At 59.1% G+C, this 68,451-nt stretch overlaps 4 protein-coding genes across 4 annotated transcripts; all 4 read right to left on the bottom strand.

The window, feature by feature from the left end:
• Nucleotides 1–11,564: 11,564 nt before the first annotated feature.
• Nucleotides 11,565–12,344, bottom strand: LOC126232464 (uncharacterized). Its single transcript, XM_049942718.1, has one exon. It carries the CDS (start codon nt 12,342–12,344, stop codon nt 11,565–11,567), a length of 780 nt encoding a protein of 259 aa, XP_049798675.1.
• Nucleotides 12,345–26,146: 13,802 nt separating this feature from the next.
• LOC126232463 (uncharacterized) lies at nt 26,147–26,926 on the bottom strand. Its single transcript, XM_049942717.1, has one exon. It carries the CDS (start codon nt 26,924–26,926, stop codon nt 26,147–26,149), a length of 780 nt encoding a protein of 259 aa, XP_049798674.1.
• A 13,844-nt stretch (nt 26,927–40,770) lies between these two features.
• LOC126232462 (uncharacterized) lies at nt 40,771–41,550 on the bottom strand. The gene has a single exon (XM_049942716.1). It carries the CDS (start codon nt 41,548–41,550, stop codon nt 40,771–40,773), a length of 780 nt encoding a protein of 259 aa, XP_049798673.1.
• Nucleotides 41,551–53,884: 12,334 nt separating this feature from the next.
• On the bottom strand, nt 53,885–54,664 carry LOC126232461 (uncharacterized). The gene has a single exon (XM_049942715.1). The coding sequence runs from the start codon at nt 54,662–54,664 to the stop codon at nt 53,885–53,887; it is 780 nt and encodes a 259-aa protein (XP_049798672.1).
• Between the last annotated feature and the right edge of the window lie 13,787 nt (nt 54,665–68,451).

The following is a 68,451-nucleotide window of genomic DNA, read 5'->3' as shown; positions in this document are numbered from 1 at the left end:
GAAAGCACCGAAGCTCTGCAATCGTGATAAGGTACAGAAAGCTGGCTGACGCCAGGGATAAATTCTGCCGAAATTGTCACAAAGGTACAGACGGTGTTTTAGAAAGGCTCGATTGCATGCAACCGGTGGTGGTGTGTTCGTCGCTGTTTGAGTAGTAGTTTTGATCCTGTAGTGAAGTAGAGGTGGATGGTTCCTGTGAAATATTGTGGGTGGAGGTTACACCCAACAACCGAGCTAGGTTTAATAATAATTGGCTCCTTTGACCGACCTCCCGACGCAGCAGCATTAGTGGCAGAACAACGGAGAGACGGATTTTGGAAACACATTTCACATACATTTTCCTCAGCATGTTAGGGTCTTAGGTGGAGATTTCAATTTACCCGATATAGACTGGGACACTCAGATGATGTTCAGGACGGGTGGTAGGGGGACAGAGAGCATCGAGTGACATTATACTGAGTGCACTGTCCGAAAATCACCTCGAGCAAAATGAACAGAGAACCGACTCGTGGAGATAACATCGTGGACCTACGGATGACAAACAGACCCGAACGTGTTTCGACTCTGTATGTGCAGAACAGGGACGCAGTGATCATAAGGGCCGTTGCAGGGAGGACGGTGTATCTATCTGTTTTGGCTAGCAAGAGTAATAGAAGGCAGATTTGCAGACGACCCGACAGATGAAAAGGCAAATGCCTGTTCCGACACTGACAATGTTGAGTGTTCATGGAGAAAGTGCAAGGCAATGGTAAAAATGCGTTTTTAGACAGGTACGTGCCGAGTGTCGAACTGTGAGGGATGGGAAAAAAAACCCACCGTGGTATACTACAACAACAACGTTAGGAAACTGTTGCGAAAGCAAAGAGAGCTTCACCCAAAGTTTAAACGCAGCCAAAACCTCCGAGACAAACAGAAGCTAAACGATGTCCAAAGTGTGAGCGTAAGGAGGGCTATGCGTGAAGCGTTCAGTGAATTCGAAAGTAGAACAAACCCTATGTACCGACGTTGACAGAAAATGCTAGGACGTTCCGGTCTTGCGTTGAATCAGTAAGTGGCTCGAAACAGCATATCCAGACACTCCGGCATGGTGATGGCATTGAAACAGAGGATGACACGCGTAAAGCTGTGAAATACCTAAACACCTGTTTCCAAAGCTGTTTCACAGAGGACGGACCGCACTGCAGTTCCGTCTCTAAATGCTCGCACGAACGAGAAACCGGCTGACATCGAAATAAGTGTCCAAGGAGGAATGGGAAAGTCCGCCGGACCCGACGGGATTACCAATTCGCGATTCCTACACAGGGTACGCGAAACAACCTGCCCCCCTTCTAACAGCCGTGTACCGCAAGTCTCTGGAGAGGAAGGGAGGGTTCCAAATGATTGGAAAAGAGCACAGGTAGTCCCAGTCGTCGAGCAGATGCGCAAAAACCATAGACCCATATCTCTGACGTCGATGTGTTGTAGAACATGTTGTTTGCTCGAGTATCATGTCGTTTGTGGAAACTCCAGAGTCTACTATGTAGGAATCCATGTTGGATTCCGGAAACAGCGATCGTGTGTGAGACCCCCAGCTCGCTTTATTTGCGCATGAGACCCAGAAAATATGAGATACAGGCTCCCAGGTGGATGCCATTGTCGTTGACGTCCGGAAGGCGTTCGATACAGCTCCGCACCGTCGCCTGATAAACGACGTAAGAGTCTACAGAATATCAGACCAACTGTGTGGCTGGATTGACGAGATGTTAGCAGACGGAACACAGCATGTTGTTATCAATGGAGAGACAGACGTCTACAGACGTTAAAGTAACCCCTGGCGTGCCACGGGGGAGTGTTATGGGACCATTGCTTTTCACAATTCATATCATATAAATGAGCTAGTAGATAGTGCCGGACGTTCCATGCGTCGTTTCGCGGATGATGTGCTGTATGTAGTATACAGAGAGGTTGCAGGACGATCGGCAGCGGATAGGCACCCGGTGCAGGGAGTGGCAACTGTCCCCTTAACATAGACAAATGTGATGTATTGCGAATATACAGAAAGAAGGATCGTTTATTGTATGATTGATTATATGATAGCGGGACAAACACTGGTAGCTGTGACGTCTGTAAAATATGTATCTGGGAGTATGCGTGCGGAATGATTTGGAAGTGGAATGATGATCAGATAAAAGTAATTGTTGGTAAGGCGGGTACCAGGTTGAGATGCACTGGGAGAATGCTTAGCAAAAATGTAGTCCATCAACAAAGGAGGTGGCTTACAAAAACACGCGTTCGACCGACCCATACGTGAGTGTTGCCCACCAGTGTGGGATGCGTAGCAGGTCGGGTTGACGGAGGAGATAGAGAAAGGTCCAACGTTTCGTCACAGGGTTATGTGGTAACCGTGATAGTTAAGTGGCAGACTCTGCAAGGGAGGCGCTCTCTGCATCGCGGTGTAGCTTGCTCGCCAGGTTTTCGAGAGGGTGCGTTTCCGGATGAGGTATCGAATATATTGCTTCCCCGTACGTATATACCTCCCGAGGAGATCCCGAATGTAGTAAAAGTAGAGAGATTCGAGCGCGCACGGAGGCTTTCAGACAGTCGTTGTTCCCGCGAACCATACGCGACTGGAACGGCAAAGGGAGGCAATGACGACAGTGGCACGTAACGTAAAAAGTGCCCTCCGCCACACACCGTTGGGTGGCTTGCGGCGTATAAATGTAGGAGGTCGGCTGTCGTGTGTGCTTGGAGGCAGATTCGGTGTGTCTGTAGTTGCGGACGGCGGTCAGCCCCCCTCGCGTAAGCGGCGAGGGGCGGCGGCGCTCGGTTGGCCGGTGCCGATGTTGCGCAGGCGGCGCCCGTTTTGTTTGCGGCGGGCAATTTTGTGAGAAAGGGGCGCGAATGTTGGCGGGCGAGGTGGCCCGACGGCTGCGGGCCGATCGGGAAACGGTGGGAGGGCGATGGGGCGGCGGAGGTGCGTTTGCACGGCCGGCATCGCCGCACGCCTCCGCTTGTGTGGCTGTGGCGGCGGCCGCGCTGGCCGGGCTGGCGCGGCGACGGTGTGGCACTTTTGCCGAAGGTTTGGCCATTGTGGCGGGTCGTCGGCTGGGGCTGTGGGGGCGGCATGTGGGCGGGGGCGGCGATTCTCGGCGGGCCGAGCCAGGCTGTAGCGCGCGGTAGCTGCAGTTTGGCCGTGGTTTGCGGCGCTGCCGTGGCGACTGGTTGGCGACTGTGGTGTGGCCGTGTGTAGCCCCATCCTCGGTGGTTTGAACGGCGCGGGTGGTTGCGGCGCAGGTTTGGGGCTGGTCCGCACAGGCTGTCGGACGTTGGGCGGTAGCAAGCGCGGGAGGCGCGGCGCGGCGGCGCGCAGAGTGGCGGCCGCTCTCTCGGCCGTCCGCGCCCGCCCGCGACACTGGCTGGGCCTGGCGGCGCGGCGGCTATTCTCTGCCGCCGTGCTTGCCGCCTGCCGCTCTCGCTCTCGCTCTCGTGTGTGTACGCGCGTCGTCGAAATAATGGCAGATCAGGCGGCTACGAACGAGACTGCTGCGGCACCCGCCGCCACCGGCACGACGAAGAAGGCCAAGTCTGCGGCGTCTGCGAAGAAGCCGCGCGCCAAGCCTGCGCACCCGCGCACCTCTGAGATGGTGACGGCCGCCATCAAGAGTCTGAAGGAGCGCGGCGGCTCGTCGCTGCAGGCGATCAAGAAGTACATTGCCGCGCACTACAAGCTGGACGCGGAGAAGCTGGCGCCCTTTATCAAGAAGTACCTCAAGTCGGCCGTCGTGGCTGGCGAGCTGGTGCAGACGAAGGGGAAGGGCGCGTCCGGCTCTTTCAAGCTTGCCGGCGCCGGCGGCGGGGCGGCCGAGGGCGGCAAGGCCCGTGCCGGCGGTGCGAAGAAGAAGCGCGCCGCTCCGGCCAGCAAGGAGAAGAAGGGCGCCCGTGCGGCCGGCGCAAAGAAGGCTGGTGGCGTGAAGGCGGCGACCGGTCGGAAGGCGGGCGCCGCCAAGAAGGCGTCTGCGGCGTCGGCGGCTCCCGCGGGTGCGAAGAAGGCGGCTGCGGCCAAGCCGGCCAAGGCCAAGTCGCCGTCGAAGGCGAAGAAGGCCGCGAAGGTTCCGACGAAGAAGCCGAAGGCGCCGCGCCCGAAGAAGGCGACGACGCCGTCTAAGGCGAAGGCTTCGCCCAAGAAGAAGAAGTGAAGTTAAAGTAAAGAAAGGAAAGGGGAAGGAAGGGAAGGGCTGGCGCTTGACCCCGTCGTCCCCCACCCCCCTCCCCCGCGTCGTCTAGTGGCGCGCGATGGCACGGCTGCGCGCGGCCCAAAACGGCCCTTCTCAGGGCCATCAGAGGACGTCGGGAAGGCGTTGATTGTCGTGCTTGGCGCGTTGTGTTGTCTTGTTTGGGTGGCCGTGCGTGCATGCGCCGGGGTGTGTGTGTGTGTGTGTGTGTGTGGGGTTGGTTGGTGTTTGTGTGGCGTTTCTGTATGACCCTTGTGGGTACTGTGTGCGTGCCGTGGTGGTTGGATTGTGGGGCCGGTGGCGGTAGGCGGCGGCGCGCGGTAGCGGAGCGGTTGTGGCCGTTTTGTTTTGTGTTTTGTATTTTGTGCGGCGGCCGACGGTTGGTTTCTCATGTTTCTGGAGACTCTGTTTGTTTGCTTGCTTTGCGGATGGCGCGTCTTGTTTGTTATGTGTGTGTCCTCTCTGTGTGAAAGGGGGACGGGGACGTTGAGACGTGGAAGTGGCCGGCGGGAATTGGGAAGGCGCGGTGGCGCCTCGGAGACGGCGGCGGCCAGCCACCCGTGGTGACGTCGTCCGGCTGTTTGTTTGTGTGTATTTGAAGGGGTGGGGTGGGATGACGTCGATTGTGATTGTTGGCGAGAGCGGCTGTGTACGGGAGGGAGGGTGGGGAATTGTGGTGGTTGTTTTAACGGGGCTAGAGAGAGAGGCTGGGCGGCAAGACCGACAAAAGTTTTGCTCGCGACGGAGAGATGTTAGTGGCCCTGAAAAGGGCCGTTTTTTTTGTGTTGCGCGCGTGCGGTGCCGTGCCGCGGCTAAGCGGTTTAGGCGCGCTCGCCGCGGATGCGGCGCGCGAGCTGGATGTCCTTGGGCATGATGGTGACGCGCTTGGCGTGGATTGCGCACAGGTTGGTGTCTTCGAAGAGGCCGACGAGGTAGGCCTCGCTGGCCTCCTGCAGGGCCATGACTGCGGAGCTCTGGAAGCGCAGGTCGGTCTTGAAGTCCTGGGCGATCTCGCGCACTAGGCGCTGGAACGGCAGCTTGCGGATGAGCAGCTCTGTGCTCTTCTGGTAGCGCCTGATTTCTCGCAGGGCGACGGTGCCCGGCCTGTAGCGGTGGGGCTTCTTGACGCCGCCGGTGGCGGGCGCGCTCTTCCTCGCCGCCTTGGTGGCGAGCTGTTTGCGCGGCGCCTTTCCGCCGGTGGACTTGCGGGCCGTTTGCTTTGTGCGGGCCATAGCGGTTAGCGGTGCGTGCGGTAGCGAAGCGTCCGGTGCTGCCTTGACAACGGGCCCGCGCGGGCCCGTGCTGCGCTTATATGCCCTCGGTGCGCGTGGTGGGGGGAGGGCGGGCCAGAGTCTATATAGGGGGGCGGCGCGCGCTCACGGCGCACCGTAGCCGACTCGCTAGCGCCGGGTGAGGAGCTGCCGCTTGTGCTTTTTTTGTTGCTTGAGGAGGAGGAAGAATGACAGGCCGCGGCAAGGGAGGAAAGGGGCTGGGCAAGGGTGGCGCCAAGCGGCACCGCAAGGTGTTGCGCGACAACATCCAGGGCATCACGAAGCCCGCCATCCGCCGCCTGGCTCGCAGGGGCGGCGTGAAGCGCATCTCTGGTCTGATCTACGAGGAGACCCGCGGAGTGCTGAAGGTGTTCCTGGAGAACGTGATCCGCGACGCGGTGACGTACACTGAGCACGCCAAGCGCAAGACTGTGACGGCCATGGACGTGGTGTACGCCCTGAAGAGGCAGGGGCGCACCCTGTACGGTTTCGGCGGTTAGGCAGGCAGCCGGTGTGCTGTGCTGTGGCCTTCCCGCGGCCGTGCCGTTGCCCGTGCTTGGTGGGAGAGACGAAAAACGGCCCTTTTCAGGGCCACCACACTGTTCGGAAATTGAAAAGTGCGAAAGGGTCTGTGTTGCCTGCCTGCCTCTGTGTGTGTGTGTTTGTTGTTGTTGTTGTTGTTGTTGTGCGCCTCTGTTGCTTTGCGTGCGTGCGTTCCGTTTGGAGTTTCGACGTGACGTGTGTGATGATGGATGCGGGAGGGCGCGGCTGAGTCCGGTGTGTGCGTGGTTTGTTTGTGGCGCGGGCCGGATCATCGATCGGATCAGCTGTTTGGTTTGGTTTGGTTTGTCCTGTGCCTGTGTGTTTGGAGAGCGCGCGCGGCGGCCCGCGTGTCGTCCGTCGTCGGGCCGTTACGCGCTCTTTTAATTATGAACATATTAACAATGATCACATCACATTATTGGTGTATTGATGTCGTTGTCGTTGTTTGGAACGCGACTGTGCGTGCGTGGAGGGGTGCAGAAAAAATGTGTGTGTGTTCGGCCACACGGGCTGTGGACAAGATGGCGGACGTGCGCCGGCGCTGTGGACGTTGTTGTAAAGTGCGGCGAGGACGACGGAAACTTTGCTTTGGACGTAGGTTTGTGTGGTGGCCCTGAAAAGGGCCGATTGTTGTGAGGCGAGCCGGCAAGGCAAAGGCGCGTTTGCGTTTGCGTGCAGGGAGCACGCAAGCGCAGCGCCGCGGTCCCTGTTTAGGCCTTCTTCTCGGTCTTCTTTGGCAGCAGGACGGCCTGGATGTTGGGCAGGACACCACCCTGTGCGATGGTGACGCCCGACAAGAGCTTGTTGAGCTCCTCGTCGTTGCGGATGGCGAGCTGCAGGTGGCGCGGGATGATGCGCGTCTTCTTGTTGTCGCGGGCCGCGTTTCCGGCCAGCTCGAGCACCTCAGCCGCGAGGTACTCCATGACGGCGGCGAGGTAGACGGGCGCCCCGGCGCCGACGCGCTCGGCGTAGTTTCCCTTGCGCAGGAGGCGGTGGATTCTGCCGACCGGGAACTGGAGCCCAGCCCTGCTTGAGCGGGACTTTGACTTGCCCTTGACTTTGCCTCCCTTTCCGCGTCCGGACATGGCGTTTGGCTAGTGGCGTAAGCGCTAAACACGTAACCGTAACGGTGCGAGCCGCAGCGAGTCGAGCAGCGGAGTGCGTGCGTGTGCCGGCGGCGGCGGGGTGGGGGTCCCTTTATGGGCTCGGGTGCGGCGGCCGGTTGCGCGCGCGCCCCATTGGTCGGCGGCCGCAACAGGGCGAGCTGGTAAAGGTGCGGTGTTGCGGTAGCGGCGGGTGCCACTGTGTGGGGAGACGCTGACTAGAGCGGAGCGCTTGCTGCCTGTTGTTGTACGTTCGAGATGCCGCCCAAGACTAGCGGGAAGGCCGCCAAGAAGGCCGGCAAGGCGCAGAAGAACATTTCGAAGGGCGACAAGAAGAAGAAGCGCAAGAGGAAGGAGAGCTATGCCATCTACATCTACAAGGTGCTGAAGCAGGTGCACCCCGACACGGGCATCTCGTCGAAGGCGATGAGCATCATGAACAGCTTCGTGAACGACATTTTCGAGCGCATTGCGGCCGAGGCGTCTCGCCTGGCGCACTACAACAAGCGCTCGACCATCACGTCCCGCGAGATCCAGACGGCTGTGCGGCTCTTGCTGCCTGGCGAGCTGGCCAAGCACGCCGTGAGCGAGGGCACGAAGGCGGTGACCAAGTACACGAGCTCCAAGTAAGGAGGAGGTTGTTACTTCGGCTCTTGGAAGGAAGGAAGGAAGGAAGGAAGGAAGGAAGGAAGGAAGCTCCCTCCGTTGCGAGAGCGGCAAAACGGCCCTTTTCAGGGCCACCAAATTGCCTTTGCGGGAAGAGCGGAATTGTTTGTGTGTGTGTGAGTGAGTGAGTGAGTGAGTGAGAGGGGCGGCATAGCTACCCGGTTTGGTTGGTTGCGAGGCAGCTGGTGGTGCTGCTGTGCCGTGGTGGTGTGGTCTCGAATGTGGTTGTGGTTGTGGTTACTGGGGTACGGCCGCGAGGGTTTGGTTGCCGCCGGTGTGACGTGGAATGCGTGCACGAGTCTTGGCGTGGTTGTTTGTCGACACACAGATAGATCGATAGGAGGTGTTGGTGCTGTCTGTGGCGCTGATTCATGTCTTTGTCTCCGTCTGCCCGGTTAGTCACGTGACTGCAATTGAAAGTCCTCGCGATTGATTGATTGTTGGATGTCACCGTTACGGCCGTCTGTTGTCACATCATACATGATGGCGAGGGTGAAATGTTGTGTTGCCGTCGACTATTCCCTTTGCTGTACGGCGCGTTGGTGTGTGTGTGTTGGTGACGTTTTAAATGGACGTGTCGTACTATCATCCATTACGAAGTCGCCAAGAAATGTACGGGCGGGTGGGGTAGGCGACACGCACGGTGGTGTACCTATTTGGCCCTTGATTTGATGATAGCCGTTTCTGCAGTTTGACTGATGATTGATTGGACTGTTGTGCGCACGCACGTCATTCACGGTGCACGTGTGTTCGGTTGAGTACAGTAAGCGTGAGGCTAGACGACGACGGTCGTTGTTTGTTGTTATGGGCGTACACGCGTTTCGTTGGTCTGTGTCCCCCGGTGTGAAATGGCAGGTGTGTCGGTGATGTGATCCGATCCGGCGGCTCTGAGTAACTGTCAATATCGGCGCGGTACACCGGCGTCATGGCAACGTGTCGGTGTTCACACCAGTCGCACTGTGGCACCGTCGGCGCCGCGAACGGTGACGAAAGGCTGACCTTTGATCGGTCGAGTGTCGTGTCTGGGCAGAACGTGTGGAATGAGCAAAACTGTTGGGGACGGAAACAATGGTGGAGGAGGGGAACGGAAAGTAATAAAACAAACAAAATGGAGAAGCAATCACCGGAAAACGAAGCAGGGAAAAACGGAGAGGCGCTGTCTATAGCAACGGAACGTTCCCGTGCATTGCAGCCGCACTGAAAGGCGTTTACGGCGCGGCTGCAGGTGTCGGCCGTGGTGACGGCTGAATTGCATTGCCTTCCCGGATGAAACGTTCGCCGACATGGCTCGGAGGAGGAATCTATGAGAATGCGTTGCCCTTGCCTGCCGTTTCGTGTGCCCTCCTGTTGTGTACGCTGTTGTTGTCCGGTGTAGCGAAGGGTGTGTATGTAGGGGTGTGTGTGTGTTTAGTGGGGAATTGGAAGGTCGATAGCTGCCGTCACGGTCAAGATAACGCAGTCAAAGGTGTCGCGAAAAAGTGTGTTAGCCGTGGTTGGTTGGTTCGTGTGTTTTAAAGAGAATGGACGAGAGAGAGAAAGTAGGTGGAGAGTGCGTTGCGTGTTGCCTAACTGCGTCCGCGAATATGGCAGTAGTTGGTGGTGGGCGTGCCCTTGCATGTGGCCCGGAAGGCGTGTCCGTTTCGCGGTAGTGGCACCGCTGCTGGCATATTCGGGAGATGGGAGGGGCGCGAAAGGAGAAAGGAGACGCGGAGGCTTTTAAAGACGGGGAGGGCGCGTGTGGGTGGCTCGCGCTGCGCTCGGCGGTTGTGTTTGTGCAACAAATGTGTTGCCGGGAGGGGACCGTTGTTGTGGTGCGGTTGTAGCCTCAGACGCGGCCGGCAGTGAACGTGAGACGACGGATGCGGGCCGGGGCGGCGCATGTCGCCGGTGCCATGCCTTTTAAGAGCCGCGTGGTCGGGGGTGTGCGCACCGTGTGTCGTGTTGCGAGACAGCATCATTTGTGCTGCGTGGCGTGGCGTGGCGTGGGGGCGAGGAGAGCGAGCCGCGCGGTGTGCTTGTGCGCCGGAGAATGGCACACTGCGCCTGCCCGTTGAGGAGGCCGATGGCCGTGGTGTGGTGGAAATGGAGCGCGTCGGACGTGCACCAATGAGAAAGAGAAACAAAGCGGCGACAACGAACGAAAGGGGGAGGGAGGCCATTGTGTCACATGCGGCGGTGGGAGGAAAAAAAAAAAAACAAACAAACAAACAAACAAGAAACGAAGACGTAAGAAAGAGGAGAAACAACAAAGAGAATGAGTCGTGCGTTCGCGAGGGGGGGTGCGCGTGTAACTCCGGTACGCGCAGTGCCGGAGCCCAACGGCTGTGTCGTCGACGCCAGTGCTTGTCGGCCGAATGGGTGCGGGAATAGAGGCAGCGTCGGCACGGAGAAGCAAGCAAGAAGGAAGGACGCACGCGCGCTGCGGCGTTTGGCGCGGTTTGCGGCTGGCGCCTTTGGTGGCAACGGCCGGGACAAGCAGCGGTGTATGGTGGTGTGCGGGGCGGACAGGGGCGGCGGCGGTGGTGGACTGGGAGGAGGCGAGGCGGCGCCGACGGTGGCGTGTGGTACGGCGAAAACGGGACGGACGGACGGCGGATGTTGGAGAGGCGCCGCGCACGCAGACACATGGAAGGAAGGAAGGAACGAACGCAAGGGAACAAATGGAGGGGGCGAATGTGGAGATGCGGGCAGGCGGTGGTGTTTGTGGGCATGTGGTGGGGAGAAGGGCGGGGGCGGGAGGACAGAGGCGAGGCGACTGCGTGCTTGCTCGCTCGCTCGCGTGTCTTTTGTTTTTGTGTTTGTTTTTCCATCGTTTGGTCGCCTTGGAGCCTGTCGGTCCCGTCCGTGTGTGGCCACGCTTCGGGTGCGTGTATGTTTGTACGTTTCGTTTGTTCGTCTTCTGCAGCAGAGGCGGTGCGCGGCAGTGGGAACGCCTGCCTGGCGGCTGGGACGGCCAGCAAATGCGGTTGGATGGGCGGCCACAGCACCGCACCTGTGCCCAAGGAGGCGACGCTGGCGGCGGGGCCCCCTCGGATGCGGCCGGCTGGGGGCTGTGTGCGCTGCCGCTGCCGCTGCCGCCGCCGCCGCCGCCGCCGCCGCCGCCGCCGCCGCCGCCGCCGCCGCCGGTGCTGGTGCTGGTGCTGGTGCAGCAGCAACAACGACGAACAACGAGTAAGCAAGAAGAGGACGAAGCGGATGGCTGGTGGGTGAGTGCATTTATTTAGGCGGTCGACAAGGCAGTGCGTGATGTGGCGTTGTGACGGGGGTTTGCTCACGTGGCCTCGTTTGTGTTGATGCGCAGGAAGATGAGATGCGGGCAGACGCAGACGCGTACAGAGAGACGAGCCCGGTCTGCAGCAGGATGTGTGGCGCGGCGCGCCGAGTGCAGAGCAGCGCGCGCCGCCTGGGCCGGGCTGGGCCCGCCCGGCGGCGGGCCGCGCTGTTGTCGCGGACGTGAGCGCCCCCTGGCGGGTGGTCGGAGGCGGCGCGGTGGACGTGTGTCCGGTTGGCCAGTGCACATTGCGAGTGGCTGGCTGGCGGTCGGCGGCGAGACGGGAGAGGAGGTATGTGTCGCGGGCGCCTTTGCTGCGCTGCGTCGTTGCGTGCCTGGGCGTGCGCCTGTCGACTGTGTGTGACTGTGTTGGGCGTTGTGCCACGTACGTGTGTGCTCGGCCGAAGGCGTCGGAAGAAAAAGAGAGAGAGAGACGGGCGGGAAAGTGGGTCGGTGTGCGTGCGTCGCCCGTGATGCGATGATGTCGCGTCATGTCATGTCATGTCTTTGCGAAACGGCTGCCGAGAGGTGTGTGGTGGCGAGCGGGAATGTGCGTTTGGTGGTTGCCGGCCGGCCGGCAGTTGTTGGTGGTTCCTCCTGTGTGGTTGTTTGTGCTGCTTTGATGGCAACGTGGAAGGACGCCGGTTTTTCCGTGCCTTGCGTGTGGTTGTGTCGACGGTGACTGGTTGGGGGTGTGCGCCGATGCACGTGCCATGTTGTTATGTTTGGGTCGTGAGTGTGTTTTTGGCTGTGTTGTTGTGTACGGGAAGGGGGAGAGAGGAGGAGGCGGCGGCGGCGGCGGCGGCGGCGGGGGTGATAGTGCGTGCAGTAGTGCCGTTGCGACGGGCGTCGGGTGGAGCCGTGCGTAGTGGCGGAAAGGTGTAGGTTGCGGGAAGCGAGCCCGTCGCGTGTCGTCGTCGACGACGGGGTCGCGTGCGCTGTGAATCGAGAGTGGCGGGAAAGGGGCAGCGTGCCGCTGTGTCGTGGTCGTTAGCAGAGGCCTGTGTGCCTGTCCGTTTGTTTTCTGTCGGACGCTTGGTGCGAGGTGTTTGTTTTGTTTTGTTGCCGCCGCCGCGGTTGTTTTTGTTTGTCGGCTGTGCTGTGTCGGTGGGTCGGCGAGCTGTTTTGCGGTGCGTGAATGTGTTGGTGCAAAAGTGGCGGCGGCGTCATGGCTGCGACCGCGACGAGCCGCGGGCGCGCCATTGATGATGTTGAACACAGAGCGGCTGTGTGCAATGGGAGGCCTTGTGTACGGGTAGCGGTGTTGTCGTACGTGCATCCGGCCCGGTGCGGAAAGCGCCGTTGCGGTTGCGGGTTGCCTCTGGTCGCGACGTGTGGTGCTCGGCTTTGTGGGTTTTTTTGGTGCCCCTTTGGCCGGTGGGTGGTGTTTGTTGTTTTGTGTGTGTGTGTGTGTGTGTGTGTGTGGTCGGTCTCTTTGGCGCTCGGTATATATCTGCCTCCTGCTCGGTCTTGTTGTCGACGTCGTCTGTAGTTTTTTGCGGCTTGCCGACGACCGACCGACCGAACTACTACCTACCTGTGACAGCTACGTGTGGCGCCCGAAGGTGAACGTAACGTGACCTCGGCGCCCTTAGCCTAACCTAAGATGTCCGGCCGTAAGGTAGGTGCGGCCACCTGACGCCTCACGTCCGAACGCTTAACCTAACTTTGACGCCTAACCTAACTTTAACCCTTAACCTAACCCACGTCCACCTAACGTAACCTAACCTAACCCAAGCGACGCCAACCCTAACCTAAGGTGTTGTACACTGCGAATGTCGAAGGCATGTTATAGTCTTAGGTGGAGAGCACTACACGCAACAAGCGGCTACACGGGTAGCAGGGGTTGTGTGGCGTGGGCTGGGCGGTTTTGTTAGGTTAGATGGCCTTGGGCAAGTACAGAAAGGGGGCAACAGCAGCCTCAACGGGTGCGGGGACCAAGCAGCAATCGGTATCGTTTGTTAATTGTCAACTGTCGAAGCTGCGTTGGTACAGTACCGGAACCGCAAGCGCTGACAGAGAAAGCACCGAAGCTCTGCAATCGTGATAAGGTACAGAAAGCTGGCTGACGCCAGGGATAAATTCTGCCGAAATTGTCACAAAGGTACAGACGGTGTTTTAGAAAGGCTCGATTGCATGCAACCGGTGGTGGTGTGTTCGTCGCTGTTTGAGTAGTAGTTTTGATCCTGTAGTGAAGTAGAGGTGGATGGTTCCTGTGAAATATTGTGGGTGGAGGTTACACCCAACAACCGAGCTAGGTTTAATAATAATTGGCTCCTTTGACCGACCTCCCGACGCAGCAGCATTAGTGGCAGAACAACGGAGAGACGGATTTTGGAAACACATTTCACATACATTTTCCTCAGCATGTTAGGGTCTTAGGTGGAGATTTCAATTTACCCGATATAGACTGGGACACTCAGATGATGTTCAGGACGGGTGGTAGGGGGACAGAGAGCATCGAGTGACATTATACTGAGTGCACTGTCCGAAAATCACCTCGAGCAAAATGAACAGAGAACCGACTCGTGGAGATAACATCGTGGACCTACGGATGACAAACAGACCCGAACGTGTTTCGACTCTGTATGTGCAGAACAGGGACGCAGTGATCATAAGGCCGTTGCAGGGAGGACGGTGTATCTATCTGTTTTGGCTAGCAAGAGTAATAGAAGGCAGATTTGCAGACGACCCGACAGATGAAAAGGCAAATGCCTGTTCCGACACTGACAATGTTGAGTGTTCATGGAGAAAGTGCAAGGCAATGGTAAAAATGCGTTTTTAGACAGGTACGTGCCGAGTGTCGAACTGTGAGGGATGGGAAAAAAAACCCACCGTGGTATACTACAACAACAACGTTAGGAAACTGTTGCGAAAGCAAAGAGAGCTTCACCCAAAGTTTAAACGCAGCCAAAACCTCCGAGACAAACAGAAGCTAAACGATGTCCAAAGTGTGAGCGTAAGGAGGGCTATGCGTGAAGCGTTCAGTGAATTCGAAAGTAGAACAAACCCTATGTACCGACGTTGACAGAAAATGCTAGGACGTTCCGGTCTTGCGTTGAATCAGTAAGTGGCTCGAAACAGCATATCCAGACACTCCGTGATGGCATTGAAACAGAGGATGACACGCGTAAAGCTGTGAAATACCTAAACACCTGTTTCCAAAGCTGTTTCACAGAGGACGGACCGCACTGCAGTTCCGTCTCTAAATGCTCGCACGAACGAGAAACCGGCTGACATCGAAATAAGTGTCCAAGGAGGAATGGGAAAGTCCGCCGGACCCGACGGGATTACCAATTCGCGATTCCTACACAGGGTACGCGAAACAACCTGCCCCCCTTCTAACAGCCGTGTACCGCAAGTCTCTGGAGAGGAAGGGAGGGTTCCAAATGATTGGAAAAGAGCACAGGTAGTCCCAGTCGTCGAGCAGATGCGCAAAAACCATAGACCCATATCTCTGACGTCGATGTGTTGTAGAACATGTTGTTTGCTCGAGTATCATGTCGTTTGTGGAAACTCCAGAGTCTACTATGTAGGAATCCATGTTGGATTCCGGAAACAGCGATCGTGTGTGAGACCCCCAGCTCGCTTTATTTGCGCATGAGACCCAGAAAATATGAGATACAGGCTCCCAGGTGGATGCCATTGTCGTTGACGTCCGGAAGGCGTTCGATACAGCTCCGCACCGTCGCCTGATAAACGACGTAAGAGTCTACAGAATATCAGACCAACTGTGTGGCTGGATTGACGAGATGTTAGCAGACGGAACACAGCATGTTGTTATCAATGGAGAGACAGACGTCTACAGACGTTAAAGTAACCCCTGGCGTGCCACGGGGGAGTGTTATGGGACCATTGCTTTTCACAATTCATATCATATAAATGAGCTAGTAGATAGTGCCGGACGTTCCATGCGTCGTTTCGCGGATGATGTGCTGTATGTAGTATACAGAGAGGTTGCAGGACGATCGGCAGCGGATAGGCACCCGGTGCAGGGAGTGGCAACTGTCCCCTTAACATAGACAAATGTGATGTATTGCGAATATACAGAAAGAAGGATCGTTTATTGTATGATTGATTATATGATAGCGGGACAAACACTGGTAGCTGTGACGTCTGTAAAATATGTATCTGGGAGTATGCGTGCGGAATGATTTGGAAGTGGAATGATGATCAGATAAAAGTAATTGTTGGTAAGGCGGGTACCAGGTTGAGATGCACTGGGAGAATGCTTAGCAAAAATGTAGTCCATCAACAAAGGAGGTGGCTTACAAAAACACGCGTTCGACCGACCCATACGTGAGTGTTGCCCACCAGTGTGGGATGCGTAGCAGGTCGGGTTGACGGAGGAGATAGAGAAAGGTCCAACGTTTCGTCACAGGGTTATGTGGTAACCGTGATAGTTAAGTGGCAGACTCTGCAAGGGAGGCGCTCTCTGCATCGCGGTGTAGCTTGCTCGCCAGGTTTTCGAGAGGGTGCGTTTCCGGATGAGGTATCGAATATATTGCTTCCCCGTACGTATATACCTCCCGAGGAGATCCCGAATGTAGTAAAAGTAGAGAGATTCGAGCGCGCACGGAGGCTTTCAGACAGTCGTTGTTCCCGCGAACCATACGCGACTGGAACGGCAAAGGGAGGCAATGACGACAGTGGCACGTAACGTAAAAAGTGCCCTCCGCCACACACCGTTGGGTGGCTTGCGGCGTATAAATGTAGGAGGTCGGCTGTCGTGTGTGCTTGGAGGCAGATTCGGTGTGTCTGTAGTTGCGGACGGCGGTCAGCCCCCCTCGCGTAAGCGGCGAGGGGCGGCGGCGCTCGGTTGGCCGGTGCCGATGTTGCGCAGGCGGCGCCCGTTTTGTTTGCGGCGGGCAATTTTGTGAGAAAGGGGCGCGAATGTTGGCGGGCGAGGTGGCCCGACGGCTGCGGGCCGATCGGGAAACGGTGGGAGGGCGATGGGGCGGCGGAGGTGCGTTTGCACGGCCGGCATCGCCGCACGCCTCCGCTTGTGTGGCTGTGGCGGCGGCCGCGCTGGCCGGGCTGGCGCGGCGACGGTGTGGCACTTTTGCCGAAGGTTTGGCCATTGTGGCGGGTCGTCGGCTGGGGCTGTGGGGGCGGCATGTGGGCGGGGGCGGCGATTCTCGGCGGGCCGAGCCAGGCTGTAGCGCGCGGTAGCTGCAGTTTGGCCGTGGTTTGCGGCGCTGCCGTGGCGACTGGTTGGCGACTGTGGTGTGGCCGTGTGTAGCCCCATCCTCGGTGGTTTGAACGGCGCGGGTGGTTGCGGCGCAGGTTTGGGGCTGGTCCGCACAGGCTGTCGGACGTTGGGCGGTAGCAAGCGCGGGAGGCGCGGCGCGGCGGCGCGCAGAGTGGCGGCCGCTCTCTCGGCCGTCCGCGCCCGCCCGCGACACTGGCTGGGCCTGGCGGCGCGGCGGCTATTCTCTGCCGCCGTGCTTGCCGCCTGCCGCTCTCGCTCTCGCTCTCGTGTGTGTACGCGCGTCGTCGAAATAATGGCAGATCAGGCGGCTACGAACGAGACTGCTGCGGCACCCGCCGCCACCGGCACGACGAAGAAGGCCAAGTCTGCGGCGTCTGCGAAGAAGCCGCGCGCCAAGCCTGCGCACCCGCGCACCTCTGAGATGGTGACGGCCGCCATCAAGAGTCTGAAGGAGCGCGGCGGCTCGTCGCTGCAGGCGATCAAGAAGTACATTGCCGCGCACTACAAGCTGGACGCGGAGAAGCTGGCGCCCTTTATCAAGAAGTACCTCAAGTCGGCCGTCGTGGCTGGCGAGCTGGTGCAGACGAAGGGGAAGGGCGCGTCCGGCTCTTTCAAGCTTGCCGGCGCCGGCGGCGGGGCGGCCGAGGGCGGCAAGGCCCGTGCCGGCGGTGCGAAGAAGAAGCGCGCCGCTCCGGCCAGCAAGGAGAAGAAGGGCGCCCGTGCGGCCGGCGCAAAGAAGGCTGGTGGCGTGAAGGCGGCGACCGGTCGGAAGGCGGGCGCCGCCAAGAAGGCGTCTGCGGCGTCGGCGGCTCCCGCGGGTGCGAAGAAGGCGGCTGCGGCCAAGCCGGCCAAGGCCAAGTCGCCGTCGAAGGCGAAGAAGGCCGCGAAGGTTCCGACGAAGAAGCCGAAGGCGCCGCGCCCGAAGAAGGCGACGACGCCGTCTAAGGCGAAGGCTTCGCCCAAGAAGAAGAAGTGAAGTTAAAGTAAAGAAAGGAAAGGGGAAGGAAGGGAAGGGCTGGCGCTTGACCCCGTCGTCCCCCACCCCCCTCCCCCGCGTCGTCTAGTGGCGCGCGATGGCACGGCTGCGCGCGGCCCAAAACGGCCCTTCTCAGGGCCATCAGAGGACGTCGGGAAGGCGTTGATTGTCGTGCTTGGCGCGTTGTGTTGTCTTGTTTGGGTGGCCGTGCGTGCATGCGCCGGGGTGTGTGTGTGTGTGTGTGTGTGTGTGTGTGGGGTTGGTTGGTGTTTGTGTGGCGTTTCTGTATGACCCTTGTGGGTACTGTGTGCGTGCCGTGGTGGTTGGATTGTGGGGCCGGTGGCGGTAGGCGGCGGCGCGCGGTAGCGGAGCGGTTGTGGCCGTTTTGTTTTGTGTTTTGTATTTTGTGCGGCGGCCGACGGTTGGTTTCTCATGTTTCTGGAGACTCTGTTTGTTTGCTTGCTTTGCGGATGGCGCGTCTTGTTTGTTATGTGTGTGTCCTCTCTGTGTGAAAGGGGGACGGGGACGTTGAGACGTGGAAGTGGCCGGCGGGAATTGGGAAGGCGCGGTGGCGCCTCGGAGACGGCGGCGGCCAGCCACCCGTGGTGACGTCGTCCGGCTGTTTGTTTGTGTGTATTTGAAGGGGTGGGGTGGGATGACGTCGATTGTGATTGTTGGCGAGAGCGGCTGTGTACGGGAGGGAGGGTGGGGAATTGTGGTGGTTGTTTTAACGGGGCTAGAGAGAGAGGCTGGGCGGCAAGACCGACAAAAGTTTTGCTCGCGACGGAGAGATGTTAGTGGCCCTGAAAAGGGCCGTTTTTTTTGTGTTGCGCGCGTGCGGTGCCGTGCCGCGGCTAAGCGGTTTAGGCGCGCTCGCCGCGGATGCGGCGCGCGAGCTGGATGTCCTTGGGCATGATGGTGACGCGCTTGGCGTGGATTGCGCACAGGTTGGTGTCTTCGAAGAGGCCGACGAGGTAGGCCTCGCTGGCCTCCTGCAGGGCCATGACTGCGGAGCTCTGGAAGCGCAGGTCGGTCTTGAAGTCCTGGGCGATCTCGCGCACTAGGCGCTGGAACGGCAGCTTGCGGATGAGCAGCTCTGTGCTCTTCTGGTAGCGCCTGATTTCTCGCAGGGCGACGGTGCCCGGCCTGTAGCGGTGGGGCTTCTTGACGCCGCCGGTGGCGGGCGCGCTCTTCCTCGCCGCCTTGGTGGCGAGCTGTTTGCGCGGCGCCTTTCCGCCGGTGGACTTGCGGGCCGTTTGCTTTGTGCGGGCCATAGCGGTTAGCGGTGCGTGCGGTAGCGAAGCGTCCGGTGCTGCCTTGACAACGGGCCCGCGCGGGTCCGAGGTCCGAGGCACAAGACTGAGGGATGTACCCTCTGCTGGTTTCGAAGTACTAGCGTAACAGAGACGCTTCTCCTTCTTGCTTGAATCGTGCTGGAACGTGATGTCATGACGTTGGGAATTCTGGCTTGACTGTTCGTGCATTTTTTTTTTTTTTTTTTTTTTTTTTTTTTTTTTTTTTTTTTTTTTTTTTTTTTTTTTAAGAAAGATGAAAGGATAGTGAAAGGGACAGTAAGAGATGTTGAAAACGAACGGCCTAAATGGCTGGCCGGTGGCTCGGATGGTTCACGCAGAGTTGTGATGATGCTCAATGGCCGCTATGATTGTAGTGAGAATTTAACAGGTAGGAAGCTACTTGGCCCGTCACTGCTGTTTCTGCTAGTCCGGCGAGTAATTGCCAGTCATCTGGCGTAAAAATGGGGTAGTTGTCAATAAGGGCTAACTCCTCCTTGGACATGAAATTCAGCCACTTGCGCTGATACTTGGTAAAGCGGTGGGGGCGATGGGGGAGGGGAGGCGGACTAGCACCTGGTATGAGGAAGGGGTACTGTTGGTCAAATGGGTATGGCCCGTCCTGAAGCGACGCCGCTATGTCCTTAAGGAATGGCTGCAGCTCGTGCGAATGTGGTATTTTCGGTCGCTGTGGCTTCTTGGCGGGGGACTTCTCGACATGGAAGGAGTCGGTCGCTGCCACAGCAGCCTGACTTGCAGCTGCCGTGATGGAGTGTGACGACTGTGGCGTGACGTCGTCGGTGTCCATAGGCGCCACCTCCTGCAGTGCTGCAGGGGGTGGAGCAGCGGATGTTTGCGTGGCCGCATCGACCACCACCGGTCGACTCACGGTGGGGGCGTCGGCAGGGGCTGGCGGCTGCGTCTTCTTGATGGCCCGCAGCTCATCGCGCAGCCGCTGGAGCTCGCGATGCACAGCTGCGAGCTCTTCCCTCAGAGCGGCCTTTTCGGCCGCGAAGGCGGCTTGGAAGCCGGCCATGGCGTCGTTGGTGGCGGCCTCAAGGCGGCGCGGCTCACACCCCTCGCCGGAGCGGGGGGGCGGGGCGGCCGACGAGGCGCTTGGCGTCGCCGCAGAGCGTGGTGCGGCGGGTGGTCGGCGTGACTCGCGGAGGTAGCCGCAGCGACGCGAGTTGGCGGCGTGCGGTCCGCCGCAGTTCGCGCAGCAGCAGGCTGCCCCACGAGGTTTCGTGCAGGTGCGAGTGTCGTGAGCCGCCGCGCACTTCAAGCACGCGACGGCGTTCTTACACCCGCGCGCGGTGTGCCCCAGCTGCTGACAATTGTAGCACTGGAGCTTCGTCCCGTCCCGCTGCGGTCGTTGGCGTCTAGGCTGCCGGTGGCGGCCGCCGGCGAAACCCATCGCGTTGATGAGGACTTCTAATGCGGCGGCAATCTTCTTCCCAGCCATAGCGTTGCGTGAGCGATAACGAAGTGCGTCAAAGCAGTCTAACAGCGGAAGACTAACTCGGGAATGGGCCCGCGCGGGCCCGTGCTGCGCTTATATGCCCTCGGTGCGCGTGGTGGGGGGAGGGCGGGCCAGAGTCTATATAGGGGGGCGGCGCGCGCTCACGGCGCACCGTAGCCGACTCGCTAGCGCCGGGTGAGGAGCTGCCGCTTGTGCTTTTTTTGTTGCTTGAGGAGGAGGAAGAATGACAGGCCGCGGCAAGGGAGGAAAGGGGCTGGGCAAGGGTGGCGCCAAGCGGCACCGCAAGGTGTTGCGCGACAACATCCAGGGCATCACGAAGCCCGCCATCCGCCGCCTGGCTCGCAGGGGCGGCGTGAAGCGCATCTCTGGTCTGATCTACGAGGAGACCCGCGGAGTGCTGAAGGTGTTCCTGGAGAACGTGATCCGCGACGCGGTGACGTACACTGAGCACGCCAAGCGCAAGACTGTGACGGCCATGGACGTGGTGTACGCCCTGAAGAGGCAGGGGCGCACCCTGTACGGTTTCGGCGGTTAGGCAGGCAGCCGGTGTGCTGTGCTGTGGCCTTCCCGCGGCCGTGCCGTTGCCCGTGCTTGGTGGGAGAGACGAAAAACGGCCCTTTTCAGGGCCACCACACTGTTCGGAAATTGAAAAGTGCGAAAGGGTCTGTGTTGCCTGCCTGCCTCTGTGTGTGTGTGTTTGTTGTTGTTGTTGTTGTTGTTGTGCGCCTCTGTTGCTTTGCGTGCGTGCGTTCCGTTTGGAGTTTCGACGTGACGTGTGTGATGATGGATGCGGGAGGGCGCGGCTGAGTCCGGTGTGTGCGTGGTTTGTTTGTGGCGCGGGCCGGATCATCGATCGGATCAGCTGTTTGGTTTGGTTTGGTTTGTCCTGTGCCTGTGTGTTTGGAGAGCGCGCGCGGCGGCCCGCGTGTCGTCCGTCGTCGGGCCGTTACGCGCTCTTTTAATTATGAACATATTAACAATGATCACATCACATTATTGGTGTATTGATGTCGTTGTCGTTGTTTGGAACGCGACTGTGCGTGCGTGGAGGGGTGCAGAAAAAATGTGTGTGTGTTCGGCCACACGGGCTGTGGACAAGATGGCGGACGTGCGCCGGCGCTGTGGACGTTGTTGTAAAGTGCGGCGAGGACGACGGAAACTTTGCTTTGGACGTAGGTTTGTGTGGTGGCCCTGAAAAGGGCCGATTGTTGTGAGGCGAGCCGGCAAGGCAAAGGCGCGTTTGCGTTTGCGTGCAGGGAGCACGCAAGCGCAGCGCCGCGGTCCCTGTTTAGGCCTTCTTCTCGGTCTTCTTTGGCAGCAGGACGGCCTGGATGTTGGGCAGGACACCACCCTGTGCGATGGTGACGCCCGACAAGAGCTTGTTGAGCTCCTCGTCGTTGCGGATGGCGAGCTGCAGGTGGCGCGGGATGATGCGCGTCTTCTTGTTGTCGCGGGCCGCGTTTCCGGCCAGCTCGAGCACCTCAGCCGCGAGGTACTCCATGACGGCGGCGAGGTAGACGGGCGCCCCGGCGCCGACGCGCTCGGCGTAGTTTCCCTTGCGCAGGAGGCGGTGGATTCTGCCGACCGGGAACTGGAGCCCAGCCCTGCTTGAGCGGGACTTTGACTTGCCCTTGACTTTGCCTCCCTTTCCGCGTCCGGACATGGCGTTTGGCTAGTGGCGTAAGCGCTAAACACGTAACCGTAACGGTGCGAGCCGCAGCGAGTCGAGCAGCGGAGTGCGTGCGTGTGCCGGCGGCGGCGGGGTGGGGGTCCCTTTATGGGCTCGGGTGCGGCGGCCGGTTGCGCGCGCGCCCCATTGGTCGGCGGCCGCAACAGGGCGAGCTGGTAAAGGTGCGGTGTTGCGGTAGCGGCGGGTGCCACTGTGTGGGGAGACGCTGACTAGAGCGGAGCGCTTGCTGCCTGTTGTTGTACGTTCGAGATGCCGCCCAAGACTAGCGGGAAGGCCGCCAAGAAGGCCGGCAAGGCGCAGAAGAACATTTCGAAGGGCGACAAGAAGAAGAAGCGCAAGAGGAAGGAGAGCTATGCCATCTACATCTACAAGGTGCTGAAGCAGGTGCACCCCGACACGGGCATCTCGTCGAAGGCGATGAGCATCATGAACAGCTTCGTGAACGACATTTTCGAGCGCATTGCGGCCGAGGCGTCTCGCCTGGCGCACTACAACAAGCGCTCGACCATCACGTCCCGCGAGATCCAGACGGCTGTGCGGCTCTTGCTGCCTGGCGAGCTGGCCAAGCACGCCGTGAGCGAGGGCACGAAGGCGGTGACCAAGTACACGAGCTCCAAGTAAGGAGGAGGTTGTTACTTCGGCTCTTGGAAGGAAGGAAGGAAGGAAGGAAGGAAGGAAGGAAGGAAGGAAGGAAGCTCCCTCCGTTGCGAGAGCGGCAAAACGGCCCTTTTCAGGGCCACCAAATTGCCTTTGCGGGAAGAGCGGAATTGTTTGTGTGTGTGTGAGTGAGTGAGTGAGTGAGAGGGGCGGCATAGCTACCCGGTTTGGTTGGTTGCGAGGCAGCTGGTGGTGCTGCTGTGCCGTGGTGGTGTGGTCTCGAATGTGGTTGTGGTTGTGGTTACTGGGGTACGGCCGCGAGGGTTTGGTTGCCGCCGGTGTGACGTGGAATGCGTGCACGAGTCTTGGCGTGGTTGTTTGTCGACACACAGATAGATCGATAGGAGGTGTTGGTGCTGTCTGTGGCGCTGATTCATGTCTTTGTCTCCGTCTGCCCGGTTAGTCACGTGACTGCAATTGAAAGTCCTCGCGATTGATTGATTGTTGGATGTCACCGTTACGGCCGTCTGTTGTCACATCATACATGATGGCGAGGGTGAAATGTTGTGTTGCCGTCGACTATTCCCTTTGCTGTACGGCGCGTTGGTGTGTGTGTGTTGGTGACGTTTTAAATGGACGTGTCGTACTATCATCCATTACGAAGTCGCCAAGAAATGTACGGGCGGGTGGGGTAGGCGACACGCACGGTGGTGTACCTATTTGGCCCTTGATTTGATGATAGCCGTTTCTGCAGTTTGACTGATGATTGATTGGACTGTTGTGCGCACGCACGTCATTCACGGTGCACGTGTGTTCGGTTGAGTACAGTAAGCGTGAGGCTAGACGACGACGGTCGTTGTTTGTTGTTATGGGCGTACACGCGTTTCGTTGGTCTGTGTCCCCCGGTGTGAAATGGCAGGTGTGTCGGTGATGTGATCCGATCCGGCGGCTCTGAGTAACTGTCAATATCGGCGCGGTACACCGGCGTCATGGCAACGTGTCGGTGTTCACACCAGTCGCACTGTGGCACCGTCGGCGCCGCGAACGGTGACGAAAGGCTGACCTTTGATCGGTCGAGTGTCGTGTCTGGGCAGAACGTGTGGAATGAGCAAAACTGTTGGGGACGGAAACAATGGTGGAGGAGGGGAACGGAAAGTAATAAAACAAACAAAATGGAGAAGCAATCACCGGAAAACGAAGCAGGGAAAAACGGAGAGGCGCTGTCTATAGCAACGGAACGTTCCCGTGCATTGCAGCCGCACTGAAAGGCGTTTACGGCGCGGCTGCAGGTGTCGGCCGTGGTGACGGCTGAATTGCATTGCCTTCCCGGATGAAACGTTCGCCGACATGGCTCGGAGGAGGAATCTATGAGAATGCGTTGCCCTTGCCTGCCGTTTCGTGTGCCCTCCTGTTGTGTACGCTGTTGTTGTCCGGTGTAGCGAAGGGTGTGTATGTAGGGGTGTGTGTGTGTTTAGTGGGGAATTGGAAGGTCGATAGCTGCCGTCACGGTCAAGATAACGCAGTCAAAGGTGTCGCGAAAAAGTGTGTTAGCCGTGGTTGGTTGGTTCGTGTGTTTTAAAGAGAATGGACGAGAGAGAGAAAGTAGGTGGAGAGTGCGTTGCGTGTTGCCTAACTGCGTCCGCGAATATGGCAGTAGTTGGTGGTGGGCGTGCCCTTGCATGTGGCCCGGAAGGCGTGTCCGTTTCGCGGTAGTGGCACCGCTGCTGGCATATTCGGGAGATGGGAGGGGCGCGAAAGGAGAAAGGAGACGCGGAGGCTTTTAAAGACGGGGAGGGCGCGTGTGGGTGGCTCGCGCTGCGCTCGGCGGTTGTGTTTGTGCAACAAATGTGTTGCCGGGAGGGGACCGTTGTTGTGGTGCGGTTGTAGCCTCAGACGCGGCCGGCAGTGAACGTGAGACGACGGATGCGGGCCGGGGCGGCGCATGTCGCCGGTGCCATGCCTTTTAAGAGCCGCGTGGTCGGGGGTGTGCGCACCGTGTGTCGTGTTGCGAGACAGCATCATTTGTGCTGCGTGGCGTGGCGTGGCGTGGGGGCGAGGAGAGCGAGCCGCGCGGTGTGCTTGTGCGCCGGAGAATGGCACACTGCGCCTGCCCGTTGAGGAGGCCGATGGCCGTGGTGTGGTGGAAATGGAGCGCGTCGGACGTGCACCAATGAGAAAGAGAAACAAAGCGGCGACAACGAACGAAAGGGGGAGGGAGGCCATTGTGTCACATGCGGCGGTGGGAGGAAAAAAAAAAAAACAAACAAACAAACAAACAAGAAACGAAGACGTAAGAAAGAGGAGAAACAACAAAGAGAATGAGTCGTGCGTTCGCGAGGGGGGGTGCGCGTGTAACTCCGGTACGCGCAGTGCCGGAGCCCAACGGCTGTGTCGTCGACGCCAGTGCTTGTCGGCCGAATGGGTGCGGGAATAGAGGCAGCGTCGGCACGGAGAAGCAAGCAAGAAGGAAGGACGCACGCGCGCTGCGGCGTTTGGCGCGGTTTGCGGCTGGCGCCTTTGGTGGCAACGGCCGGGACAAGCAGCGGTGTATGGTGGTGTGCGGGGCGGACAGGGGCGGCGGCGGTGGTGGACTGGGAGGAGGCGAGGCGGCGCCGACGGTGGCGTGTGGTACGGCGAAAACGGGACGGACGGACGGCGGATGTTGGAGAGGCGCCGCGCACGCAGACACATGGAAGGAAGGAAGGAACGAACGCAAGGGAACAAATGGAGGGGGCGAATGTGGAGATGCGGGCAGGCGGTGGTGTTTGTGGGCATGTGGTGGGGAGAAGGGCGGGGGCGGGAGGACAGAGGCGAGGCGACTGCGTGCTTGCTCGCTCGCTCGCGTGTCTTTTGTTTTTGTGTTTGTTTTTCCATCGTTTGGTCGCCTTGGAGCCTGTCGGTCCCGTCCGTGTGTGGCCACGCTTCGGGTGCGTGTATGTTTGTACGTTTCGTTTGTTCGTCTTCTGCAGCAGAGGCGGTGCGCGGCAGTGGGAACGCCTGCCTGGCGGCTGGGACGGCCAGCAAATGCGGTTGGATGGGCGGCCACAGCACCGCACCTGTGCCCAAGGAGGCGACGCTGGCGGCGGGGCCCCCTCGGATGCGGCCGGCTGGGGGCTGTGTGCGCTGCCGCTGCCGCTGCCGCCGCCGCCGCCGCCGCCGCCGCCGCCGCCGCCGCCGCCGCCGCCGCCGGTGCTGGTGCTGGTGCTGGTGCAGCAGCAACAACGACGAACAACGAGTAAGCAAGAAGAGGACGAAGCGGATGGCTGGTGGGTGAGTGCATTTATTTAGGCGGTCGACAAGGCAGTGCGTGATGTGGCGTTGTGACGGGGGTTTGCTCACGTGGCCTCGTTTGTGTTGATGCGCAGGAAGATGAGATGCGGGCAGACGCAGACGCGTACAGAGAGACGAGCCCGGTCTGCAGCAGGATGTGTGGCGCGGCGCGCCGAGTGCAGAGCAGCGCGCGCCGCCTGGGCCGGGCTGGGCCCGCCCGGCGGCGGGCCGCGCTGTTGTCGCGGACGTGAGCGCCCCCTGGCGGGTGGTCGGAGGCGGCGCGGTGGACGTGTGTCCGGTTGGCCAGTGCACATTGCGAGTGGCTGGCTGGCGGTCGGCGGCGAGACGGGAGAGGAGGTATGTGTCGCGGGCGCCTTTGCTGCGCTGCGTCGTTGCGTGCCTGGGCGTGCGCCTGTCGACTGTGTGTGACTGTGTTGGGCGTTGTGCCACGTACGTGTGTGCTCGGCCGAAGGCGTCGGAAGAAAAAGAGAGAGAGAGACGGGCGGGAAAGTGGGTCGGTGTGCGTGCGTCGCCCGTGATGCGATGATGTCGCGTCATGTCATGTCATGTCTTTGCGAAACGGCTGCCGAGAGGTGTGTGGTGGCGAGCGGGAATGTGCGTTTGGTGGTTGCCGGCCGGCCGGCAGTTGTTGGTGGTTCCTCCTGTGTGGTTGTTTGTGCTGCTTTGATGGCAACGTGGAAGGACGCCGGTTTTTCCGTGCCTTGCGTGTGGTTGTGTCGACGGTGACTGGTTGGGGGTGTGCGCCGATGCACGTGCCATGTTGTTATGTTTGGGTCGTGAGTGTGTTTTTGGCTGTGTTGTTGTGTACGGGAAGGGGGAGAGAGGAGGAGGCGGCGGCGGCGGCGGCGGCGGCGGGGGTGATAGTGCGTGCAGTAGTGCCGTTGCGACGGGCGTCGGGTGGAGCCGTGCGTAGTGGCGGAAAGGTGTAGGTTGCGGGAAGCGAGCCCGTCGCGTGTCGTCGTCGACGACGGGGTCGCGTGCGCTGTGAATCGAGAGTGGCGGGAAAGGGGCAGCGTGCCGCTGTGTCGTGGTCGTTAGCAGAGGCCTGTGTGCCTGTCCGTTTGTTTTCTGTCGGACGCTTGGTGCGAGGTGTTTGTTTTGTTTTGTTGCCGCCGCCGCGGTTGTTTTTGTTTGTCGGCTGTGCTGTGTCGGTGGGTCGGCGAGCTGTTTTGCGGTGCGTGAATGTGTTGGTGCAAAAGTGGCGGCGGCGTCATGGCTGCGACCGCGACGAGCCGCGGGCGCGCCATTGATGATGTTGAACACAGAGCGGCTGTGTGCAATGGGAGGCCTTGTGTACGGGTAGCGGTGTTGTCGTACGTGCATCCGGCCCGGTGCGGAAAGCGCCGTTGCGGTTGCGGGTTGCCTCTGGTCGCGACGTGTGGTGCTCGGCTTTGTGGGTTTTTTTGGTGCCCCTTTGGCCGGTGGGTGGTGTTTGTTGTTTTGTGTGTGTGTGTGTGTGTGTGTGTGTGTGGTCGGTCTCTTTGGCGCTCGGTATATATCTGCCTCCTGCTCGGTCTTGTTGTCGACGTCGTCTGTAGTTTTTTGCGGCTTGCCGACGACCGACCGACCGAACTACTACCTACCTGTGACAGCTACGTGTGGCGCCCGAAGGTGAACGTAACGTGACCTCGGCGCCCTTAGCCTAACCTAAGATGTCCGGCCGTAAGGTAGGTGCGGCCACCTGACGCCTCACGTCCGAACGCTTAACCTAACTTTGACGCCTAACCTAACTTTAACCCTTAACCTAACCCACGTCCACCTAACGTAACCTAACCTAACCCAAGCGACGCCAACCCTAACCTAAGGTGTTGTACACTGCGAATGTCGAAGGCATGTTATAGTCTTAGGTGGAGAGCACTACACGCAACAAGCGGCTACACGGGTAGCAGGGGTTGTGTGGCGTGGGCTGGGCGGTTTTGTTAGGTTAGATGGCCTTGGGCAAGTACAGAAAGGGGGCAACAGCAGCCTCAACGGGTGCGGGGACCAAGCAGCAATCGGTATCGTTTGTTAATTGTCAACTGTCGAAGCTGCGTTGGTACAGTACCGGAACCGCAAGCGCTGACAGAGAAAGCACCGAAGCTCTGCAATCGTGATAAGGTACAGAAAGCTGGCTGACGCCAGGGATAAATTCTGCCGAAATTGTCACAAAGGTACAGACGGTGTTTTAGAAAGGCTCGATTGCATGCAACCGGTGGTGGTGTGTTCGTCGCTGTTTGAGTAGTAGTTTTGATCCTGTAGTGAAGTAGAGGTGGATGGTTCCTGTGAAATATTGTGGGTGGAGGTTACACCCAACAACCGAGCTAGGTTTAATAATAATTGGCTCCTTTGACCGACCTCCCGACGCAGCAGCATTAGTGGCAGAACAACGGAGAGACGGATTTTGGAAACACATTTCACATACATTTTCCTCAGCATGTTAGGGTCTTAGGTGGAGATTTCAATTTACCCGATATAGACTGGGACACTCAGATGATGTTCAGGACGGGTGGTAGGGGGACAGAGAGCATCGAGTGACATTATACTGAGTGCACTGTCCGAAAATCACCTCGAGCAAAATGAACAGAGAACCGACTCGTGGAGATAACATCGTGGACCTACGGATGACAAACAGACCCGAACGTGTTTCGACTCTGTATGTGCAGAACAGGGACGCAGTGATCATAAGGCCGTTGCAGGGAGGACGGTGTATCTATCTGTTTTGGCTAGCAAGAGTAATAGAAGGCAGATTTGCAGACGACCCGACAGATGAAAAGGCAAATGCCTGTTCCGACACTGACAATGTTGAGTGTTCATGGAGAAAGTGCAAGGCAATGGTAAAAATGCGTTTTTAGACAGGTACGTGCCGAGTGTCGAACTGTGAGGGATGGGAAAAAAAACCCACCGTGGTATACTACAACAACAACGTTAGGAAACTGTTGCGAAAGCAAAGAGAGCTTCACCCAAAGTTTAAACGCAGCCAAAACCTCCGAGACAAACAGAAGCTAAACGATGTCCAAAGTGTGAGCGTAAGGAGGGCTATGCGTGAAGCGTTCAGTGAATTCGAAAGTAGAACAAACCCTATGTACCGACGTTGACAGAAAATGCTAGGACGTTCCGGTCTTGCGTTGAATCAGTAAGTGGCTCGAAACAGCATATCCAGACACTCCGGCATGGTGATGGCATTGAAACAGAGGATGACACGCGTAAAGCTGTGAAATACCTAAACACCTGTTTCCAAAGCTGTTTCACAGAGGACGGACCGCACTGCAGTTCCGTCTCTAAATGCTCGCACGAACGAGAAACCGGCTGACATCGAAATAAGTGTCCAAGGAGGAATGGGAAAGTCCGCCGGACCCGACGGGATTACCAATTCGCGATTCCTACACAGGGTACGCGAAACAACCTGCCCCCCTTCTAACAGCCGTGTACCGCAAGTCTCTGGAGAGGAAGGGAGGGTTCCAAATGATTGGAAAAGAGCACAGGTAGTCCCAGTCGTCGAGCAGATGCGCAAAAACCATAGACCCATATCTCTGACGTCGATGTGTTGTAGAACATGTTGTTTGCTCGAGTATCATGTCGTTTGTGGAAACTCCAGAGTCTACTATGTAGGAATCCATGTTGGATTCCGGAAACAGCGATCGTGTGTGAGACCCCCAGCTCGCTTTATTTGCGCATGAGACCCAGAAAATATGAGATACAGGCTCCCAGGTGGATGCCATTGTCGTTGACGTCCGGAAGGCGTTCGATACAGCTCCGCACCGTCGCCTGATAAACGACGTAAGAGTCTACAGAATATCAGACCAACTGTGTGGCTGGATTGACGAGATGTTAGCAGACGGAACACAGCATGTTGTTATCAATGGAGAGACAGACGTCTACAGACGTTAAAGTAACCCCTGGCGTGCCACGGGGGAGTGTTATGGGACCATTGCTTTTCACAATTCATATCATATAAATGAGCTAGTAGATAGTGCCGGACGTTCCATGCGTCGTTTCGCGGATGATGTGCTGTATGTAGTATACAGAGAGGTTGCAGGACGATCGGCAGCGGATAGGCACCCGGTGCAGGGAGTGGCAACTGTCCCCTTAACATAGACAAATGTGATGTATTGCGAATATACAGAAAGAAGGATCGTTTATTGTATGATTGATTATATGATAGCGGGACAAACACTGGTAGCTGTGACGTCTGTAAAATATGTATCTGGGAGTATGCGTGCGGAATGATTTGGAAGTGGAATGATGATCAGATAAAAGTAATTGTTGGTAAGGCGGGTACCAGGTTGAGATGCACTGGGAGAATGCTTAGCAAAAATGTAGTCCATCAACAAAGGAGGTGGCTTACAAAAACACGCGTTCGACCGACCCATACGTGAGTGTTGCCCACCAGTGTGGGATGCGTAGCAGGTCGGGTTGACGGAGGAGATAGAGAAAGGTCCAACGTTTCGTCACAGGGTTATGTGGTAACCGTGATAGTTAAGTGGCAGACTCTGCAAGGGAGGCGCTCTCTGCATCGCGGTGTAGCTTGCTCGCCAGGTTTTCGAGAGGGTGCGTTTCCGGATGAGGTATCGAATATATTGCTTCCCCGTACGTATATACCTCCCGAGGAGATCCCGAATGTAGTAAAAGTAGAGAGATTCGAGCGCGCACGGAGGCTTTCAGACAGTCGTTGTTCCCGCGAACCATACGCGACTGGAACGGCAAAGGGAGGCAATGACGACAGTGGCACGTAACGTAAAAAGTGCCCTCCGCCACACACCGTTGGGTGGCTTGCGGCGTATAAATGTAGGAGGTCGGCTGTCGTGTGTGCTTGGAGGCAGATTCGGTGTGTCTGTAGTTGCGGACGGCGGTCAGCCCCCCTCGCGTAAGCGGCGAGGGGCGGCGGCGCTCGGTTGGCCGGTGCCGATGTTGCGCAGGCGGCGCCCGTTTTGTTTGCGGCGGGCAATTTTGTGAGAAAGGGGCGCGAATGTTGGCGGGCGAGGTGGCCCGACGGCTGCGGGCCGATCGGGAAACGGTGGGAGGGCGATGGGGCGGCGGAGGTGCGTTTGCACGGCCGGCATCGCCGCACGCCTCCGCTTGTGTGGCTGTGGCGGCGGCCGCGCTGGCCGGGCTGGCGCGGCGACGGTGTGGCACTTTTGCCGAAGGTTTGGCCATTGTGGCGGGTCGTCGGCTGGGGCTGTGGGGGCGGCATGTGGGCGGGGGCGGCGATTCTCGGCGGGCCGAGCCAGGCTGTAGCGCGCGGTAGCTGCAGTTTGGCCGTGGTTTGCGGCGCTGCCGTGGCGACTGGTTGGCGACTGTGGTGTGGCCGTGTGTAGCCCCATCCTCGGTGGTTTGAACGGCGCGGGTGGTTGCGGCGCAGGTTTGGGGCTGGTCCGCACAGGCTGTCGGACGTTGGGCGGTAGCAAGCGCGGGAGGCGCGGCGCGGCGGCGCGCAGAGTGGCGGCCGCTCTCTCGGCCGTCCGCGCCCGCCCGCGACACTGGCTGGGCCTGGCGGCGCGGCGGCTATTCTCTGCCGCCGTGCTTGCCGCCTGCCGCTCTCGCTCTCGCTCTCGTGTGTGTACGCGCGTCGTCGAAATAATGGCAGATCAGGCGGCTACGAACGAGACTGCTGCGGCACCCGCCGCCACCGGCACGACGAAGAAGGCCAAGTCTGCGGCGTCTGCGAAGAAGCCGCGCGCCAAGCCTGCGCACCCGCGCACCTCTGAGATGGTGACGGCCGCCATCAAGAGTCTGAAGGAGCGCGGCGGCTCGTCGCTGCAGGCGATCAAGAAGTACATTGCCGCGCACTACAAGCTGGACGCGGAGAAGCTGGCGCCCTTTATCAAGAAGTACCTCAAGTCGGCCGTCGTGGCTGGCGAGCTGGTGCAGACGAAGGGGAAGGGCGCGTCCGGCTCTTTCAAGCTTGCCGGCGCCGGCGGCGGGGCGGCCGAGGGCGGCAAGGCCCGTGCCGGCGGTGCGAAGAAGAAGCGCGCCGCTCCGGCCAGCAAGGAGAAGAAGGGCGCCCGTGCGGCCGGCGCAAAGAAGGCTGGTGGCGTGAAGGCGGCGACCGGTCGGAAGGCGGGCGCCGCCAAGAAGGCGTCTGCGGCGTCGGCGGCTCCCGCGGGTGCGAAGAAGGCGGCTGCGGCCAAGCCGGCCAAGGCCAAGTCGCCGTCGAAGGCGAAGAAGGCCGCGAAGGTTCCGACGAAGAAGCCGAAGGCGCCGCGCCCGAAGAAGGCGACGACGCCGTCTAAGGCGAAGGCTTCGCCCAAGAAGAAGAAGTGAAGTTAAAGTAAAGAAAGGAAAGGGGAAGGAAGGGAAGGGCTGGCGCTTGACCCCGTCGTCCCCCACCCCCCTCCCCCGCGTCGTCTAGTGGCGCGCGATGGCACGGCTGCGCGCGGCCCAAAACGGCCCTTCTCAGGGCCATCAGAGGACGTCGGGAAGGCGTTGATTGTCGTGCTTGGCGCGTTGTGTTGTCTTGTTTGGGTGGCCGTGCGTGCATGCGCCGGGGTGTGTGTGTGTGTGTGTGTGTGTGTGTGTGGGGTTGGTTGGTGTTTGTGTGGCGTTTCTGTATGACCCTTGTGGGTACTGTGTGCGTGCCGTGGTGGTTGGATTGTGGGGCCGGTGGCGGTAGGCGGCGGCGCGCGGTAGCGGAGCGGTTGTGGCCGTTTTGTTTTGTGTTTTGTATTTTGTGCGGCGGCCGACGGTTGGTTTCTCATGTTTCTGGAGACTCTGTTTGTTTGCTTGCTTTGCGGATGGCGCGTCTTGTTTGTTATGTGTGTGTCCTCTCTGTGTGAAAGGGGGACGGGGACGTTGAGACGTGGAAGTGGCCGGCGGGGCGGGAATTGGGAAGGCGCGGTGGCGCCTCGGAGACGGCGGCGGCCAGCCACCCGTGGTGACGTCGTCCGGCTGTTTGTTTGTGTGTATTTGAAGGGGTGGGGTGGGATGACGTCGATTGTGATTGTTGGCGAGAGCGGCTGTGTACGGGAGGGAGGGTGGGGAATTGTGGTGGTTGTTTTAACGGGGCTAGAGAGAGAGGCTGGGCGGCAAGACCGACAAAAGTTTTGCTCGCGACGGAGAGATGTTAGTGGCCCTGAAAAGGGCCGTTTTTTTTGTGTTGCGCGCGTGCGGTGCCGTGCCGCGGCTAAGCGGTTTAGGCGCGCTCGCCGCGGATGCGGCGCGCGAGCTGGATGTCCTTGGGCATGATGGTGACGCGCTTGGCGTGGATTGCGCACAGGTTGGTGTCTTCGAAGAGGCCGACGAGGTAGGCCTCGCTGGCCTCCTGCAGGGCCATGACTGCGGAGCTCTGGAAGCGCAGGTCGGTCTTGAAGTCCTGGGCGATCTCGCGCACTAGGCGCTGGAACGGCAGCTTGCGGATGAGCAGCTCTGTGCTCTTCTGGTAGCGCCTGATTTCTCGCAGGGCGACGGTGCCCGGCCTGTAGCGGTGGGGCTTCTTGACGCCGCCGGTGGCGGGCGCGCTCTTCCTCGCCGCCTTGGTGGCGAGCTGTTTGCGCGGCGCCTTTCCGCCGGTGGACTTGCGGGCCGTTTGCTTTGTGCGGGCCATAGCGGTTAGCGGTGCGTGCGGTAGCGAAGCGTCCGGTGCTGCCTTGACAACGGGCCCGCGCGGGCCCGTGCTGCGCTTATATGCCCTCGGTGCGCGTGGTGGGGGGAGGGCGGGCCAGAGTCTATATAGGGGGGCGGCGCGCGCTCACGGCGCACCACTCGCTCGGCGGACGCTGGAGACTGCGGACGGAGCGCACGGACACGCTGTACAGGTGGCAGCAGAAGAAGCCGGCGCGCACGCACCTCCACACGCAGGCGAACATGGCTGGACGCAGAAAGGGCAGCAAGATTGCGGCCGCGATCGAACTCCTGGTCGATGCGATCGGGAAGGACCGCGGTCGCAGCCGCCGCCACAAGAAGAGGCAGCGCACGGAGCAGCAATGCTTCAAGTGCCAGAAGATGGGGCACATGGCGAAAGCGTGCAGGGGCACTCCAGCGTGTCTGAAGTGTGCTGAGGCACACGACACACGCGACTGCACCAAGCCTCGCGACGCGGCTGCCAAGTGCGTGAATTGCGGCGGTGCCCACGCCGCAAACTCGCGCAGCTGCGCCTACGTGCGGGGCTACAGACACAAGATGGCCGCCCCACGCCCAGCAGAGGTGCCTGGCGTCGAGACGGACGTCCCGCCCCCCCGTTCCCGCGGGGGTGGCGCACCGTGCCGTCGCGAAGCCACCACCGACGACGCACTGGCCGCCTTCCACACGGCCCTTGCGGCCGAGAGGGCCGCCACGAGGGAGGAACTCGTGGCTGTTCACCGCCAGCTGCAACAGCTGCGTGAGGAGCTGCGGGTCCTCAGGAAGACGCCAAACATCACTGCGAGTCGGCCAACGGGGGTCGACGCCTCCACCCAGACGGTGCCACCCGAGCCGCCAGTAGATGTGACGGGCGGCGCGGAGGCACCCATGGAGATCGAAGTGGTGCAGCCTGCTCTCCCTCCTGACGGGGAGGTCGAGCCGCGGGCTCACGACGAGGAGACGCACACGGAGACACCCCCAGCTGCCGCGGCGGAGACAGAAGGCCGGCCGCTCAGTACGGACCTCAGCTTGGACCCTGTGCTGCAGGTGTTCGCGTCTCTTCATAACGGGACATACCAGTTCTCCCGTCCAGTCACTCCACCCCACAGGACGAAGACCACTTCTTCGCAACCCGAAGAAGCGGTAACAGACGAAGAGCTGCCCCTCCCGCTCCCAGACGAGCGGAGCGTGCAGCCTTTCCTCAAGAAGATCGTGGCGTCGCTGAAGGACGGGTCGTACCCTCACGGGGACAACCCATACCCCTTCACGCCGGCGCCCGCGAAGCCACCACCGCCTCACCAACCGTGTGACCTCAAACACATGCGTTGCATCTTGCATGAGGCCGTAACCAGGAAGGAGCTGAAATTGCTCAACAGCCGCCCCATCTTCACCCCTTCGGACTGGGAACACATCACCCGGGTCACAGAGAAGTGGGTGAAGGAGGAGTGGCGCTCCGGCAGGCGTCAGCCTGCTCCAGAAGACATACCAATGCACAACTACTTCGCTAGTCTAAACTCAGCGGGGTAGCCGAGGCCGATTCCAACGAGAGGCCACAAATACAACAACAGAGGAATCAAGGAGGAACAGCAGCACTGCTGCTTAGCCTCCACCATCTCCGGACTGAGGAGGTCCGTGATTTACAAGCGAAGCGAAGCTCACGGCGCACCGTAGCCGACTCGCTAGCGCCGGGTGAGGAGCTGCCGCTTGTGCTTTTTTTGTTGCTTGAGGAGGAGGAAGAATGACAGGCCGCGGCAAGGGAGGAAAGGGGCTGGGCAAGGGTGGCGCCAAGCGGCACCGCAAGGTGTTGCGCGACAACATCCAGGGCATCACGAAGCCCGCCATCCGCCGCCTGGCTCGCAGGGGCGGCGTGAAGCGCATCTCTGGTCTGATCTACGAGGAGACCCGCGGAGTGCTGAAGGTGTTCCTGGAGAACGTGATCCGCGACGCGGTGACGTACACTGAGCACGCCAAGCGCAAGACTGTGACGGCCATGGACGTGGTGTACGCCCTGAAGAGGCAGGGGCGCACCCTGTACGGTTTCGGCGGTTAGGCAGGCAGCCGGTGTGCTGTGCTGTGGCCTTCCCGCGGCCGTGCCGTTGCCCGTGCTTGGTGGGAGAGACGAAAAACGGCCCTTTTCAGGGCCACCACACTGTTCGGAAATTGAAAAGTGCGAAAGGGTCTGTGTTGCCTGCCTGCCTCTGTGTGTGTGTGTTTGTTGTTGTTGTTGTTGTTGTTGTGCGCCTCTGTTGCTTTGCGTGCGTGCGTTCCGTTTGGAGTTTCGACGTGACGTGTGTGATGATGGATGCGGGAGGGCGCGGCTGAGTCCGGTGTGTGCGTGGTTTGTTTGTGGCGCGGGCCGGATCATCGATCGGATCAGCTGTTTGGTTTGGTTTGGTTTGTCCTGTGCCTGTGTGTTTGGAGAGCGCGCGCGGCGGCCCGCGTGTCGTCCGTCGTCGGGCCGTTACGCGCTCTTTTAATTATGAACATATTAACAATGATCACATCACATTATTGGTGTATTGATGTCGTTGTCGTTGTTTGGAACGCGACTGTGCGTGCGTGGAGGGGTGCAGAAAAAATGTGTGTGTGTTCGGCCACACGGGCTGTGGACAAGATGGCGGACGTGCGCCGGCGCTGTGGACGTTGTTGTAAAGTGCGGCGAGGACGACGGAAACTTTGCTTTGGACGTAGGTTTGTGTGGTGGCCCTGAAAAGGGCCGATTGTTGTGAGGCGAGCCGGCAAGGCAAAGGCGCGTTTGCGTTTGCGTGCAGGGAGCACGCAAGCGCAGCGCCGCGGTCCCTGTTTAGGCCTTCTTCTCGGTCTTCTTTGGCAGCAGGACGGCCTGGATGTTGGGCAGGACACCACCCTGTGCGATGGTGACGCCCGACAAGAGCTTGTTGAGCTCCTCGTCGTTGCGGATGGCGAGCTGCAGGTGGCGCGGGATGATGCGCGTCTTCTTGTTGTCGCGGGCCGCGTTTCCGGCCAGCTCGAGCACCTCAGCCGCGAGGTACTCCATGACGGCGGCGAGGTAGACGGGCGCCCCGGCGCCGACGCGCTCGGCGTAGTTTCCCTTGCGCAGGAGGCGGTGGATTCTGCCGACCGGGAACTGGAGCCCAGCCCTGCTTGAGCGGGACTTTGACTTGCCCTTGACTTTGCCTCCCTTTCCGCGTCCGGACATGGCGTTTGGCTAGTGGCGTAAGCGCTAAACACGTAACCGTAACGGTGCGAGCCGCAGCGAGTCGAGCAGCGGAGTGCGTGCGTGTGCCGGCGGCGGCGGGGTGGGGGTCCCTTTATGGGCTCGGGTGCGGCGGCCGGTTGCGCGCGCGCCCCATTGGTCGGCGGCCGCAACAGGGCGAGCTGGTAAAGGTGCGGTGTTGCGGTAGCGGCGGGTGCCACTGTGTGGGGAGACGCTGACTAGAGCGGAGCGCTTGCTGCCTGTTGTTGTACGTTCGAGATGCCGCCCAAGACTAGCGGGAAGGCCGCCAAGAAGGCCGGCAAGGCGCAGAAGAACATTTCGAAGGGCGACAAGAAGAAGAAGCGCAAGAGGAAGGAGAGCTATGCCATCTACATCTACAAGGTGCTGAAGCAGGTGCACCCCGACACGGGCATCTCGTCGAAGGCGATGAGCATCATGAACAGCTTCGTGAACGACATTTTCGAGCGCATTGCGGCCGAGGCGTCTCGCCTGGCGCACTACAACAAGCGCTCGACCATCACGTCCCGCGAGATCCAGACGGCTGTGCGGCTCTTGCTGCCTGGCGAGCTGGCCAAGCACGCCGTGAGCGAGGGCACGAAGGCGGTGACCAAGTACACGAGCTCCAAGTAAGGAGGAGGTTGTTACTTCGGCTCTTGGAAGGAAGGAAGGAAGGAAGGAAGGAAGGAAGGAAGGAAGGAAGGAAGCTCCCTCCGTTGCGAGAGCGGCAAAACGGCCCTTTTCAGGGCCACCAAATTGCCTTTGCGGGAAGAGCGGAATTGTTTGTGTGTGTGTGAGTGAGTGAGTGAGTGAGAGGGGCGGCATAGCTACCCGGTTTGGTTGGTTGCGAGGCAGCTGGTGGTGCTGCTGTGCCGTGGTGGTGTGGTCTCGAATGTGGTTGTGGTTGTGGTTACTGGGGTACGGCCGCGAGGGTTTGGTTGCCGCCGGTGTGACGTGGAATGCGTGCACGAGTCTTGGCGTGGTTGTTTGTCGACACACAGATAGATCGATAGGAGGTGTTGGTGCTGTCTGTGGCGCTGATTCATGTCTTTGTCTCCGTCTGCCCGGTTAGTCACGTGACTGCAATTGAAAGTCCTCGCGATTGATTGATTGTTGGATGTCACCGTTACGGCCGTCTGTTGTCACATCATACATGATGGCGAGGGTGAAATGTTGTGTTGCCGTCGACTATTCCCTTTGCTGTACGGCGCGTTGGTGTGTGTGTGTTGGTGACGTTTTAAATGGACGTGTCGTACTATCATCCATTACGAAGTCGCCAAGAAATGTACGGGCGGGTGGGGTAGGCGACACGCACGGTGGTGTACCTATTTGGCCCTTGATTTGATGATAGCCGTTTCTGCTGATGATTGATTGGACTGTTGTGCGCACGCACGTCATTCACGGTGCACGTGTGTTCGGTTGAGTACAGTAAGCGTGAGGCTAGACGACGACGGTCGTTGTTTGTTGTTATGGGCGTACACGCGTTTCGTTGGTCTGTGTCCCCCGGTGTGAAATGGCAGGTGTGTCGGTGATGTGATCCGATCCGGCGGCTCTGAGTAACTGTCAATATCGGCGCGGTACACCGGCGTCATGGCAACGTGTCGGTGTTCACACCAGTCGCACTGTGGCACCGTCGGCGCCGCGAACGGTGACGAAAGGCTGACCTTTGATCGGTCGAGTGTCGTGTCTGGGCAGAACGTGTGGAATGAGCAAAACTGTTGGGGACGGAAACAATGGTGGAGGAGGGGAACGGAAAGTAATAAAACAAACAAAATGGAGAAGCAATCACCGGAAAACGAAGCAGGGAAAAACGGAGAGGCGCTGTCTATAGCAACGGAACGTTCCCGTGCATTGCAGCCGCACTGAAAGGCGTTTACGGCGCGGCTGCAGGTGTCGGCCGTGGTGACGGCTGAATTGCATTGCCTTCCCGGATGAAACGTTCGCCGACATGGCTCGGAGGAGGAATCTATGAGAATGCGTTGCCCTTGCCTGCCGTTTCGTGTGCCCTCCTGTTGTGTACGCTGTTGTTGTCCGGTGTAGCGAAGGGTGTGTATGTAGGGGTGTGTGTGTGTTTAGTGGGGAATTGGAAGGTCGATAGCTGCCGTCACGGTCAAGATAACGCAGTCAAAGGTGTCGCGAAAAAGTGTGTTAGCCGTGGTTGGTTGGTTCGTGTGTTTTAAAGAGAATGGACGAGAGAGAGAAAGTAGGTGGAGAGTGCGTTGCGTGTTGCCTAACTGCGTCCGCGAATATGGCAGTAGTTGGTGGTGGGCGTGCCCTTGCATGTGGCCCGGAAGGCGTGTCCGTTTCGCGGTAGTGGCACCGCTGCTGGCATATTCGGGAGATGGGAGGGGCGCGAAAGGAGAAAGGAGACGCGGAGGCTTTTAAAGACGGGGAGGGCGCGTGTGGGTGGCTCGCGCTGCGCTCGGCGGTTGTGTTTGTGCAACAAATGTGTTGCCGGGAGGGGACCGTTGTTGTGGTGCGGTTGTAGCCTCAGACGCGGCCGGCAGTGAACGTGAGACGACGGATGCGGGCCGGGGCGGCGCATGTCGCCGGTGCCATGCCTTTTAAGAGCCGCGTGGTCGGGGGTGTGCGCACCGTGTGTCGTGTTGCGAGACAGCATCATTTGTGCTGCGTGGCGTGGCGTGGCGTGGGGGCGAGGAGAGCGAGCCGCGCGGTGTGCTTGTGCGCCGGAGAATGGCACACTGCGCCTGCCCGTTGAGGAGGCCGATGGCCGTGGTGTGGTGGAAATGGAGCGCGTCGGACGTGCACCAATGAGAAAGAGAAACAAAGCGGCGACAACGAACGAAAGGGGGAGGGAGGCCATTGTGTCACATGCGGCGGTGGGAGGAAAAAAAAAAAAACAAACAAACAAACAAACAAGAAACGAAGACGTAAGAAAGAGGAGAAACAACAAAGAGAATGAGTCGTGCGTTCGCGAGGGGGGGTGCGCGTGTAACTCCGGTACGCGCAGTGCCGGAGCCCAACGGCTGTGTCGTCGACGCCAGTGCTTGTCGGCCGAATGGGTGCGGGAATAGAGGCAGCGTCGGCACGGAGAAGCAAGCAAGAAGGAAGGACGCACGCGCGCTGCGGCGTTTGGCGCGGTTTGCGGCTGGCGCCTTTGGTGGCAACGGCCGGGACAAGCAGCGGTGTATGGTGGTGTGCGGGGCGGACAGGGGCGGCGGCGGTGGTGGACTGGGAGGAGGCGAGGCGGCGCCGACGGTGGCGTGTGGTACGGCGAAAACGGGACGGACGGACGGCGGATGTTGGAGAGGCGCCGCGCACGCAGACACATGGAAGGAAGGAAGGAACGAACGCAAGGGAACAAATGGAGGGGGCGAATGTGGAGATGCGGGCAGGCGGTGGTGTTTGTGGGCATGTGGTGGGGAGAAGGGCGGGGGCGGGAGGACAGAGGCGAGGCGACTGCGTGCTTGCTCGCTCGCTCGCGTGTCTTTTGTTTTTGTGTTTGTTTTTCCATCGTTTGGTCGCCTTGGAGCCTGTCGGTCCCGTCCGTGTGTGGCCACGCTTCGGGTGCGTGTATGTTTGTACGTTTCGTTTGTTCGTCTTCTGCAGCAGAGGCGGTGCGCGGCAGTGGGAACGCCTGCCTGGCGGCTGGGACGGCCAGCAAATGCGGTTGGATGGGCGGCCACAGCACCGCACCTGTGCCCAAGGAGGCGACGCTGGCGGCGGGGCCCCCTCGGATGCGGCCGGCTGGGGGCTGTGTGCGCTGCCGCTGCCGCTGCCGCCGCCGCCGCCGCCGCCGCCGCCGCCGCCGCCGCCGCCGCCGCCGCCGCCGCCGGTGCTGGTGCTGGTGCTGGTGCAGCAGCAACAACGACGAACAACGAGTAAGCAAGAAGAGGACGAAGCGGATGGCTGGTGGGTGAGTGCATTTATTTAGGCGGTCGACAAGGCAGTGCGTGATGTGGCGTTGTGACGGGGGTTTGCTCACGTGGCCTCGTTTGTGTTGATGCGCAGGAAGATGAGATGCGGGCAGACGCAGACGCGTACAGAGAGACGAGCCCGGTCTGCAGCAGGATGTGTGGCGCGGCGCGCCGAGTGCAGAGCAGCGCGCGCCGCCTGGGCCGGGCTGGGCCCGCCCGGCGGCGGGCCGCGCTGTTGTCGCGGACGTGAGCGCCCCCTGGCGGGTGGTCGGAGGCGGCGCGGTGGACGTGTGTCCGGTTGGCCAGTGCACATTGCGAGTGGCTGGCTGGCGGTCGGCGGCGAGACGGGAGAGGAGGTATGTGTCGCGGGCGCCTTTGCTGCGCTGCGTCGTTGCGTGCCTGGGCGTGCGCCTGTCGACTGTGTGTGACTGTGTTGGGCGTTGTGCCACGTACGTGTGTGCTCGGCCGAAGGCGTCGGAAGAAAAAGAGAGAGAGAGACGGGCGGGAAAGTGGGTCGGTGTGCGTGCGTCGCCCGTGATGCGATGATGTCGCGTCATGTCATGTCATGTCTTTGCGAAACGGCTGCCGAGAGGTGTGTGGTGGCGAGCGGGAATGTGCGTTTGGTGGTTGCCGGCCGGCCGGCAGTTGTTGGTGGTTCCTCCTGTGTGGTTGTTTGTGCTGCTTTGATGGCAACGTGGAAGGACGCCGGTTTTTCCGTGCCTTGCGTGTGGTTGTGTCGACGGTGACTGGTTGGGGGTGTGCGCCGATGCACGTGCCATGTTGTTATGTTTGGGTCGTGAGTGTGTTTTTGGCTGTGTTGTTGTGTACGGGAAGGGGGAGAGAGGAGGAGGCGGCGGCGGCGGCGGCGGCGGCGGGGGTGATAGTGCGTGCAGTAGTGCCGTTGCGACGGGCGTCGGGTGGAGCCGTGCGTAGTGGCGGAAAGGTGTAGGTTGCGGGAAGCGAGCCCGTCGCGTGTCGTCGTCGACGACGGGGTCGCGTGCGCTGTGAATCGAGAGTGGCGGGAAAGGGGCAGCGTGCCGCTGTGTCGTGGTCGTTAGCAGAGGCCTGTGTGCCTGTCCGTTTGTTTTCTGTCGGACGCTTGGTGCGAGGTGTTTGTTTTGTTTTGTTGCCGCCGCCGCGGTTGTTTTTGTTTGTCGGCTGTGCTGTGTCGGTGGGTCGGCGAGCTGTTTTGCGGTGCGTGAATGTGTTGGTGCAAAAGTGGCGGCGGCGTCATGGCTGCGACCGCGACGAGCCGCGGGCGCGCCATTGATGATGTTGAACACAGAGCGGCTGTGTGCAATGGGAGGCCTTGTGTACGGGTAGCGGTGTTGTCGTACGTGCATCCGGCCCGGTGCGGAAAGCGCCGTTGCGGTTGCGGGTTGCCTCTGGTCGCGACGTGTGGTGCTCGGCTTTGTGGGTTTTTTTGGTGCCCCTTTGGCCGGTGGGTGGTGTTTGTTGTTTTGTGTGTGTGTGTGTGTGTGTGTGTGTGTGGTCGGTCTCTTTGGCGCTCGGTATATATCTGCCTCCTGCTCGGTCTTGTTGTCGACGTCGTCTGTAGTTTTTTGCGGCTTGCCGACGACCGACCGACCGAACTACTACCTACCTGTGACAGCTACGTGTGGCGCCCGAAGGTGAACGTAACGTGACCTCGGCGCCCTTAGCCTAACCTAAGATGTCCGGCCGTAAGGTAGGTGCGGCCACCTGACGCCTCACGTCCGAACGCTTAACCTAACTTTGACGCCTAACCTAACTTTAACCCTTAACCTAACCCACGTCCACCTAACGTAACCTAACCTAACCCAAGCGACGCCAACCCTAACCTAAGGTGTTGTACACTGCGAATGTCGAAGGCATGTTATAGTCTTAGGTGGAGAGCACTACACGCAACAAGCGGCTACACGGGTAGCAGGGGTTGTGTGGCGTGGGCTGGGCGGTTTTGTTAGGTTAGATGGCCTTGGGCAAGTACAGAAAGGGGGCAACAGCAGCCTCAACGGGTGCGGGGACCAAGCAGCAATCGGTATCGTTTGTTAATTGTCAACTGTCGAAGCTGCGTTGGTACAGTACCGGAACCGCAAGCGCTGACAGAGAAAGCACCGAAGCTCTGCAATCGTGATAAGGTACAGAAAGCTGGCTGACGCCAGGGATAAATTCTGCCGAAATTGTCACAAAGGTACAGACGGTGTTTTAGAAAGGCTCGATTGCATGCAACCGGTGGTGGTGTGTTCGTCGCTGTTTGAGTAGTAGTTTTGATCCTGTAGTGAAGTAGAGGTGGATGGTTCCTGTGAAATATTGTGGGTGGAGGTTACACCCAACAACCGAGCTAGGTTTAATAATAATTGGCTCCTTTGACCGACCTCCCGACGCAGCAGCATTAGTGGCAGAACAACGGAGAGACGGATTTTGGAAACACATTTCACATACATTTTCCTCAGCATGTTAGGGTCTTAGGTGGAGATTTCAATTTACCCGATATAGACTGGGACACTCAGATGATGTTCAGGACGGGTGGTAGGGGGACAGAGAGCATCGAGTGACATTATACTGAGTGCACTGTCCGAAAATCACCTCGAGCAAAATGAACAGAGAACCGACTCGTGGAGATAACATCGTGGACCTACGGATGACAAACAGACCCGAACGTGTTTCGACTCTGTATGTGCAGAACAGGGACGCAGTGATCATAAGGCCGTTGCAGGGAGGACGGTGTATCTATCTGTTTTGGCTAGCAAGAGTAATAGAAGGCAGATTTGCAGACGACCCGACAGATGAAAAGGCAAATGCCTGTTCCGACACTGACAATGTTGAGTGTTCATGGAGAAAGTGCAAGGCAATGGTAAAAATGCGTTTTTAGACAGGTACGTGCCGAGTGTCGAACTGTGAGGGATGGGAAAAAAAACCCACCGTGGTATACTACAACAACAACGTTAGGAAACTGTTGCGAAAGCAAAGAGAGCTTCACCCAAAGTTTAAACGCAGCCAAAACCTCCGAGACAAACAGAAGCTAAACGATGTCCAAAGTGTGAGCGTAAGGAGGGCTATGCGTGAAGCGTTCAGTGAATTCGAAAGTAGAACAAACCCTATGTACCGACGTTGACAGAAAATGCTAGGACGTTCCGGTCTTGCGTTGAATCAGTAAGTGGCTCGAAACAGCATATCCAGACACTCCGGCATGGTGATGGCATTGAAACAGAGGATGACACGCGTAAAGCTGTGAAATACCTAAACACCTGTTTCCAAAGCTGTTTCACAGAGGACGGACCGCACTGCAGTTCCGTCTCTAAATGCTCGCACGAACGAGAAACCGGCTGACATCGAAATAAGTGTCCAAGGAGGAATGGGAAAGTCCGCCGGACCCGACGGGATTACCAATTCGCGATTCCTACACAGGGTACGCGAAACAACCTGCCCCCCTTCTAACAGCCGTGTACCGCAAGTCTCTGGAGAGGAAGGGAGGGTTCCAAATGATTGGAAAAGAGCACAGGTAGTCCCAGTCGTCGAGCAGATGCGCAAAAACCATAGACCCATATCTCTGACGTCGATGTGTTGTAGAACATGTTGTTTGCTCGAGTATCATGTCGTTTGTGGAAACTCCAGAGTCTACTATGTAGGAATCCATGTTGGATTCCGGAAACAGCGATCGTGTGTGAGACCCCCAGCTCGCTTTATTTGCGCATGAGACCCAGAAAATATGAGATACAGGCTCCCAGGTGGATGCCATTGTCGTTGACGTCCGGAAGGCGTTCGATACAGCTCCGCACCGTCGCCTGATAAACGACGTAAGAGTCTACAGAATATCAGACCAACTGTGTGGCTGGATTGACGAGATGTTAGCAGACGGAACACAGCATGTTGTTATCAATGGAGAGACAGACGTCTACAGACGTTAAAGTAACCCCTGGCGTGCCACGGGGGAGTGTTATGGGACCATTGCTTTTCACAATTCATATCATATAAATGAGCTAGTAGATAGTGCCGGACGTTCCATGCGTCGTTTCGCGGATGATGTGCTGTATGTAGTATACAGAGAGGTTGCAGGACGATCGGCAGCGGATAGGCACCCGGTGCAGGGAGTGGCAACTGTCCCCTTAACATAGACAAATGTGATGTATTGCGAATATACAGAAAGAAGGATCGTTTATTGTATGATTGATTATATGATAGCGGGACAAACACTGGTAGCTGTGACGTCTGTAAAATATGTATCTGGGAGTATGCGTGCGGAATGATTTGGAAGTGGAATGATGATCAGATAAAAGTAATTGTTGGTAAGGCGGGTACCAGGTTGAGATGCACTGGGAGAATGCTTAGCAAAAATGTAGTCCATCAACAAAGGAGGTGGCTTACAAAAACACGCGTTCGACCGACCCATACGTGAGTGTTGCCCACCAGTGTGGGATGCGTAGCAGGTCGGGTTGACGGAGGAGATAGAGAAAGGTCCAACGTTTCGTCACAGGGTTATGTGGTAACCGTGATAGTTAAGTGGCAGACTCTGCAAGGGAGGCGCTCTCTGCATCGCGGTGTAGCTTGCTCGCCAGGTTTTCGAGAGGGTGCGTTTCCGGATGAGGTATCGAATATATTGCTTCCCCGTACGTATATACCTCCCGAGGAGATCCCGAATGTAGTAAAAGTAGAGAGATTCGAGCGCGCACGGAGGCTTTCAGACAGTCGTTGTTCCCGCGAACCATACGCGACTGGAACGGCAAAGGGAGGCAATGACGACAGTGGCACGTAACGTAAAAAGTGCCCTCCGCCACACACCGTTGGGTGGCTTGCGGCGTATAAATGTAGGAGGTCGGCTGTCGTGTGTGCTTGGAGGCAGATTCGGTGTGTCTGTAGTTGCGGACGGCGGTCAGCCCCCCTCGCGTAAGCGGCGAGGGGCGGCGGCGCTCGGTTGGCCGGTGCCGATGTTGCGCAGGCGGCGCCCGTTTTGTTTGCGGCGGGCAATTTTGTGAGAAAGGGGCGCGAATGTTGGCGGGCGAGGTGGCCCGACGGCTGCGGGCCGATCGGGAAACGGTGGGAGGGCGATGGGGCGGCGGAGGTGCGTTTGCACGGCCGGCATCGCCGCACGCCTCCGCTTGTGTGGCTGTGGCGGCGGCCGCGCTGGCCGGGCTGGCGCGGCGACGGTGTGGCACTTTTGCCGAAGGTTTGGCCATTGTGGCGGGTCGTCGGCTGGGGCTGTGGGGGCGGCATGTGGGCGGGGGCGGCGATTCTCGGCGGGCCGAGCCAGGCTGTAGCGCGCGGTAGCTGCAGTTTGGCCGTGGTTTGCGGCGCTGCCGTGGCGACTGGTTGGCGACTGTGGTGTGGCCGTGTGTAGCCCCATCCTCGGTGGTTTGAACGGCGCGGGTGGTTGCGGCGCAGGTTTGGGGCTGGTCCGCACAGGCTGTCGGACGTTGGGCGGTAGCAAGCGCGGGAGGCGCGGCGCGGCGGCGCGCAGAGTGGCGGCCGCTCTCTCGGCCGTCCGCGCCCGCCCGCGACACTGGCTGGGCCTGGCGGCGCGGCGGCTATTCTCTGCCGCCGTGCTTGCCGCCTGCCGCTCTCGCTCTCGCTCTCGTGTGTGTACGCGCGTCGTCGAAATAATGGCAGATCAGGCGGCTACGAACGAGACTGCTGCGGCACCCGCCGCCACCGGCACGACGAAGAAGGCCAAGTCTGCGGCGTCTGCGAAGAAGCCGCGCGCCAAGCCTGCGCACCCGCGCACCTCTGAGATGGTGACGGCCGCCATCAAGAGTCTGAAGGAGCGCGGCGGCTCGTCGCTGCAGGCGATCAAGAAGTACATTGCCGCGCACTACAAGCTGGACGCGGAGAAGCTGGCGCCCTTTATCAAGAAGTACCTCAAGTCGGCCGTCGTGGCTGGCGAGCTGGTGCAGACGAAGGGGAAGGGCGCGTCCGGCTCTTTCAAGCTTGCCGGCGCCGGCGGCGGGGCGGCCGAGGGCGGCAAGGCCCGTGCCGGCGGTGCGAAGAAGAAGCGCGCCGCTCCGGCCAGCAAGGAGAAGAAGGGCGCCCGTGCGGCCGGCGCAAAGAAGGCTGGTGGCGTGAAGGCGGCGACCGGTCGGAAGGCGGGCGCCGCCAAGAAGGCGTCTGCGGCGTCGGCGGCTCCCGCGGGTGCGAAGAAGGCGGCTGCGGCCAAGCCGGCCAAGGCCAAGTCGCCGTCGAAGGCGAAGAAGGCCGCGAAGGTTCCGACGAAGAAGCCGAAGGCGCCGCGCCCGAAGAAGGCGACGACGCCGTCTAAGGCGAAGGCTTCGCCCAAGAAGAAGAAGTGAAGTTAAAGTAAAGAAAGGAAAGGGGAAGGAAGGGAAGGGCTGGCGCTTGACCCCGTCGTCCCCCACCCCCCTCCCCCGCGTCGTCTAGTGGCGCGCGATGGCACGGCTGCGCGCGGCCCAAAACGGCCCTTCTCAGGGCCATCAGAGGACGTCGGGAAGGCGTTGATTGTCGTGCTTGGCGCGTTGTGTTGTCTTGTTTGGGTGGCCGTGCGTGCATGCGCCGGGGTGTGTGTGTGTGTGTGTGTGTGTGTGTGTGTGGGGTTGGTTGGTGTTTGTGTGGCGTTTCTGTATGACCCTTGTGGGTACTGTGTGCGTGCCGTGGTGGTTGGATTGTGGGGCCGGTGGCGGTAGGCGGCGGCGCGCGGTAGCGGAGCGGTTGTGGCCGTTTTGTTTTGTGTTTTGTATTTTGTGCGGCGGCCGACGGTTGGTTTCTCATGTTTCTGGAGACTCTGTTTGTTTGCTTGCTTTGCGGATGGCGCGTCTTGTTTGTTATGTGTGTGTCCTCTCTGTGTGAAAGGGGGACGGGGACGTTGAGACGTGGAAGTGGCCGGCGGGAATTGGGAAGGCGCGGTGGCGCCTCGGAGACGGCGGCGGCCAGCCACCCGTGGTGACGTCGTCCGGCTGTTTGTTTGTGTGTATTTGAAGGGGTGGGGTGGGATGACGTCGATTGTGATTGTTGGCGAGAGCGGCTGTGTACGGGAGGGAGGGTGGGGAATTGTGGTGGTTGTTTTAACGGGGCTAGAGAGAGAGGCTGGGCGGCAAGACCGACAAAAGTTTTGCTCGCGACGGAGAGATGTTAGTGGCCCTGAAAAGGGCCGTTTTTTTTGTGTTGCGCGCGTGCGGTGCCGTGCCGCGGCTAAGCGGTTTAGGCGCGCTCGCCGCGGATGCGGCGCGCGAGCTGGATGTCCTTGGGCATGATGGTGACGCGCTTGGCGTGGATTGCGCACAGGTTGGTGTCTTCGAAGAGGCCGACGAGGTAGGCCTCGCTGGCCTCCTGCAGGGCCATGACTGCGGAGCTCTGGAAGCGCAGGTCGGTCTTGAAGTCCTGGGCGATCTCGCGCACTAGGCGCTGGAACGGCAGCTTGCGGATGAGCAGCTCTGTGCTCTTCTGGTAGCGCCTGATTTCTCGCAGGGCGACGGTGCCCGGCCTGTAGCGGTGGGGCTTCTTGACGCCGCCGGTGGCGGGCGCGCTCTTCCTCGCCGCCTTGGTGGCGAGCTGTTTGCGCGGCGCCTTTCCGCCGGTGGACTTGCGGGCCGTTTGCTTTGTGCGGGCCATAGCGGTTAGCGGTGCGTGCGGTAGCGAAGCGTCCGGTGCTGCCTTGACAACGGGCCCGCGCGGGCCCGTGCTGCGCTTATATGCCCTCGGTGCGCGTGGTGGGGGGAGGGCCAGAGTCTATATAGGGGGGCGGCGCGCGCTCACGGCGCACCGTAGCCGACTCGCTAGCGCCGGGTGAGGAGCTGCCGCTTGTGCTTTTTTTGTTGCTTGAGGAGGAGGAAGAATGACAGGCCGCGGCAAGGGAGGAAAGGGGCTGGGCAAGGGTGGCGCCAAGCGGCACCGCAAGGTGTTGCGCGACAACATCCAGGGCATCACGAAGCCCGCCATCCGCCGCCTGGCTCGCAGGGGCGGCGTGAAGCGCATCTCTGGTCTGATCTACGAGGAGACCCGCGGAGTGCTGAAGGTGTTCCTGGAGAACGTGATCCGCGACGCGGTGACGTACACTGAGCACGCCAAGCGCAAGACTGTGACGGCCATGGACGTGGTGTACGCCCTGAAGAGGCAGGGGCGCACCCTGTACGGTTTCGGCGGTTAGGCAGGCAGCCGGTGTGCTGTGCTGTGGCCTTCCCGCGGCCGTGCCGTTGCCCGTGCTTGGTGGGAGAGACGAAAAACGGCCCTTTTCAGGGCCACCACACTGTTCGGAAATTGAAAAGTGCGAAAGGGTCTGTGTTGCCTGCCTGCCTCTGTGTGTGTGTGTTTGTTGTTGTTGTTGTTGTTGTTGTGCGCCTCTGTTGCTTTGCGTGCGTGCGTTCCGTTTGGAGTTTCGACGTGACGTGTGTGATGATGGATGCGGGAGGGCGCGGCTGAGTCCGGTGTGTGCGTGGTTTGTTTGTGGCGCGGGCCGGATCATCGATCGGATCAGCTGTTTGGTTTGGTTTGGTTTGTCCTGTGCCTGTGTGTTTGGAGAGCGCGCGCGGCGGCCCGCGTGTCGTCCGTCGTCGGGCCGTTACGCGCTCTTTTAATTATGAACATATTAACAATGATCACATCACATTATTGGTGTATTGATGTCGTTGTCGTTGTTTGGAACGCGACTGTGCGTGCGTGGAGGGGTGCAGAAAAAATGTGTGTGTGTTCGGCCACACGGGCTGTGGACAAGATGGCGGACGTGCGCCGGCGCTGTGGACGTTGTTGTAAAGTGCGGCGAGGACGACGGAAACTTTGCTTTGGACGTAGGTTTGTGTGGTGGCCCTGAAAAGGGCCGATTGTTGTGAGGCGAGCCGGCAAGGCAAAGGCGCGTTTGCGTTTGCGTGCAGGGAGCACGCAAGCGCAGCGCCGCGGTCCCTGTTTAGGCCTTCTTCTCGGTCTTCTTTGGCAGCAGGACGGCCTGGATGTTGGGCAGGACACCACCCTGTGCGATGGTGACGCCCGACAAGAGCTTGTTGAGCTCCTCGTCGTTGCGGATGGCGAGCTGCAGGTGGCGCGGGATGATGCGCGTCTTCTTGTTGTCGCGGGCCGCGTTTCCGGCCAGCTCGAGCACCTCAGCCGCGAGGTACTCCATGACGGCGGCGAGGTAGACGGGCGCCCCGGCGCCGACGCGCTCGGCGTAGTTTCCCTTGCGCAGGAGGCGGTGGATTCTGCCGACCGGGAACTGGAGCCCAGCCCTGCTTGAGCGGGACTTTGACTTGCCCTTGACTTTGCCTCCCTTTCCGCGTCCGGACATGGCGTTTGGCTAGTGGCGTAAGCGCTAAACACGTAACCGTAACGGTGCGAGCCGCAGCGAGTCGAGCAGCGGAGTGCGTGCGTGTGCCGGCGGCGGCGGGGTGGGGGTCCCTTTATGGGCTCGGGTGCGGCGGCCGGTTGCGCGCGCGCCCCATTGGTCGGCGGCCGCAACAGGGCGAGCTGGTAAAGGTGCGGTGTTGCGGTAGCGGCGGGTGCCACTGTGTGGGGAGACGCTGACTAGAGCGGAGCGCTTGCTGCCTGTTGTTGTACGTTCGAGATGCCGCCCAAGACTAGCGGGAAGGCCGCCAAGAAGGCCGGCAAGGCGCAGAAGAACATTTCGAAGGGCGACAAGAAGAAGAAGCGCAAGAGGAAGGAGAGCTATGCCATCTACATCTACAAGGTGCTGAAGCAGGTGCACCCCGACACGGGCATCTCGTCGAAGGCGATGAGCATCATGAACAGCTTCGTGAACGACATTTTCGAGCGCATTGCGGCCGAGGCGTCTCGCCTGGCGCACTACAACAAGCGCTCGACCATCACGTCCCGCGAGATCCAGACGGCTGTGCGGCTCTTGCTGCCTGGCGAGCTGGCCAAGCACGCCGTGAGCGAGGGCACGAAGGCGGTGACCAAGTACACGAGCTCCAAGTAAGGAGGAGGTTGTTACTTCGGCTCTTGGAAGGAAGGAAGGAAGGAAGGAAGGAAGGAAGGAAGGAAGGAAGCTCCCTCCGTTGCGAGAGCGGCAAAACGGCCCTTTTCAGGGCCACCAAATTGCCTTTGCGGGAAGAGCGGAATTGTTTGTGTGTGTGTGAGTGAGTGAGTGAGTGAGTGAGTGAGTGAGAGGGGCGGCATAGCTACCCGGTTTGGTTGGTTGCGAGGCAGCTGGTGGTGCTGCTGTGCCGTGGTGGTGTGGTCTCGAATGTGGTTGTGGTTGTGGTTACTGGGGTACGGCCGCGAGGGTTTGGTTGCCGCCGGTGTGACGTGGAATGCGTGCACGAGTCTTGGCGTGGTTGTTTGTCGACACACAGATAGATCGATAGGAGGTGTTGGTGCTGTCTGTGGCGCTGATTCATGTCTTTGTCTCCGTCTGCCCGGTTAGTCACGTGACTGCAATTGAAAGTCCTCGCGATTGATTGATTGTTGGATGTCACCGTTACGGCCGTCTGTTGTCACATCATACATGATGGCGAGGGTGAAATGTTGTGTTGCCGTCGACTATTCCCTTTGCTGTACGGCGCGTTGGTGTGTGTGTGTTGGTGACGTTTTAAATGGACGTGTCGTACTATCATCCATTACGAAGTCGCCAAGAAATGTACGGGCGGGTGGGGTAGGCGACACGCACGGTGGTGTACCTATTTGGCCCTTGATTTGATGATAGCCGTTTCTGCAGTTTGACTGATGATTGATTGGACTGTTGTGCGCACGCACGTCATTCACGGTGCACGTGTGTTCGGTTGAGTACAGTAAGCGTGAGGCTAGACGACGACGGTCGTTGTTTGTTGTTATGGGCGTACACGCGTTTCGTTGGTCTGTGTCCCCCGGTGTGAAATGGCAGGTGTGTCGGTGATGTGATCCGATCCGGCGGCTCTGAGTAACTGTCAATATCGGCGCGGTACACCGGCGTCATGGCAACGTGTCGGTGTTCACACCAGTCGCACTGTGGCACCGTCGGCGCCGCGAACGGTGACGAAAGGCTGACCTTTGATCGGTCGAGTGTCGTGTCTGGGCAGAACGTGTGGAATGAGCAAAACTGTTGGGGACGGAAACAATGGTGGAGGAGGGGAACGGAAAGTAATAAAACAAACAAAATGGAGAAGCAATCACCGGAAAACGAAGCAGGGAAAAACGGAGAGGCGCTGTCTATAGCAACGGAACGTTCCCGTGCATTGCAGCCGCACTGAAAGGCGTTTACGGCGCGGCTGCAGGTGTCGGCCGTGGTGACGGCTGAATTGCATTGCCTTCCCGGATGAAACGTTCGCCGACATGGCTCGGAGGAGGAATCTATGAGAATGCGTTGCCCTTGCCTGCCGTTTCGTGTGCCCTCCTGTTGTGTACGCTGTTGTTGTCCGGTGTAGCGAAGGGTGTGTATGTAGGGGTGTGTGTGTGTTTAGTGGGGAATTGGAAGGTCGATAGCTGCCGTCACGGTCAAGATAACGCAGTCAAAGGTGTCGCGAAAAAGTGTGTTAGCCGTGGTTGGTTGGTTCGTGTGTTTTAAAGAGAATGGACGAGAGAGAGAAAGTAGGTGGAGAGTGCGTTGCGTGTTGCCTAACTGCGTCCGCGAATATGGCAGTAGTTGGTGGTGGGCGTGCCCTTGCATGTGGCCCGGAAGGCGTGTCCGTTTCGCGGTAGTGGCACCGCTGCTGGCATATTCGGGAGATGGGAGGGGCGCGAAAGGAGAAAGGAGACGCGGAGGCTTTTAAAGACGGGGAGGGCGCGTGTGGGTGGCTCGCGCTGCGCTCGGCGGTTGTGTTTGTGCAACAAATGTGTTGCCGGGAGGGGACCGTTGTTGTGGTGCGGTTGTAGCCTCAGACGCGGCCGGCAGTGAACGTGAGACGACGGATGCGGGCCGGGGCGGCGCATGTCGCCGGTGCCATGCCTTTTAAGAGCCGCGTGGTCGGGGGTGTGCGCACCGTGTGTCGTGTTGCGAGACAGCATCATTTGTGCTGCGTGGCGTGGCGTGGCGTGGGGGCGAGGAGAGCGAGCCGCGCGGTGTGCTTGTGCGCCGGAGAATGGCACACTGCGCCTGCCCGTTGAGGAGGCCGATGGCCGTGGTGTGGTGGAAATGGAGCGCGTCGGACGTGCACCAATGAGAAAGAGAAACAAAGCGGCGACAACGAACGAAAGGGGGAGGGAGGCCATTGTGTCACATGCGGCGGTGGGAGGAAAAAAAAAAAAACAAACAAACAAACAAACAAGAAACGAAGACGTAAGAAAGAGGAGAAACAACAAAGAGAATGAGTCGTGCGTTCGCGAGGGGGGGTGCGCGTGTAACTCCGGTACGCGCAGTGCCGGAGCCCAACGGCTGTGTCGTCGACGCCAGTGCTTGTCGGCCGAATGGGTGCGGGAATAGAGGCAGCGTCGGCACGGAGAAGCAAGCAAGAAGGAAGGACGCACGCGCGCTGCGGCGTTTGGCGCGGTTTGCGGCTGGCGCCTTTGGTGGCAACGGCCGGGACAAGCAGCGGTGTATGGTGGTGTGCGGGGCGGACAGGGGCGGCGGCGGTGGTGGACTGGGAGGAGGCGAGGCGGCGCCGACGGTGGCGTGTGGTACGGCGAAAACGGGACGGACGGACGGCGGATGTTGGAGAGGCGCCGCGCACGCAGACACATGGAAGGAAGGAAGGAACGAACGCAAGGGAACAAATGGAGGGGGCGAATGTGGAGATGCGGGCAGGCGGTGGTGTTTGTGGGCATGTGGTGGGGAGAAGGGCGGGGGCGGGAGGACAGAGGCGAGGCGACTGCGTGCTTGCTCGCTCGCTCGCGTGTCTTTTGTTTTTGTGTTTGTTTTTCCATCGTTTGGTCGCCTTGGAGCCTGTCGGTCCCGTCCGTGTGTGGCCACGCTTCGGGTGCGTGTATGTTTGTACGTTTCGTTTGTTCGTCTTCTGCAGCAGAGGCGGTGCGCGGCAGTGGGAACGCCTGCCTGGCGGCTGGGACGGCCAGCAAATGCGGTTGGATGGGCGGCCACAGCACCGCACCTGTGCCCAAGGAGGCGACGCTGGCGGCGGGGCCCCCTCGGATGCGGCCGGCTGGGGGCTGTGTGCGCTGCCGCTGCCGCTGCCGCCGCCGCCGCCGCCGCCGCCGCCGCCGCCGCCGCCGCCGCCGCCGCCGCCGCCGCCGCCGGTGCTGGTGCTGGTGCTGGTGCAGCAGCAACAACGACGAACAACGAGTAAGCAAGAAGAGGACGAAGCGGATGGCTGGTGGGTGAGTGCATTTATTTAGGCGGTCGACAAGGCAGTGCGTGATGTGGCGTTGTGACGGGGGTTTGCTCACGTGGCCTCGTTTGTGTTGATGCGCAGGAAGATGAGATGCGGGCAGACGCAGACGCGTACAGAGAGACGAGCCCGGTCTGCAGCAGGATGTGTGGCGCGGCGCGCCGAGTGCAGAGCAGCGCGCGCCGCCTGGGCCGGGCTGGGCCCGCCCGGCGGCGGGCCGCGCTGTTGTCGCGGACGTGAGCGCCCCCTGGCGGGTGGTCGGAGGCGGCGCGGTGGACGTGTGTCCGGTTGGCCAGTGCACATTGCGAGTGGCTGGCTGGCGGTCGGCGGCGAGACGGGAGAGGAGGTATGTGTCGCGGGCGCCTTTGCTGCGCTGCGTCGTTGCGTGCCTGGGCGTGCGCCTGTCGACTGTGTGTGACTGTGTTGGGCGTTGTGCCACGTACGTGTGTGCTCGGCCGAAGGCGTCGGAAGAAAAAGAGAGAGAGAGACGGGCGGGAAAGTGGGTCGGTGTGCGTGCGTCGCCCGTGATGCGATGATGTCGCGTCATGTCATGTCATGTCTTTGCGAAACGGCTGCCGAGAGGTGTGTGGTGGCGAGCGGGAATGTGCGTTTGGTGGTTGCCGGCCGGCCGGCAGTTGTTGGTGGTTCCTCCTGTGTGGTTGTTTGTGCTGCTTTGATGGCAACGTGGAAGGACGCCGGTTTTTCCGTGCCTTGCGTGTGGTTGTGTCGACGGTGACTGGTTGGGGGTGTGCGCCGATGCACGTGCCATGTTGTTATGTTTGGGTCGTGAGTGTGTTTTTGGCTGTGTTGTTGTGTACGGGAAGGGGGAGAGAGGAGGAGGCGGCGGCGGCGGCGGCGGCGGCGGGGGTGATAGTGCGTGCAGTAGTGCCGTTGCGACGGGCGTCGGGTGGAGCCGTGCGTAGTGGCGGAAAGGTGTAGGTTGCGGGAAGCGAGCCCGTCGCGTGTCGTCGTCGACGACGGGGTCGCGTGCGCTGTGAATCGAGAGTGGCGGGAAAGGGGCAGCGTGCCGCTGTGTCGTGGTCGTTAGCAGAGGCCTGTGTGCCTGTCCGTTTGTTTTCTGTCGGACGCTTGGTGCGAGGTGTTTGTTTTGTTTTGTTGCCGCCGCCGCGGTTGTTTTTGTTTGTCGGCTGTGCTGTGTCGGTGGGTCGGCGAGCTGTTTTGCGGTGCGTGAATGTGTTGGTGCAAAAGTGGCGGCGGCGTCATGGCTGCGACCGCGACGAGCCGCGGGCGCGCCATTGATGATGTTGAACACAGAGCGGCTGTGTGCAATGGGAGGCCTTGTGTACGGGTAGCGGTGTTGTCGTACGTGCATCCGGCCCGGTGCGGAAAGCGCCGTTGCGGTTGCGGGTTGCCTCTGGTCGCGACGTGTGGTGCTCGGCTTTGTGGGTTTTTTTGGTGCCCCTTTGGCCGGTGGGTGGTGTTTGTTGTTTTGTGTGTGTGTGTGTGTGTGTGTGTGTGGTCGGTCTCTTTGGCGCTCGGTATATATCTGCCTCCTGCTCGGTCTTGTTGTCGACGTCGTCTGTAGTTTTTTGCGGCTTGCCGACGACCGACCGACCGAACTACTACCTACCTGTGACAGCTACGTGTGGCGCCCGAAGGTGAACGTAACGTGACCTCGGCGCCCTTAGCCTAACCTAAGATGTCCGGCCGTAAGGTAGGTGCGGCCACCTGACGCCTCACGTCCGAACGCTTAACCTAACTTTGACGCCTAACCTAACTTTAACCCTTAACCTAACCCACGTCCACCTAACGTAACCTAACCTAACCCAAGCGACGCCAACCCTAACCTAAGGTGTTGTACACTGCGAATGTCGAAGGCATGTTATAGTCTTAGGTGGAGAGCACTACACGCAACAAGCGGCTACACGGGTAGCAGGGGTTGTGTGGCGTGGGCTGGGCGGTTTTGTTAGGTTAGATGGCCTTGGGCAAGTACAGAAAGGGGGCAACAGCAGCCTCAACGGGTGCGGGGACCAAGCAGCAATCGGTATCGTTTGTTAATTGTCAACTGTCGAAGCTGCGTTGGTACAGTACCGGAACCGCAAGCGCTGACAGAGAAAGCACCGAAGCTCTGCAATCGTGATAAGGTACAGAAAGCTGGCTGACGCCAGGGATAAATTCTGCCGAAATTGTCACAAAGGTACAGACGGTGTTTTAGAAAGGCTCGATTGCATGCAACCGGTGGTGGTGTGTTCGTCGCTGTTTGAGTAGTAGTTTTGATCCTGTAGTGAAGTAGAGGTGGATGGTTCCTGTGAAATATTGTGGGTGGAGGTTACACCCAACAACCGAGCTAGGTTTAATAATAATTGGCTCCTTTGACCGACCTCCCGACGCAGCAGCATTAGTGGCAGAACAACGGAGAGACGGATTTTGGAAACACATTTCACATACATTTTCCTCAGCATGTTAGGGTCTTAGGTGGAGATTTCAATTTACCCGATATAGACTGGGACACTCAGATGATGTTCAGGACGGGTGGTAGGGGGACAGAGAGCATCGAGTGACATTATACTGAGTGCACTGTCCGAAAATCACCTCGAGCAAAATGAACAGAGAACCGACTCGTGGAGATAACATCGTGGACCTACGGATGACAAACAGACCCGAACGTGTTTCGACTCTGTATGTGCAGAACAGGGACGCAGTGATCATAAGGCCGTTGCAGGGAGGACGGTGTATCTATCTGTTTTGGCTAGCAAGAGTAATAGAAGGCAGATTTGCAGACGACCCGACAGATGAAAAGGCAAATGCCTGTTCCGACACTGACAATGTTGAGTGTTCATGGAGAAAGTGCAAGGCAATGGTAAAAATGCGTTTTTAGACAGGTACGTGCCGAGTGTCGAACTGTGAGGGATGGGAAAAAAAACCCACCGTGGTATACTACAACAACAACGTTAGGAAACTGTTGCGAAAGCAAAGAGAGCTTCACCCAAAGTTTAAACGCAGCCAAAACCTCCGAGACAAACAGAAGCTAAACGATGTCCAAAGTGTGAGCGTAAGGAGGGCTATGCGTGAAGCGTTCAGTGAATTCGAAAGTAGAACAAACCCTATGTACCGACGTTGACAGAAAATGCTAGGACGTTCCGGTCTTGCGTTGAATCAGTAAGTGGCTCGAAACAGCATATCCAGACACTCCGGCATGGTGATGGCATTGAAACAGAGGATGACACGCGTAAAGCTGTGAAATACCTAAACACCTGTTTCCAAAGCTGTTTCACAGAGGACGGACCGCACTGCAGTTCCGTCTCTAAATGCTCGCACGAACGAGAAACCGGCTGACATCGAAATAAGTGTCCAAGGAGGAATGGGAAAGTCCGCCGGACCCGACGGGATTACCAATTCGCGATTCCTACACAGGGTACGCGAAACAACCTGCCCCCCTTCTAACAGCCGTGTACCGCAAGTCTCTGGAGAGGAAGGGAGGGTTCCAAATGATTGGAAAAGAGCACAGGTAGTCCCAGTCGTCGAGCAGATGCGCAAAAACCATAGACCCATATCTCTGACGTCGATGTGTTGTAGAACATGTTGTTTGCTCGAGTATCATGTCGTTTGTGGAAACTCCAGAGTCTACTATGTAGGAATCCATGTTGGATTCCGGAAACAGCGATCGTGTGTGAGACCCCCAGCTCGCTTTATTTGCGCATGAGACCCAGAAAATATGAGATACAGGCTCCCAGGTGGATGCCATTGTCGTTGACGTCCGGAAGGCGTTCGATACAGCTCCGCACCGTCGCCTGATAAACGACGTAAGAGTCTACAGAATATCAGACCAACTGTGTGGCTGGATTGACGAGATGTTAGCAGACGGAACACAGCATGTTGTTATCAATGGAGAGACAGACGTCTACAGACGTTAAAGTAACCCCTGGCGTGCCACGGGGGAGTGTTATGGGACCATTGCTTTTCACAATTCATATCATATAAATGAGCTAGTAGATAGTGCCGGACGTTCCATGCGTCGTTTCGCGGATGATGTGCTGTATGTAGTATACAGAGAGGTTGCAGGACGATCGGCAGCGGATAGGCACCCGGTGCAGGGAGTGGCAACTGTCCCCTTAACATAGACAAATGTGATGTATTGCGAATATACAGAAAGAAGGATCGTTTATTGTATGATTGATTATATGATAGCGGGACAAACACTGGTAGCTGTGACGTCTGTAAAATATGTATCTGGGAGTATGCGTGCGGAATGATTTGGAAGTGGAATGATGATCAGATAAAAGTAATTGTTGGTAAGGCGGGTACCAGGTTGAGATGCACTGGGAGAATGCTTAGCAAAAATGTAGTCCATCAACAAAGGAGGTGGCTTACAAAAACACGCGTTCGACCGACCCATACGTGAGTGTTGCCCACCAGTGTGGGATGCGTAGCAGGTCGGGTTGACGGAGGAGATAGAGAAAGGTCCAACGTTTCGTCACAGGGTTATGTGGTAACCGTGATAGTTAAGTGGCAGACTCTGCAAGGGAGGCGCTCTCTGCATCGCGGTGTAGCTTGCTCGCCAGGTTTTCGAGAGGGTGCGTTTCCGGATGAGGTATCGAATATATTGCTTCCCCGTACGTATATACCTCCCGAGGAGATCCCGAATGTAGTAAAAGTAGAGAGATTCGAGCGCGCACGGAGGCTTTCAGACAGTCGTTGTTCCCGCGAACCATACGCGACTGGAACGGCAAAGGGAGGCAATGACGACAGTGGCACGTAACGTAAAAAGTGCCCTCCGCCACACACCGTTGGGTGGCTTGCGGCGTATAAATGTAGGAGGTCGGCTGTCGTGTGTGCTTGGAGGCAGATTCGGTGTGTCTGTAGTTGCGGACGGCGGTCAGCCCCCCTCGCGTAAGCGGCGAGGGGCGGCGGCGCTCGGTTGGCCGGTGCCGATGTTGCGCAGGCGGCGCCCGTTTTGTTTGCGGCGGGCAATTTTGTGAGAAAGGGGCGCGAATGTTGGCGGGCGAGGTGGCCCGACGGCTGCGGGCCGATCGGGAAACGGTGGGAGGGCGATGGGGCGGCGGAGGTGCGTTTGCACGGCCGGCATCGCCGCACGCCTCCGCTTGTGTGGCTGTGGCGGCGGCCGCGCTGGCCGGGCTGGCGCGGCGACGGTGTGGCACTTTTGCCGAAGGTTTGGCCATTGTGGCGGGTCGTCGGCTGGGGCTGTGGGGGCGGCATGTGGGCGGGGGCGGCGATTCTCGGCGGGCCGAGCCAGGCTGTAGCGCGCGGTAGCTGCAGTTTGGCCGTGGTTTGCGGCGCTGCCGTGGCGACTGGTTGGCGACTGTGGTGTGGCCGTGTGTAGCCCCATCCTCGGTGGTTTGAACGGCGCGGGTGGTTGCGGCGCAGGTTTGGGGCTGGTCCGCACAGGCTGTCGGACGTTGGGCGGTAGCAAGCGCGGGAGGCGCGGCGCGGCGGCGCGCAGAGTGGCGGCCGCTCTCTCGGCCGTCCGCGCCCGCCCGCGACACTGGCTGGGCCTGGCGGCGCGGCGGCAAGGAAGGGTTGGAGTCCCTTAGCGATCGTAGTGTGTGTGGAAGCCTTGTGCGACTCGCCGCTATCGAGAGCTACCAAAACTCTGCGATTCACTTGCTTGTTAGCGAGTACCAAGCAATTTTGTCGTGTTCTAGGACCGACATAGAGAGCAGGCAAGATAGTGCGGACTAGCCGCACTTGTAGGATGGACAGAGTAGGGGACGACGAGGAGCCAGGGCCCCACCCGCGGGTGGCAAGCCCGCGTTCCTCTAGGCCAGAACAGACACACAGGGCTGAGGCAGAACTCGCGAGCAGGACCACTCAGGGCGCTCGTCCGCGACACCCCGCCCCACCGGCCCCCACGCCCGAAGACTTATGCAGTGCGATGATACAAGAGAAACTCGACCAACTCCGCCGCGACCGCGACGCACGAGCAATGGAACTTGCAAGACGGCGGGATCAAGATGGCGCCACCACCAGTAACAACGCATCTTCCGACGACAGCAGAACGTCGAGTCGACCTCCGACGGAACAACACCATGCCATGGACTATCAGGACGACTCCAGCGACTCAGACGCACCATTCCAGGAAGTCCGACGCCGCCGGACAGGCAAGAAGCGCAAGAAAGCCGCAGAACACACCCCCATGCAGATGAAATCACGAGCTGTACCCACCACAAACTACTATGCACCACTACAGCAACAGGACGCAGCTACGGAAGACCAACACGAGCCTCAACCCCACGCCTCAACTACCCAGGACACTGCAGCTCCACCACCGCCGAAACCGAGAATACCGCCTGTCACCATCAACTACACAGGCAAATACCTGGAACTCAACGCTCAATTAAAACAGAAGATCAGCGGACCACTCAAGGCGATCTACAAAAACAATCAGATCAAATACCACTTTGAAACGCTGGCAGACCAACGAGCAGCACTGGACTACCTCCATTCCGTCAACATGCCCTATTTCACCCACCAAGCGGCAGAAGACAGGGAACTCCAAGTGGTCCTCAAGAATATCCCAGAGGAAATTACCGAAGACGAACTCGCCGCCGAACTTCGACACATGCAGTTCACGGTCACGAACGTCCACCAGTTCAAAAAACGAGACCTGACCTCCAAGAAACTGATTCCACAGTCGGCTTACTGCGTATCTCTTCCGCATGGACAAAAAAGCCGCACCATCTACGACATTCAATATCTGTTCCATACCAGAGTCAAGGTAGAAGACTACAAGCCACTCGACGGGCCGGCCCAGTGCAAGAAATGCCTCAAATTCAACCACACCGGCCGGTACTGCCAGATGCCGGTCAGATGTGTTCGCTGTGGCGGCCACCATCACGCAAAGGATTGTACCAAACCACGGACTGAGCCACCCATCTGCGCCAACTGTCGCCAAGAAGGCCACCCAGCGACTTGGCGAGGTTGCCCTGAATTCCAAAAGGCAATCCACGCCTACCAACTGCGACCTCCACCATCCAGGGAGCCACAACAACCACCAAAGCCGTCGTTTGCGGCGACACCGAAGGACTTCCCATCTCTCCGAACACCCTGGTCGGCCGCATCGTCCTTATTTCAAACACCGTCTCAGCAACAACCAACTCGCCAGAAAAACACGGCGCGTCAACGAATGCAAGATCTTCGCCAGCAACAACAGCAGCAACAATCCACGGACAACGCCCTCGGTCTGTCCGACATTATCGCCGCGCTATCTAACATGGGCTCAATCATCAACTTACTAAAAACGAAAAACGTCTTTGCCATCATAGCGGATACTGCTCGCAAATTCAATGATGCACCAGACTTGTTATCCAAACTACTCACTCTACTGGAAGGAATCATGGCCTTTTTCACTGACTAATATGGACCAAGAGCGGCATCAACGTAGAAACCTTACATTCTGCTTCTTCAACGCCAATGGCGTCGCTCCCAAGAAAGTGGAACTCACGGACTTCATCGAACGACATAAAATCGACGTGCTCCTATTATCAGAAACGCATCTGCGACCCACCCAAACCTTCAACATTCGCAACATGGTGGGATACCGCACTGACCGCCACAATCGGCGAGGTGGAGGCACCGCAATCTACCTGCGATCTTCCCTCACTCACTCCCTCGAAACCTTACCTGACATGACGAGTCTAGAAGCCACCGCAGTCACGATCACCACAACACATGGGAAGCTCACGTTTGTTGCAGCCTACTTGAGCCCTGGCGCGGCCTTCACAGACGAAGATTTCATCTCCATCTTTGATCGATATGACAGAGTCCTCCTTTGTGGGGATCTCAACGCGAAACATGTCGCCTGGAACTCGCGGCAGACGAACGCCAAAGGCACCCGCCTCTACGACCTCGAACTTCGGCTCCAAGCATTCACCCAAGGACCGGAGGACCCGACTTACCTGCCTACCGTTCGACGTCATCAACCAGATGTCCTCGATGTGGCCATGGTAAAGAACGTGAATCCCGACCTCTCACTTCAAACGATCAACGACTTGACATCCGATCACCAGCCTGTTCTCGGAACCCTGTCTGGAGCTCTTCACTCACTGCCACCGAAAACAAAAGTCTCCACTGATTGGATATCCTTCGCCAGGTGGCTGAACAACAATGTGCGCCCCACAGAGCCACTAGCCACCGCAGAGCAACTCGATGCCGCCATCACTCGTCTCACTTCGAAAATCAAGAAAGCCGCCCACCAGGCCTCCACAAAGCTACTCTTCTCGACACCATATCGTGAACCACTGCCGCCAGCACTGCAAGACCTGAAATACTTAAAGAATCGAGCTCGTAAAAAATGGCAACAAACTCGCCACCCAGCGTATAAACGTGAAATGCACCGGCTCTCCAGGGAACTCACGTGGCGTTGCCAGGAATGGCGCGCTGAATTATGGGAGGACCGGATGGCGCAAATTCAACACCTATCGCGTGATGAATGGGCTTTCATCCGTAACATCAAGCAACCCAGACCACCGAAAACGGCGCTCACGGATGGAACCGACCTCATCTTTGACAACCTCCGAAAGGCCGAACTTTTTGCGGAAACTTACGAAACGCAGTCACGCCTGAATTTTGCAGAATTTCACAATGACGAAGAAGAGGACGCGCGCACTCGGGCAGAGGCAAACCACATAAGACAACACCCCAGCGGAGACCGGCCGGAACTGACGTCGCCAAGGGAAATTCGTAGCCTTCTCAGGAAGTTACACTCCACATCTGCTCCAGGACCAGATGGAATCTCGAACGATCATCTAAAACACCTCCCCCGAAAACCGCTAGTTCTACTAACAAGAATATTCAACACATGCCTGTTGAAGGAACATTTTCCCCCTCAATGGAAACTGGCCAAGATCATACCCATCCCGAAACCGGGCAAAGACCTCCTCCAGCCTGAGCACCACAGACCAATCAGTCTCCTTTCCACGATGGGCAAAACGTTTGAACGTGTCATCCTGGCCCGCATCAAGCCAACCCTCTTGGCAAATGACGTCATTCGACCCGACCAATTTGCCTTTCAGCCGAAACTTTCAGCCGAAATCCAGCTGCTCCGGATCTCGGAACATCTTACCAACCAAATAAACCTAAACCACTACACAGCAGCCATTTTTCTGGATGTTCAACAAGCATTTGACAAGGTGTGGCGAGAGAAGCTCCTAAGCAAACTACGGAATACCACCGACATCCCCAACTGTTATATCAAGATCATCGACAGCTTCCTGACCAACCGCCGTTTTTATGTCCAACAGGCCGATCAACACTCCGACACCAAACCTCTCTCAGACGGCATACCGCAAGGATCCGTACTCTCACCCATCCTATTCACCATCTACGTGAATGACATGCCGAAATTACCGAACATTATGCTCGCACAATTCGCCGATGATACGGCTCTTCTAACCAGTAGCCGCTCACTAGATACAGCCATCACCCGTTTACAGCACCAGATCGATATCCTTCTCCTGTGGGCAACGGACAACAAAATCAAAATCAACGCACTCAAGACGAAAGCCATACTCTTCACTCGCCGGAGACCGATTCTTCACCGTCGCCTCCAAATCAATGACCACGCCATCGATTGGTCCACCACAACAAAATACTTGGGGGTCACACTGGACCATAAACTCACATTTTCAGCCCACGTAAACGACAAAAGCCTCAAAATCATTCGCGCCATCCATGGACTTTACCCCTTCTTAGCAAGCACTGAACTGAATGTCGCGACGAAGCTCCGCATCTACCGAGCGACAATACTCCCGATGATGCTATATGGCTGCGCAACGTGGGGAATCACATCTCCCACCAACATACGCAAACTACAACGCTTGCAAAACCGGTGTCTAAGAATCATCCTCAAAGCGCCCAGGTGGTCCCGGATTAATTCCTTACACGATGAACTACAGATTTCACCTATCGATCAAGTAATCCAATTACACGTCCAGCGTCTCATCACCAAAATCGACGACTTAAGAATGTCGACAAGGCAACTCGAAGGAGTCGCGACCATCCAACCCGAACCCTGGCATAAAGTCAAGGTTCCTAGGGCCCTCACAACTCAATAAAAAGCGAAGCAAAGGTATGTAGGGCACAAAGGACCCCAGTGAGCCCAAAGTCCTACAAACGATTACAATAAAGATATACAAACCCTACCTTTCAACCTTGGAAGTCCAGCCGCCAAAGGCGGTAGCACTTCGGCGACAACACCACAAAAAAAAAAAAAAAAAAAAAAAAAAAAAAAAAAAAAAAAAATAAACGGCGCGGCGGCTATTCTCTGCCGCCGTGCTTGCCGCCTGCCGCTCTCGCTCTCGCTCTCGTGTGTGTACGCGCGTCGTCGAAATAATGGCAGATCAGGCGGCTACGAACGAGACTGCTGCGGCACCCGCCGCCACCGGCACGACGAAGAAGGCCAAGTCTGCGGCGTCTGCGAAGAAGCCGCGCGCCAAGCCTGCGCACCCGCGCACCTCTGAGATGGTGACGGCCGCCATCAAGAGTCTGAAGGAGCGCGGCGGCTCGTCGCTGCAGGCGATCAAGAAGTACATTGCCGCGCACTACAAGCTGGACGCGGAGAAGCTGGCGCCCTTTATCAAGAAGTACCTCAAGTCGGCCGTCGTGGCTGGCGAGCTGGTGCAGACGAAGGGGAAGGGCGCGTCCGGCTCTTTCAAGCTTGCCGGCGCCGGCGGCGGGGCGGCCGAGGGCGGCAAGGCCCGTGCCGGCGGTGCGAAGAAGAAGCGCGCCGCTCCGGCCAGCAAGGAGAAGAAGGGCGCCCGTGCGGCCGGCGCAAAGAAGGCTGGTGGCGTGAAGGCGGCGACCGGTCGGAAGGCGGGCGCCGCCAAGAAGGCGTCTGCGGCGTCGGCGGCTCCCGCGGGTGCGAAGAAGGCGGCTGCGGCCAAGCCGGCCAAGGCCAAGTCGCCGTCGAAGGCGAAGAAGGCCGCGAAGGTTCCGACGAAGAAGCCGAAGGCGCCGCGCCCGAAGAAGGCGACGACGCCGTCTAAGGCGAAGGCTTCGCCCAAGAAGAAGAAGTGAAGTTAAAGTAAAGAAAGGAAAGGGGAAGGAAGGGAAGGGCTGGCGCTTGACCCCGTCGTCCCCCACCCCCCTCCCCCGCGTCGTCTAGTGGCGCGCGATGGCACGGCTGCGCGCGGCCCAAAACGGCCCTTCTCAGGGCCATCAGAGGACGTCGGGAAGGCGTTGATTGTCGTGCTTGGCGCGTTGTGTTGTCTTGTTTGGGTGGCCGTGCGTGCATGCGCCGGGGTGTGTGTGTGTGTGTGTGTGTGTGTGTGTGGGGTTGGTTGGTGTTTGTGTGGCGTTTCTGTATGACCCTTGTGGGTACTGTGTGCGTGCCGTGGTGGTTGGATTGTGGGGCCGGTGGCGGTAGGCGGCGGCGCGCGGTAGCGGAGCGGTTGTGGCCGTTTTGTTTTGTGTTTTGTATTTTGTGCGGCGGCCGACGGTTGGTTTCTCATGTTTCTGGAGACTCTGTTTGTTTGCTTGCTTTGCGGATGGCGCGTCTTGTTTGTTATGTGTGTGTCCTCTCTGTGTGAAAGGGGGACGGGGACGTTGAGACGTGGAAGTGGCCGGCGGGAATTGGGAAGGCGCGGTGGCGCCTCGGAGACGGCGGCGGCCAGCCACCCGTGGTGACGTCGTCCGGCTGTTTGTTTGTGTGTATTTGAAGGGGTGGGGTGGGATGACGTCGATTGTGATTGTTGGCGAGAGCGGCTGTGTACGGGAGGGAGGGTGGGGAATTGTGGTGGTTGTTTTAACGGGGCTAGAGAGAGAGGCTGGGCGGCAAGACCGACAAAAGTTTTGCTCGCGACGGAGAGATGTTAGTGGCCCTGAAAAGGGCCGTTTTTTTTGTGTTGCGCGCGTGCGGTGCCGTGCCGCGGCTAAGCGGTTTAGGCGCGCTCGCCGCGGATGCGGCGCGCGAGCTGGATGTCCTTGGGCATGATGGTGACGCGCTTGGCGTGGATTGCGCACAGGTTGGTGTCTTCGAAGAGGCCGACGAGGTAGGCCTCGCTGGCCTCCTGCAGGGCCATGACTGCGGAGCTCTGGAAGCGCAGGTCGGTCTTGAAGTCCTGGGCGATCTCGCGCACTAGGCGCTGGAACGGCAGCTTGCGGATGAGCAGCTCTGTGCTCTTCTGGTAGCGCCTGATTTCTCGCAGGGCGACGGTGCCCGGCCTGTAGCGGTGGGGCTTCTTGACGCCGCCGGTGGCGGGCGCGCTCTTCCTCGCCGCCTTGGTGGCGAGCTGTTTGCGCGGCGCCTTTCCGCCGGTGGACTTGCGGGCCGTTTGCTTTGTGCGGGCCATAGCGGTTAGCGGTGCGTGCGGTAGCGAAGCGTCCGGTGCTGCCTTGACAACGGGCCCGCGCGGGCCCGTGCTGCGCTTATATGCCCTCGGTGCGCGTGGTGGGGGGAGGGCGGGCCAGAGTCTATATAGGGGGGCGGCGCGCGCTCACGGCGCACCGTAGCCGACTCGCTAGCGCCGGGTGAGGAGCTGCCGCTTGTGCTTTTTTTGTTGCTTGAGGAGGAGGAAGAATGACAGGCCGCGGCAAGGGAGGAAAGGGGCTGGGCAAGGGTGGCGCCAAGCGGCACCGCAAGGTGTTGCGCGACAACATCCAGGGCATCACGAAGCCCGCCATCCGCCGCCTGGCTCGCAGGGGCGGCGTGAAGCGCATCTCTGGTCTGATCTACGAGGAGACCCGCGGAGTGCTGAAGGTGTTCCTGGAGAACGTGATCCGCGACGCGGTGACGTACACTGAGCACGCCAAGCGCAAGACTGTGACGGCCATGGACGTGGTGTACGCCCTGAAGAGGCAGGGGCGCACCCTGTACGGTTTCGGCGGTTAGGCAGGCAGCCGGTGTGCTGTGCTGTGGCCTTCCCGCGGCCGTGCCGTTGCCCGTGCTTGGTGGGAGAGACGAAAAACGGCCCTTTTCAGGGCCACCACACTGTTCGGAAATTGAAAAGTGCGAAAGGGTCTGTGTTGCCTGCCTGCCTCTGTGTGTGTGTGTTTGTTGTTGTTGTTGTTGTTGTTGTGCGCCTCTGTTGCTTTGCGTGCGTGCGTTCCGTTTGGAGTTTCGACGTGACGTGTGTGATGATGGATGCGGGAGGGCGCGGCTGAGTCCGGTGTGTGCGTGGTTTGTTTGTGGCGCGGGCCGGATCATCGATCGGATCAGCTGTTTGGTTTGGTTTGGTTTGTCCTGTGCCTGTGTGTTTGGAGAGCGCGCGCGGCGGCCCGCGTGTCGTCCGTCGTCGGGCCGTTACGCGCTCTTTTAATTATGAACATATTAACAATGATCACATCACATTATTGGTGTATTGATGTCGTTGTCGTTGTTTGGAACGCGACTGTGCGTGCGTGGAGGGGTGCAGAAAAAATGTGTGTGTGTTCGGCCACACGGGCTGTGGACAAGATGGCGGACGTGCGCCGGCGCTGTGGACGTTGTTGTAAAGTGCGGCGAGGACGACGGAAACTTTGCTTTGGACGTAGGTTTGTGTGGTGGCCCTGAAAAGGGCCGATTGTTGTGAGGCGAGCCGGCAAGGCAAAGGCGCGTTTGCGTTTGCGTGCAGGGAGCACGCAAGCGCAGCGCCGCGGTCCCTGTTTAGGCCTTCTTCTCGGTCTTCTTTGGCAGCAGGACGGCCTGGATGTTGGGCAGGACACCACCCTGTGCGATGGTGACGCCCGACAAGAGCTTGTTGAGCTCCTCGTCGTTGCGGATGGCGAGCTGCAGGTGGCGCGGGATGATGCGCGTCTTCTTGTTGTCGCGGGCCGCGTTTCCGGCCAGCTCGAGCACCTCAGCCGCGAGGTACTCCATGACGGCGGCGAGGTAGACGGGCGCCCCGGCGCCGACGCGCTCGGCGTAGTTTCCCTTGCGCAGGAGGCGGTGGATTCTGCCGACCGGGAACTGGAGCCCAGCCCTGCTTGAGCGGGACTTTGACTTGCCCTTGACTTTGCCTCCCTTTCCGCGTCCGGACATGGCGTTTGGCTAGTGGCGTAAGCGCTAAACACGTAACCGTAACGGTGCGAGCCGCAGCGAGTCGAGCAGCGGAGTGCGTGCGTGTGCCGGCGGCGGCGGGGTGGGGGTCCCTTTATGGGCTCGGGTGCGGCGGCCGGTTGCGCGCGCGCCCCATTGGTCGGCGGCCGCAACAGGGCGAGCTGGTAAAGGTGCGGTGTTGCGGTAGCGGCGGGTGCCACTGTGTGGGGAGACGCTGACTAGAGCGGAGCGCTTGCTGCCTGTTGTTGTACGTTCGAGATGCCGCCCAAGACTAGCGGGAAGGCCGCCAAGAAGGCCGGCAAGGCGCAGAAGAACATTTCGAAGGGCGACAAGAAGAAGAAGCGCAAGAGGAAGGAGAGCTATGCCATCTACATCTACAAGGTGCTGAAGCAGGTGCACCCCGACACGGGCATCTCGTCGAAGGCGATGAGCATCATGAACAGCTTCGTGAACGACATTTTCGAGCGCATTGCGGCCGAGGCGTCTCGCCTGGCGCACTACAACAAGCGCTCGACCATCACGTCCCGCGAGATCCAGACGGCTGTGCGGCTCTTGCTGCCTGGCGAGCTGGCCAAGCACGCCGTGAGCGAGGGCACGAAGGCGGTGACCAAGTACACGAGCTCCAAGTAAGGAGGAGGTTGTTACTTCGGCTCTTGGAAGGAAGGAAGGAAGGAAGGAAGGAAGGAAGGAAGGAAGGAAGCTCCCTCCGTTGCGAGAGCGGCAAAACGGCCCTTTTCAGGGCCACCAAATTGCCTTTGCGGGAAGAGCGGAATTGTTTGTGTGTGTGTGAGTGAGTGAGTGAGTGAGTGAGTGAGTGAGAGGGGCGGCATAGCTACCCGGTTTGGTTGGTTGCGAGGCAGCTGGTGGTGCTGCTGTGCCGTGGTGGTGTGGTCTCGAATGTGGTTGTGGTTGTGGTTACTGGGGTACGGCCGCGAGGGTTTGGTTGCCGCCGGTGTGACGTGGAATGCGTGCACGAGTCTTGGCGTGGTTGTTTGTCGACACACAGATAGATCGATAGGAGGTGTTGGTGCTGTCTGTGGCGCTGATTCATGTCTTTGTCTCCGTCTGCCCGGTTAGTCACGTGACTGCAATTGAAAGTCCTCGCGATTGATTGATTGTTGGATGTCACCGTTACGGCCGTCTGTTGTCACATCATACATGATGGC

Source organism: Schistocerca nitens, unplaced genomic scaffold, assembly GCF_023898315.1.
Source record: "Schistocerca nitens isolate TAMUIC-IGC-003100 unplaced genomic scaffold, iqSchNite1.1 HiC_scaffold_517, whole genome shotgun sequence".
Classification (NCBI taxonomy): domain Eukaryota; kingdom Metazoa; phylum Arthropoda; class Insecta; order Orthoptera; family Acrididae; genus Schistocerca; species Schistocerca nitens.
This window is presented reverse-complemented; position numbering and strand designations above follow the sequence as displayed.

Excerpts from the sequence above, each read along its gene's own strand:
- LOC126232463 (XM_049942717.1), bottom strand. The coding sequence starts at position 26,926 with ATGCACGTACGACAACACCGCTACCCGTACACAAGGCCTCCCATTGCA.
- LOC126232462 (XM_049942716.1), bottom strand. The coding sequence starts at position 41,550 with ATGCACGTACGACAACACCGCTACCCGTACACAAGGCCTCCCATTGCA.
- LOC126232461 (XM_049942715.1), bottom strand. The coding sequence starts at position 54,664 with ATGCACGTACGACAACACCGCTACCCGTACACAAGGCCTCCCATTGCA.
- LOC126232464 (XM_049942718.1), bottom strand. The coding sequence starts at position 12,344 with ATGCACGTACGACAACACCGCTACCCGTACACAAGGCCTCCCATTGCA.